This window comes from Nicotiana tomentosiformis, chromosome 7, assembly GCF_000390325.3.
Source record: "Nicotiana tomentosiformis chromosome 7, ASM39032v3, whole genome shotgun sequence".
Classification (NCBI taxonomy): domain Eukaryota; kingdom Viridiplantae; phylum Streptophyta; class Magnoliopsida; order Solanales; family Solanaceae; genus Nicotiana; species Nicotiana tomentosiformis.
The window spans coordinates 34972081-35044169 of NC_090818.1; the positions used below are offsets into that span (position 1 = coordinate 34972081).

At 37.9% G+C, this 72089-nt stretch overlaps 5 protein-coding genes across 5 annotated transcripts; 3 read left to right on the forward strand and 2 right to left on the reverse strand.

Moving 5' to 3' along the window:
* Positions 1-2009: 2009 nt before the first annotated feature.
* Positions 2010-7033, forward strand: LOC104104368 (glutathione S-transferase 3-like). Its single transcript, XM_009612433.4, has 2 exons — positions 2010-2395; positions 6889-7033. Exons 1-2 carry the CDS (start codon positions 2081-2083, stop codon positions 6889-6891), a joined length of 318 nt encoding a protein of 105 aa, XP_009610728.1. The 5' UTR covers positions 2010-2080; the 3' UTR covers positions 6892-7033.
* A 33-nt stretch (positions 7034-7066) lies between these two features.
* LOC104108672 (uncharacterized) lies at positions 7067-17349 on the forward strand. The gene is made up of 6 exons (XM_070181440.1): positions 7067-7158; positions 10710-11302; positions 11394-11514; positions 11592-11870; positions 11956-12066; positions 12149-17349. Exons 2-4 carry the CDS (start codon positions 11109-11111, stop codon positions 11772-11774), a joined length of 498 nt encoding a protein of 165 aa, XP_070037541.1. The 5' UTR covers positions 7067-7158; positions 10710-11108; the 3' UTR covers positions 11775-11870; positions 11956-12066; positions 12149-17349.
* Positions 17350-18621: 1272 nt separating this feature from the next.
* On the forward strand, positions 18622-20153 carry LOC104108671 (probable glutathione S-transferase). The gene is made up of 2 exons (XM_009617764.4): positions 18622-19021; positions 19589-20153. The coding sequence occupies exons 1-2, from the start codon at positions 18707-18709 to the stop codon at positions 19931-19933; spliced, it is 660 nt and encodes a 219-aa protein (XP_009616059.1). The 5' UTR covers positions 18622-18706; the 3' UTR covers positions 19934-20153.
* Positions 20154-20332: 179 nt separating this feature from the next.
* Positions 20333-22453, reverse strand: LOC104108670 (probable glutathione S-transferase). Its single transcript, XM_009617763.3, has 2 exons — positions 21993-22453; positions 20333-20940 (listed from the first exon to the last, which is right to left on the reverse strand). Exons 1-2 carry the CDS (start codon positions 22311-22313, stop codon positions 20596-20598), a joined length of 666 nt encoding a protein of 221 aa, XP_009616058.1. The 5' UTR covers positions 22314-22453; the 3' UTR covers positions 20333-20595.
* A 44951-nt stretch (positions 22454-67404) lies between these two features.
* Positions 67405-69244, reverse strand: LOC138895467 (uncharacterized). Its single transcript, XM_070180156.1, has 4 exons — positions 68827-69244; positions 68129-68584; positions 67890-68075; positions 67405-67694 (listed from the first exon to the last, which is right to left on the reverse strand). The coding sequence occupies exons 1-4, from the start codon at positions 69242-69244 to the stop codon at positions 67405-67407; spliced, it is 1350 nt and encodes a 449-aa protein (XP_070036257.1).
* Positions 69245-72089: the final 2845 nt, after the last annotated feature.

Sequence of the window (72089 nt, forward strand, 5' to 3'; positions counted from 1 at the left end):
AACTGCTCAATCATCTTTAACCACAGATCCATCACCGATCGAATAGTTTATTTTTCCATCAGGGTGCTAAAAAAAACCTGCCACATTTAAGTGGGTGATGTCAAATTCATTGTCATAGACAAAATTAGCTTCAGGGCCTTTAGTCTTTAGAGATACTTGATAAAGCTCAACCAAATATTTTGGTATGCGACAAAATATTTGTCCAATGCGATTTTCCATCGCAATGATAACATTCAGTTTCTGAACCATTTGCCTTTGGCCCTTTCCACTTTTGGTGGTTATTTTTCTTTGGGGGGGTGATTAATACCAGGAAAATTTCTTCCTTGGCCGCGGCCACGGCCACGATCACGACCTCGAACAGGGCCACGACCTTTTCCACGCTTAGAAAAATGGGAATACACCTCATTCCCCAGGCAATGGTGTAGACCTAGTGGGTCGATTTTCGTGATTTCTCATGAGCAAGTCATTGTTTCGTTCAGCCACAAGGAGAAGAGAAATCAACTTAGAATACTTCCTGAAATCTTTCTCTCGGTACTGCTGTTACAAGACCATATTAGAGGCATGAAACATTGTGAACGTTTTTTCAAGCATATCATGGTCAGTGATAGTATCTCCACAGAGTTTCAATTTAAAAGTAATTCTGAACATCGCAAAATTATATTCAGAAACAGACTTAAAGTCTTGGAACCTCAAATGAGCCCATTCATATCGTGCGTGTGGAAGAGTGACCAACTTTAAGTTGTCATATCTTTCCTGTAAGCCATTCTACAAAACAAGTGAATCTTTGACTGTGAGATATTCTATTTTCAACCCTTCACAAAGATGATGGCGCAAGAAAATCAAGGCCTTAGCACAGTCTTAGGTAGATACTTTATTTTTGTCTTTAATGGCGTCTCCAAGACCCATTGCATCTAAATGAATTTCAGCATCCCATACCCATGTCATATAGTTCTTGCCCGAAATTTCAAGGGCAACGAACTTTCTTTTCATAATATCAGTCATAATTATAAGAGGAGAAAAATTATACCTTAGTCTTCTCAAAGAGCTTCTTGAGATGGTAGAGTCTCGTGCTGATAACGTGTTATAAAATATAGCTCAAAGTAACAATATGGAACAAGGAAAAACAAGCTAAGAGATATATAGAGAAAGAGAGAAGAGATTCTTATTTCTTCTTCAACTGTGTGTATTTTTTTTATCTATTATAAGGCTTTTATATAGGCATGAAAAGTAAAGAAAATATGTTATTGAATATGTCATTAAATATAGAAAATATGTCATTGAATATGTCATTAAGTATTTGAGATGAAGATCATGGAGGAAGAGTAGACATCCACCATAATTTGATATTTCTTATAACATTTTGAATGAAAATTATGGACGTACTTTTCTAGTTCAAGCAGGATCAATGTTGTAGGGTCGAGCATATGTGTAATTTAAATCGAAAAAGAATTCCATTATTAGGTAATTTACCATTAAATCCTTAAATTATACAAATATTTAAGGGCATAAAAGTCGATCAATATTTTAAAGATATTTTAGTCGTTCAATATTTAGCATGAATTATTTATGCTTTTATAATAATATAAATAGATATAGATAGATAGATAGATAGATAGATAGATAGATAGATATAGATAAATAGATAAATAGATAGATAGATATAGATAGATAGATTATTCTTTTTAATGTCTCTGATAAACATTCGTCGAGTTCAATTCAAAATTCACATAATTTTCCCATTTAGCTAGTGGAGCATCTCTATGGAAAGGAATGAAAATAATTATTCATCTAGATGTTGATGCAGTATTTTCATATTTTTCCTTGATTTTGACTGATTATTTCTTTTATGATAAGTTTTAATGAATTTCTTAGTGATAAAAATAAAAAAGTAATACTCCGTATGTATATATGTGGACACTTCTAGCATGGTCCACACTCGACATCAACTTTGTACCAACCTCTTGTTCCCTTCTAATATGAGTAATATAATATATAGCACTATTATGACTTACCTTCAATACAAAGCACATAATATTATCTTGAAATTCTGTTAAACAATCCTTAAATTTTCAGCAAAAAAATGGCAGATGAAGTTGTCCTTTTGGATACCTATGTGAGCATGTTTGGTATGAGGGTCAGGATTGCCTTGGCTGAAAAAGGCATCCAATATGAATACAAGGAGCAGGACTTGTTTAACAAAACCCCTCTTCTCCTACAAATGAACCCAATTCACAAGAAAATTCCAGTCTTGATTCACAATGGAAAACCAATATGTGAATCCCTTATCATTGTTCAGTACATAGATGAAGTTTGGATGGACAAATCCCCTTTGATGCCTTCTGATCCTTATAAGAGAGCTCAAGCTAGGTTTTGGGCTGATTATGTTGACAAAAAGGTATGCAAAACATCACAAAAATATGTTTTAGTCACCTTAGTATGTATTACTATAGATTTTATGCCTTTTAAGAGTCTTTTAGTCGAAATTATAGAGAACCTCTCTTATTCTTTGTTTTCATTTTTATTCTACGTAATGTTGGCTGAGATGGATTTAAATAGAAAATAATTGTCAGTGAGAATTAATTCATATAGCCAAACTCAACTTATTTGGAACTGAGATATAGATCTTTTTTTTTTTTGGGTCAAAGTTAAAGATTTATATTATAAAAAATGTCAAGGAAGAGATTAGGATTACTAAATGGACGAGTTGGACTAAATTAGGTAAATTAAGTCGGGTTGAATCAATTAACATACAAGGTAGTAAGATAGTTGTCCATCTGAATTAGTTTTGATCGGTCAAGATGAACAAATCAATTTGAGCTTAATAATAGATATATACACGACCATATCCCATCTCGTCCAACTCAAAATCATTTTTCATTTGTGTATTTGCTCTTTTATTATTTGTTCAATTATCAAATTAAACTACTGGAGTTTTTTTTATTTATTTATCATGAAAGTAACTCTCTATGTTCAATTAAATGTTTGCTCTGCCTCTTGTCTGCGCGAACATGAAAGTAACTCTCTATGTTCTACCTTTAATGAGGGAAGTTCCAGGGAACAAAATGCTTAGAATATGCCATTTAATAGCAGAAGAGTAAGTGCTCATACCTTTCTTTACATGATCATTTTTCAGTCTTCTGCAATTCAAGCAGAATTATATTGAGTGTGTGGTTTGCTAGTTGCTGTCTAGAAGAATAAAACCCTTAAAACTGACTTTACATGGAGTCAGAACAAATTTTTGTTAATAAATATGTTGAGATAATTCAAGAATATTTTACAGGGGGTTCGCAAATGCGACCCGTAAATACGATCAAAATATCGCAAATGCAAACTGGAGACTTTCCTGCTAAGGTCGCATTTGTGACCAAAAGCTTCGCAAATGCGAAAAAGGGGGCATCGCAAATGCGAGATATTCTTCGCAAAAGCGAACTCCAACCCAGCAGTCCAGGTTCGCAAATGTGAGGCTGTTTCGCAAATGCGATAGCTGCATTTGCGACCAAAACATCGTAAATGCGATTAAACCAGAACCAACACTCAAAACTTTAACAAAAACAATTCGAAACTAATCTGAAACTCCCCCGAGGCCCCAAACCAAACACCCACACAAGTCTAAAAATATCACACGAACTCGCTCAAGCAATCAAAACATCAAAATAACCTCTAGAATCACGAATCGGACGCCAAAACGTATGAAGATCAAAGGATACTTCAAGAACTTCTAGAATCGCAACCAAGCGTTCGAACCATATCAAATCAACTCCAAATGGCACCAAATTTTGCAGACAAGTTCCATATGACGAAACGAACCTACTCGGAACTTCAACTCATGCATAACAACCTCGAAACAACGAATCGCGCCTTAAGTCAAAATCAATAAATTTTGAAATTTCAACTTCTACAACCGATGCCGAAACCTATCAAAACACATCCGATTGACCTCAAATTTTGCATACACGTCACATTTAACATTACGGACCTATTCCAACTTCCGAAATCGAAATCCGACCCCGATATCAAAAAGTTCACTCCCAGTCAAACTTTTCAAAAATTCAACTTCCGCCATTTCAAGTCTAATTCGACTACGGATCTCCAACTAATAATCTGGACGCGCTCCTAAGTTCAATATCATCCAACGTAGCTAACGGAACTCACGAAATTCCATTCCGAGATCCAATACTAAAAGGCCAAACTTGGTCAACTCTTCCAACTCAAGGCTAAATCTTGAATTTCATTCTTCCAAATCAATTCCGGATAACTTAAAAACCAACACCGACGATTTACGCAAATCATAATACATCATGCGGAGATACTCGAGCCTTCAAACTACCGAAAAAAATGCAATTGCTCAAAACGACCAGTCGAGTCGTTACAGAAGATGAAAAAGATGGATATAATTATAAATTCAAGTTTTTTTAAAATCAATTACACGTGTCACGTTATTATTGGTGCGTGAATACACTCGATGAGAAAAAAGTGTCCAAGTACTGAAGAGGTGTGTTTTCGACATACTTTTAAAAAGTTGGGTATGTAAAAGATTACCGGTAAAGAAAATGTGTGTAACAGAGATTTCGGTGCAAATTTGACGGGTAAACTATGTATTTTGCCTTTTACTTTTTGTATCCCAACTTAAGTTTTACATTGCATATGAAAATATTATATACATATATAATGCTACATATTATTTTTGACAACACGTTATTCATTCTACACATACATGTAAAAAGAATTTTTGAAGCAGTGTCAAATAACACCTATAAATAGAGTGTCAATGCCAATAAGAGAAGGATTATCATGCTTATCTCTTTTCTATCTTTCCTCTTAGCAGTTGGGATACATACATCAAAGAGTTTCAACTATATATCTTATTTTTTCTTGATAACAAATACTTAACAACTACATAAGCGATTGGTATAAATATTCAGGGTCTCAATTTTGCCACTTAACTACCAATTCTTGTTAATAAAAATAAGTACGGTTTAGTTACAGTGTAAGCATCATAAGTCAAAGACACATTTAAATAGTACACTCCGTAAGACTTCAGATTTGAGATTAAGGGTGTGTTTGGTATAACGGAAAATGTTTTCCGTGAAAAATATTTTCCAACAAAAAATATTTTTTTGAAAAACAAGTAGTAATTTTATTCATTTTTCGGTGTTTGGTACGCAAATTAAAAAAAATAACTTCTCAAGAGTATTCATAAATAATTTAGATACAATAAACATTAAGCCATAAACTTTCGAACCAACAACCTTCCGAACCCACAAATTTCATAAACTTCCGAACTGCTAAACTTTCGAAACCGCGATATTTTGAACCCGTAAACTTTATAATTTCTAAACCCGTAAACTTCTAAACATATAAACCTCCGAACTCATAACTTTGAAACTTGTAAAATTTCGAACCCGTAAACCGAAAGATGAAAAAACTAAAATTGAAAATATATAAAAAATATTTTTTTTCATATATAAAAAAATATTTTTTTTCCGGGGTGCAGAAAATTGAAAAACAGAAATTTAAAATTACAAAAAAAAAAAAGTAAAAAAAAACATTTTTTGTGCGGTGTGGGGGAGGGGGTGGGTGGTGCAGAAAAATAAAAAAATAGAAATTTGAAATTACAAAAAAAAAAAAAAAAAGTAAATTTGCTTGAAAGAAGGGTGGGTGGTCATTTTGGAGAGAGGGGTGGGGTGGGTAGGCATGGGGTGGGGTTAAGTGGGTGGGTGGGTGGGTGTGGGGGTGTGGGGTGGGTTAGTGAGGATGGAGAAGGTTGAGAAAGAGTTTTGGAAATATTTTCCCTTCTCTTGATAAGGAAAATATTTTCCTCCAATTAAAGGAAAATGAGTTGATAAGAAAAATATTTTCTAAAATATTTAAATCAACCAAATATGAAAAAATTGGAAAATAGTTTTGAAAAAATATTTTCCATCATACCAAACACACCCTAAGTTTAGTAGGTAAATGACTAAATGAAGTTAGCTCAAGTTATTCTTAATTTATGTAGCAACCTTTGAATTTTCAATCACAACAAATCATATACACTTTAAAACATATCCAAATTTATTTTTACTACCTTATCAAAAGCAGAAGTAGAAAGGTAAAATAGCAAACAACGAAATTTGTGGTAGGTACGCCGAACAGGCGGAATCAGGATTTAAAATTTTATGGTTCAGTATTTTAGTTATTTTAAGTTAATGAGTTTTAAATTAATAATTTACACATATTTAATAAATTTTTTAAAATAAATATAATTGAACAAAAGTTACTGAGTTCGGCCGAACCTGCCTCCGGCTCCGACCCTGTCTGCATAGGAGTAGAATCGTTATTTTTTTCTTCTTTTTAAGTTTTAAGTTGTAAAAGAAGAGATTAGAATCCTCACAGGTGCAATTTTACCACCATAGAAGTGAAAAAGTGTTATACTTTTCCACTTTTAAGTTTTAAGCTTGTAAGCTCTTAGGAGCGTGGCATTGCGAAATCACTTACGTGCTTTTATTATTATTCTTTTTAATTTCTCTGATAAACATTGGTCGAGTTCAATTCAAAATTCACATAATTTTCCTATTTAGCTAGTGGAGCATCTCTATGGAAAGGAATGAAAATAATTATTCATCTAGATGTTGATACAGTATTTTTCATATTTTTCCTTGATTTTGACTGATTATTTCTTTTATGATAAGTTTTAATGAATTTCTTAGTGATAATAATAAAAAAGTAATACTCCGTACGTATATATGTGGACGCTTTTCTAGCATGGTCCACACTCGACATCAACTTTGTACCAACCTCTTGTTCCCTTCTAATATAATATAATATATAGCACTATGACTTACCTTCAGTACAGAGCACATAATATTATATTGAAATTCTGTTAAACAATCCTTCCTTAATTTTCAGTAAAAAAATGGCAGATGAAGTTGTCCTTTTGGGATGAGGGTTAGGATTGCCCTGGCTGAGAAAGGCATAGAGTATGAATACAAGGAGCAGGACTTGTTTAACAAAACCCCTCTTCTCCTACAAATGAACCCAATTCACAAGAAAATTCCAGTTTTGATTCATAATGGAAAACCAATCTGTGAAGTTTGGAAGGACAAATCCCCTTTGATGCCTTCTGATCCTTATAAGAGAGCTCAAGCTAGGTTTTGGGCTGATTATGTTGGCAAAAAGGTATGCAAAATATCACAAAATATGTTTTAAGTCAAATTAGAGATTTTTATGCTAGTCGAAAATATAACGAACTTTTATTATTCTTTATTCTTTATTTTTATTTTTATTCTACATAATGTTGGGCTTAGATGGATTTAAATGGAGAATTGTAGTCAGTGAGGATTCATACAACATATATATGTATATACACATATATACACATATATATGTATATATATATATATATATATATATATATATATGTATATACATATATATGGATCACAAATTAAATAAACGAAAGAAGTTATTAGTATTAAATAATATATATGTATATATATATATATATGTATATATATATATATATATATATATATATATATATATATATATATATATATATATATATGGATCACAAATTAAATAAACGAAAGAAGTTATTAGTATTAAGTAAACGAGTTAAATTAATAGGTCAAACATGGTCAAACTTTAACAAGCTATATATATAGTTAAAGTATTACAGTGAAGTATGTTTATTTTTTTGTGTGTGTATATATATAGGTATAGCCGTATATATATATATATATATATATATATATATATATATATATATATATATATATATATATATATATAGAACACGAAGCGCTAGGACCACATGGTCGAGTTCTTTTAGGGATAGACTTGTGAAGATCCTAATTAGTATATATACTTTATCATCAAATATATCTATTTGTAAATTGATTCATCGACTTATAACTTACGTAGATGCATCGATGAATATTAATCGATGATTCATCAAAACGTCTCGACCTATATATCGATTAATCTATGTCATGCATTATTAGTGATGAACGAATGAAAAAAGAAGTTATTAGCATCAATTACAATATAGTGTATATGTGTGTGTGAGAAATTATTCACATACTTAATTATAACTTAGAAAATTTACTTAGATAGATGCTATTATAATTTATTAAAAGTAAATAGTTAATATAATTATTTATAAAGATTATGTTTATAGTTTATAATTATTTATAATAATTGTATAGTTAAATAAAATAAATGCTTATAGTTTAATAAAAAACACAAAAAAAAAGAATTTTTTTTTTAAAAAAAAGGTCAACACTTAATGTACTGACCAACTTTGGTTGGTAATTCTGAAATCAGAATTGAAATAATGGGAGAACCCCCATTTCTCTTACCTTCCCTTCTCCTTCTCTATTTTCCTCACTCAATACCTTCCCCTCTCCTTCTCTATTTTTCTCACACAAATCCCATTCCCCACCCCCGCGTCGCCACCGCCCAGCCCCCGCCGTCGCTGCTGCCACTGCCACTGCCGCCCCTCTCCTTCTCCACCTCCTAAAAATTTTAGGTTTGAATTACAACCCATTTATTTATTATTTCTAGGTTTTGTTAATTAGTTATGAATTAGTTTCAATTGATTAGTGTTTCAATTATTTGAACATTGTATTTTATTAAGGATTAGGGTTTAGGTCTTGTTTTAATTAGTTTTATTAATTAGTTTTATTAACTAATTAGTTTTGTTAATTAGTCGATTAGTTATGAATTAGTTTTAATTGATGAGTGTTTTAATTTTGAGTTTGTATTGTCTTGAATAGTTTAGTTAGAATTGAATTATTAACTTTGTATTGTCTTGAATAGTTTAGTTAGAATCTAGGGTTTAGGATTTGTTCTTGTGAAACAAACTTTTAGGGTATGAGTTGAATTTCTTTAGTTTAGTTAGTTTATATTTAAACTCGTAGGATATGAATTGAAATTTTAGTTTTTAGGATTTGTTCTTGTGAATTGAACTTTTAGGATATAAATTGAACTTTTAGGATATGAATTTGACCTTTTGGATATGAATTGAAATTTTAGGATATAAATTGATGTAATTAGAAAAAAATAATTATCTTGAATTAACTAAAAAAGATATAATTAATTTATAATTATAGAATAAATTAATTTGTTCTTGTGAATCTAACTTTTAGGGTATGGGTTGAATTTCTTTAGTTTAGTTAGTTTATGTTTAAACTCGTAGGATATGAATTAAAATTTTAGTTTTTAGGATTTGTTCTTGTGAATTGAACTTTTAGGATATGAATTGAACTTTTAGGATATGAATTGGACCTTCTAGATATGAATTGAATTTTTAGGATATAAATTGGTGTACCTAGAAAAATATAATTATCTTGAATTAACTAAAAAAGATATAATTAATTTATAATTATAGAATAAATTAATTTATTCTTGTTTTATTTGTATAGATGGAACATCGTACTTGGATGTACAATAGGAATTATCCTAATCGGCAGGGATTGCGGGAGAATTTTGTAGAAGGGGTTGATGACTTTATTAGACATGCAATGTCACTTCCACCATACCAAAGTGAAGGAGTAATTAGGTGCCCTTGTGTCAGGTGCGATTGTATGAAGTTTAAAAAATCGGAGGAAGTTAAGCTTCATCTTTATAAGAAGGGGTTTATAGAGAATTACTTTGTGTGGACTAATCATGGAGAGATCGATAGTAGCCGTGGGATATTTCATAACATGGTTGTTGGTGAAAGTAGTAGGTCGGTGAAGAATACAAATCTTGATTCTAGAATTTAGGATATGGTTGCGGATGCGTTTGGGATGCACTTCGGGGGAGAGCCCAATGAAAATATTGAACAAACTCCTAATGATGACGCAAAACGTTTTTATGAATAGTTAGAGGAAGCTAGTCGTCCACTATGTGAAGGAAGTCCACTACAAAAGATAACCCGAAGGCTAGAATGGACTTACAAGAATATTGCAGGCGACCTGAATTATACTTGCAGACAGCAAACAATGGTAAGGTGTTCAAGCCCAAAGCAAGTTACACATTCACTTCGGAGGGAAGACGACAAATTTGTGATTGGGTTACAAAATTGAATATGCCTGAGGGTTATGCGTCGAATCTTGGAAAAAAAGTAGATATGGAGGTAGGAAAGTTGAGCCATTTGAAAAGTCATGACTACCATGTTTTTATGGAGACCTTAGTGCCTATTGCATTTTGTGATTTGCCTGAAAGAATCTGGAAATCCAAATCCAACAAGAGGTACAAGAGTACACCACCAATACAACATAATTGAGGTTAATCATACGAGGGAGTATGATCGCTATGATCCTTTCATAATTGCACATAACATTAAGCAAGTGTATTATGCTCCTTATCCATTGCGGCGGAATAAGTCCGATTGGTGGGTAGTAATAAAAACTAAGCATGTAGGTAGGGTGGAAATCGAGAATGTGTTAGATGTTGCACATAAAATCGATATCTCCAGTGTTCACCAAATAATGGACGGTCAGTTAGAAAATAATTTGGAACATCCTGAATGCATATTGGAAGAATTTGATATAAATAAAGTAACAATTATAGAAAATGAGGACGAAGAATCAAATGATGAAGCTCAAACAAGTGAGGACGAAGAATTCTCGGACGAGGAACAATACGTCGATGAGGATTAAAAAGTTGGTTTTTTAAAAGCACTCTCGTTTTATAGCTAGTTTCTTATAAGATTCAATCTAAATGTGTATTATATTATGCAGATGGCAGGCAAGGGTTAAGGTAACAATGACCCTACTAGTTCTCAGGGTCGAGAAAAGGGTAGGAAGGGAAAGAGGAGGGTAGAAAATAATAGTCCCTCTTGTCCACCCTTTTCAGATATGCCTATGTCTTATCATCCACCACACGGCAATACTGAGCTGCCACAGCATCACGAGCCGTACACCTTCATTCAAACACCAGGTCTTCTATCACAGGGCCATAGGACTATACGTCCGACATACAGTCCAACTGCCTCACAACCATCTGCATCGCAGCCATCTGCATCACATCCACATGGATCACATCCCTACATATCACATCCATATGGATCGCATCCATCCATGTCACAGCCACTCGGGTAACAGCCATCAGTATCACATCCACTTGGGTCGCATCCAGCTATGTCGCAGTCACAGAGATCGCAACCATCTTCATCATCGACTCCATCTATTGCAGGCCTTCACCTACGAGGCAGTAGCTCTGACCCGCCTACACCGTCTTCACATTCCTCTGATACACATGCTTCGGATAGTGATGACGAGGTAGTGCATTATGATCGATATGGAAGGATCATCATAATCCATAAGGGTGATGGGTAAGTGTTATTCATTATTTTTGCGTCTATTGATTTGTAACATTTTTACGAAGATATTAATGTTTTTTTTATTGTTAAATTGCATGTTTAGGCCGGGTAATAAGATTACGAAGATAATCACCAATGCCATCAGAAAGCTTTATGATGGCCCTTATGCAACTTGGACCGATGGCCCATTCTCGATGAAGGAGCAAATATTCAATCAATTTAAGGTATACATGTTCTTTTAAAAAGTTTAATAATTTATATTTATAATATTTCCATCTAATATTTAACTTTTGAAATACAGAGCAAGTGTGTATGGGAAGCCCGCTATAGCGCGGAAGTGGCTGCAAATTTTTATCATAAAGCTCACAAGAGATTGGCGGATGCTTTCTCGGATGCTAGAAATAAGAACAAGAGGCCTGGCTGGTTACTTGAGAATTTGTGGAATGATTTGCAAAGGCAATGGCTTACTGCGGAGTTTTTATAGAGGCGCAAAAAAGGAAAGAAAGCTCGCGCATCCGAGAAGGGAGGCTCCTTGCACACTGGAGATGCGATCAGCCTAGGGACAATAAAAAGAAGATTAGTATGTAATTACTTAAATTATTTTACTTTTCTAAGTATATCTATTCTGTTTATTAACTAAATTAATTTGTTTTTATGAAAAGAAGTATGGGAGCCCAATGAGTCATGATGAGCTATTCAAGGAGACGCATATTGTGAAGAAGAAGAAAGAGGGGGATCAAGATAGGTGGGTCGAGGACCGGACCTCGATTGCATATGTAAGCTTTCAATTTTCTTTAAGTATTATAATTTACTTTTATAAAAAAAATTAAAATACTGATTTAATTTAAAATAATATAGGTTCGCTACCAAAGTAACGTGGAGGAATTAATCCGTAGTCATCCAGCTGGTGAATTGGGTGAGCCAACCCAACCTTTGGACGAGGATGCTGAAAGAATATGGTTGGAGTTTGTTGGCGGTCCAAAATAGGGGAAGGTATACGGACTTCCTACTAAACACTTCCATCGCTATAAGTGTGGAATAGGAGGAATAGGGACTTCCTGGCAAGGCGAGCAACTTAATAGGGAGAGCCTCTTCGCTATGCGGGAGATAGTGACAAAGCTCACATCCGAGCTAGAAGCGGCCAAGGAAAGAGAAAGGCTTAGAGATGCTCAATTCCTTGGCATGCAAGCTCAGATCAGAACTCTCTTATCTAGTGGAGCTTTTCCGTTGCCCCAATCTCGTGAGTCATCTCCAGAGGGTCGACCTCCACGTGATCGTTCCTCCCGTCCTGCTCGTGATCGTTCCTCCCATCCTCCCTGTGATCTTTCTTCCCGTCCTCCACAAGACCATTCTCTATACCGTCTTGTAAATGAAAGTTCATTAGACGGTGATAATGATGTTGTAGAAAATACCCCTTGACTTTTATATACTTTGAAAATAGAACCAGTTTTGAACTAGTTGTAATTAGTTTTAACTTGGTTTTGGATTTTTATGTTCAATTGTACTTTAATTTGTTAGTTTTAAAGTATTTATTGAAAAGTTTGGTTGTTGTGTTATTGTTGTTGTAGTTATTAGGTGTATTGGTATGCTGGTAGGTGGTGTAGTTGCCAAAACAGATATTTTATGCCAAAATTAAACCTAGAAAAACCGACCAAAGTTGGTCGGTTTTTAATTTAAAAAAACAAAATATTTTCCAAACTACCGACCAAAGTTGGTCGGTTAATGAACATTGAATTCCAAAAATTCAACATTACCAACCAATTTTGGTTGCTATTTTGTCTGCACTGTTGAGGTTACCGACCATAGTTGGTCGGTAATGTTTAATTTTAATTATTTTAAAAATATATATATTTTCAATTACAGACCAAAGTTGGTCTTTTTTTTAAATTTTAATAATTAATAAAAAATATAATTTAGTTAAACCGACCAACTTTGGTCGGTAAAATTAAATTAATAAAATATGTTTCCGACTAAAGTTGGTCGGTACGTACTTAAACTTGTCAAATGGTCGTTTTAAGCTACCGACCAACGTTGGTCGGTAATTTTCGACCAACTTTGGTCGGTAAGCCATTCCGACCATCAAAATACCGTCCACACCTATTTTTAGCGGATTTCTAGTAGTGATACTATATTCTCGTTCTTGGGACTTCTTTACCTGATCAGTACAAAGTATATGACTTCATATTAGAGTTGAAGAAGAAACTTGTTCTTGATTAAGATCTCAAGCAAAAATTACAGCTATTTCGGATTTCACTATTTTTAATTTTATCTATGTTGTAAAGATTGAAGGAGAGACATGGAGCAACGGTAAAGTTATCTCCGTGTGACCTATAGGTCGCGCGTTTGAGCCGTGAAAGCAACCACTTATAATAGTTATATTAGGGGAGACTGTCTACATCAAACCCTTTGGGGTGCGGCTCTTTCCCGAACCTTACGTAAATGTAGGATGCTTTGTTGCCCCATTTACTTTTGTTGTAAAGATCTTTTTTCCAACTTTTGATCACTTATCCTTTTTATGTTGTTTGCTTTTGTTGGGTTTTATATAATAAGAGGCGTGAACGGAAAATGGAGGGAAAATATTTGGAGGGAAACAAAAAGTTTGAAGTTGTTTCCTTTACTAATGCACTTTGTCCCTCATTGGAAAAAGAAAATAAAATCTTTGTACTTATATAGAGAAGCAAATCTTCTAGCTCTTAAAGAAAATCTTCGCGTTGTCGTCGTCCTCATGTGAACAGGTACTTTCGCACCTATTCAACCCAGACTGTTTGGCTATAAATTCAAAGGACAACTACTTCCTTTGGACCGGACTTTCTGATATTTTTGTTGGAAAATGAGCCTCAGACGTTTAAAGAAGCAATGTCTTCTTCGGAAATACAATATTAGAAAGATGCAGTCAATAGTGAGATAGAATATATATTAAGTAATCATACTTGGGAATTGGTTGATCTTCCTCCAGGAAATAAACCTTTGGGTTCTAAGTGGATTTTCAAAAGGAAAATGAAAGTTGATAGTACTATTAACAAATATAAGGCAAGATTAGTTGTCAAAGGGTTTAGACAATGAAAAGGTCTTGATTATTTTGATTCATACTCACTAGTAACGAGGATTACATCTATTCGGGTATTAATAGCGTTAGCCGTGTATGGTCTTGAAATCCATCAGATGGATATGAGCTTCTTAAATGGAGATTTAGAGGAACAAATTTATATGGAACAACCTGAAGGGTTCATGGTTCCCGAAAAAGAAAAAAAGGTGTGCCGACTTGTTAAGTCACTTTACGGTTTGAAACAAGCACCCAAGTAATAGCATGCGATATTTGACCAAACAATGTTGGCAAATGAATTTAAGATTAATGAGTGTGATAAATGTGTTTATATTAAAAGTACTCCAAATCATATAGTCATTGTATGTTTATATGTTGATGATATGTTAATAATGAGCAAAGACATTGCGGATATAAATGCTACTAAGCGTATGCTTGCTAGCAAGTTTGATATGAAAGAGTTAGGAGTTGCTGATTTAATTTTAGGAATTAAAATTCATAGGACTCCTCAAGGATTAGCATTGTCTCAATCTCATTACGTTAAAATGGTACCGAAAAAAATTCAAGTATTTGGATTTCAAAGTTGCAAAGACCCCGATTGATGTAAATGTGGCTCTTATAAAGAATCTAGGTCAAAGCAAATTTCAATTGATTATGCTTGAGTGTTGGAAAGTTTAATATATATCATGAATTGTACACGACCTGATATAGCTTGTGCAGTAAGTAAACTAAGTCGTTACACAAATAATTCCGACCAAACTCATTAGATGAAAATGAAACGAGTTTTGGGGTATCTAAAACATACCCAAGATTATACTTTGTATTACAGTATCTTGCGGTAATTGAAGGATATAGTGATGCAAATTGGATCACGGGGTCATCAGAAACAAAGTCCACAAGTGGATATATTTTTATAATTGGTGGAAGGGCAGTTTCTTGGAAATTATCCAAACAAACATGCATCGCTCGCTCTGCAATGGAGTCTGAGTTTATAGCTTTAGATAAGGCTGGAGAAGAAGCTGAATGGCTTCGGAATTTCTTGGAAGATATTCCGTTTTGGCCCAAACCAATGGCTCATATATGCATACATTGCGATAGTCAAGCGGCAATAGGAAGGGCTGGAAGTATTATGTATAACGGAAAATCTCGTCACATACGACGAAGACATAATACCGTAAGACAACTACTCTCTAGTGAAATTATCACAATTGACTACGTAAAGTCAAAAGATAATGTGTCGGATCCACTTACAAAAGGCCTAAATAGAGAGGCGGTTGATAAATCATCGAAGGGAATAGGACTATGGCCGAGGACAAGTCACTGTGGCGGTAACTCTACTTAGAAGACTGGAGATCCCAAGATCTAGGTTCAAGGAGATCAAACAAAGTCATCAGTGACGGTTCAACATTGTCAAATAAAATTTTGATCTATTCTCGTGATGAGACAATGTTCAGTACCAAGGATAAAGCATTAAGGGTTTTAATGGTTTCTAAGTTTGATACGGAGTATATCAAATAGTGTATCTATGGGATAACACGTTTAGGAATCACCTATATAAGTGTGAAGTGTAAGTCGCTTCAAGAAAAATTCTGTAAGGCAGTTCTCAACGCACTTATGAACCAGGCAGTGTTCATGGCCGAAACGAACACAACAATGAGAACCAAAGGCGGTTAAAGGGTTGATTGTATGACTTATGGCTGTCTAGGTATACACCAAAGTTCAACGGTTCAAAGATATCAAATCTACCGATTGACCGAGTATATCCGACATAAGTTTACTATGGAAAGTTCAAAGGAAAACCTACTTATCCAGATGCAATTAATCTTTGCTTGTAAATCACACAGTTTTTCATGCATGCATATTTTTAGATATCCATTCCCCATTCATATGGGGGATTGTTGGGTTTTATATAATAAGAGGTGTGAATAAAAAATGAAAGGAAAAGATTTGGAGGGAAACAGAAAGTTTGAAGTTGTTTTCTTTACTAATGCACTTTGTCCCTCATTGGAAAAAAGAAAAAAAAATCTGTGTGCTTATATAGAGAAGCACATCTTCTAGCTCTTAAAGAGTTGGGAAGAAGTCGTGCCTCGCATCATCGTCGTCGCTCGTTCGGCTCGACTTCGGATTCGGTCAAATGATTGATTAATAATGTTTTGGACCAAATTTATTTTCCATTTTCCGTTATCTATTTTTCTTTTTCCTGATATTTTCGCGGATAATTTCCTAATGCCTAACTGTCGTTTTTGAAATTAAAATTCGAGACCAAACAGAAAAGTTTTCTGTCGAAACAGTACCTCATGTGAACAGGTACTTTCGCACCTATTCAACCCAAATTGTTTGGCTATAAATTCAGAGGTTTGGTCTCACTTTCAAACCACCAAAATTTGTATATTCTCCCCTCTCTTCTGCATTTCTACACTGTTTTTCAAAAGCAAAAACGTAAGCATCAGTGTGGTTACTGCCGATTGTTGAGTTCGACGAAATTCCGTAATTTCCATTGCCGGTATTACAGAATAGTTATTTCGTTCTATCCTGGGAGGAATTAATCCAACAACCTTTGACAACAATGAGGGGATTAAATTCCTTAAGGAAACACAGTGTTCTGTTGGGCTCAGAACGTTATTTATCTGATTCTATTTCTGTCTTTTGTTTCTGCTTTCGTTTTATTTTACAGAAAGTATATTTTCGAATACAGAGACTTAACAGTTTTTACATATGAGAAAGATAAGGTTTGATTGTTTCAGTTTGGTTCCCGCGTGGCTTTAACTTTTTTCTTGTTCTGTCAAATACTGGTAATTTCTCACGAGTGTAACTTTGGAACCATCGTGTATTGGAAAAAGATATTTAGGCATAGTCCTATTTAATTGACCTTTAGCCAGCCACTTTTAGGATGTGTTATAGTTTTCCACTTTTAGTAAAGGATCGAATTGGCATATTGTAACATATGTAAAGCTTGTAAACTTCTAACATGGCGTCGTTCATGCAAGACTATTTATGTTCTTTCAATTTTTAATTATCAGCGAGAATCTCTTTGAAATATATATATCTGAAACAAAGTACAAATTCATCGAGTTCAATTGAAGGTGCACTTAATTAATTTGTTTTCTTACAAATATCTATTTCTTAAGCCGCCCTATATGACTAGTGATGCATCTGTGTGGATAGAAATAAAAGTCGGATTCCTCACTATTTTCATAATTCTTCTTGATTTTGATTGATAGATTTTACGACAAATAAAAGTACCGTTTTGACTGCTTCTCAAAATTCTTTTTTGGTCGCCTTCACAGCACATTTTGAAAGTTCTCTTGCGTATAAAATCCGTAACAGTTGGGAACATGCATCAAAGAGTTTGTGAGTTGCCAATTTTAATTGAAGAACTATTCTATAATCATATTGGCAGCACCGTTTTCAACTACACATCTTACTTTTCTTGACAAGAGAGAACAACTACATAAGTGACCGCTTTAAATGTTCAGGGTCTCAATCTTGCCACTCAACTACTACTTATATTGATACAAATAACCACTCTTGAATTCAGTTACTGTATATGTATCATAAGTCAAAGATACAATTAAGTTGTCACACTTCAGATTAGAGATTGAGTTTCATTGGTAAATGAAGTTAGCTCAAGTTATTCTTAATTTATCTAGCAAGCTTTTAATTTTAAAGCACATCAAATCGTTAACATTTGAGAAACCAATCAAATGGCATTACCTTGTAAGTTGTACCATGAGTTAAATTTGTTTTTTATGGATATATATTAGATATTTTATTCCCTTGGCACAAGCCTAAAGCTTAATTTTGTGGTCAAGGGGTTCAAACTCTTTTAACAAATTGAGTGTCGTCTTATTTAATTATTAAAATAGTTGTTTTTGCAATCATCCTTTGTTCATTTTTTGTTTATTATTTATTATATATGATATTTTTTTGCTTTTTCTTTCTTAGAATGCCCTTTTTTACCAGCATACTACTTTTTTCTTTTGAAAAAAAGATTACTTCAAAACAAACCACCGTATTAGTTTTAATTCAACATAATATTGCTAACATGATTTTCGACAAATAGTTTAATTTTCGTTTAGATTCAAATTTTTTTTGATGAAGCCGTTTGACATTACATGTAGATACAAAAAAAAATAGATGAACCCATTCAACGAAACATTTTACTATTTACTTTTTTACAATATTGAACCCCTTTGCTCAGAAAATCCGCAGAAAATCCATAATGGTCCACACTCCACATCAACTTTGGAGCGACTTCTTTCCCACTTCTATATATAGTGGTATCATAACTATGGCTAATACACACAACACATATTGTAGTTCACATTATCTTGCAATTCTGTTAAACAATCCTGAGTTTTCAGCAAAAAGAAATGGCTGACGAAGTTGTCCTTTTGGATACCTATGTGAGCATGTTTGGGGTGAGGGTTAGGATTGCCCTGGCTGAAAAAGGCATACAGTATGAATACAAAGAGCAGGATTTGTTGAATAAAACCCCTCTTCTCCTACAAATGAACCCAATTCACAAGAAAATTCCAGTCTTGATTCATAATGGAAAACCAATCTGTGAATCCCTCATTATTGTTGAGTATATAGATGAAGTTTGGAAGGACAAATCCCCTTTCATGCCTTCTGATCCTTACAAGAGAGCTCAAGCTAGATTTTGGGCTGATTATGTTGACAAAAAGGTATGCAAAATATCACACACTTGGGAATTATATGTTTTCTTTAAGTCCTATGTTTTTTAAGAGTTTTTTTAGCTGTATCAAAAATTCTGATGTTAGTAGAATATACAACAAAAAAAATCTATTATTCTTTATTCTGCATAATATTGACCTGGGATAAATTTAAATAGAAAATCATTATCAACAAAATCCAAATTGATTGGTCAAGGTGGACAGATCAATTTGAGCTAAAAATGAGCCATAACTCAACTAGTCTAATTCAATATCATTTTTCATTTGTTTATTTTTTTTTTCTTTTTTATTTGTTCAATTATCAAATTAAACTAGTATAAAGAACTCCTTTTTACATGGCTATATCTAACTAACCATAACCAAATAAATTATTTTTTGTGTGTTTTGATAAGTTCTTTTCATAAGTCAATTAGGTTGGTTCAAGACCCGCTAATGAATACATATGTCCAAACGAAATCATCCAAACATGTGCACATTGGAACTTTGGAGGGTTATATTTTTATGAGCTAAATTTGATTGAAAATATTTAATCTTTTTTCTTTGTTTGGGAGGATTCAGATTTATGAGAGTGGAAAGAAAATGTGGACATCAAAAGTGGAGGACCAAGAAGCAGCCAACAAAGAATTTATAGAGTGCCTGAAATTGTTGGAAGGGGAGTTAGGAGACAAGCCATACTTCGGAGGAGAAAGATTTGGTTTTGTGGATATGGCCCTTATGCCTTACTATAGCTGGTTCCCTTCTTATGAGAAATTTGGCAACTTTAGCATAGAAGCAGAGTGTCCTAAGATTGTGGAATGGGCAAAAAAGTGTGTGCAAAAGGAGAGTGTCTCAAAGTCTCTTGCTGACCCTGACAAAGTCTATGATTATATTGTGATGGCGAGACAAAAGTGGGGCATTGCCTAAAACAAAAAAGACGGATCTAGAGTGGGTTCTGCAATCAAGTGAACTTGTTTCTTGTTCGAACTATGTATTCATATACAAAGATTTTAAAAAGTATACATATAGTAATAAGTTTCCTTTTTACTTTCCTTTGAAATGGAGACGAAACCTGAAAGGTTGTGTTTGTGATGATTTGGTGTGCTTTTATGTAGCAAGTAATAAAATCCAAAGCTCTAGCCTCCAACAGTTTGTATTACAGTTTCACTTATGTTTAGACTATGAATTGCTGGAGGAAATGACTATTCTTCTTGAAACCTTACTAAGACATTGGCTGTAGAATTGAAACAAGTAAAGGGTGAGATTAACCCCTGCTGTTCGAAACAATTAAAAACAGAACTAACAAGAATCAACAAAATGTATGCATAGAGTAGAATCATCTTTTTGTATTATAGATAATGCCAAATGATAAAATGATTACTCCTCGCTACAAAGTTGACAACCTCCAGAATTTACATACAGACTACAAAAGGCCAACACTTAACATGACACAACTAAGAGTCTTTTATTACTCATAAAAGTAAACTGACTGACATTACCACCAAACAAACTTCATATCTGAAACATCAATCAAGAAGGCACAACGAAATGCCTTCTTTTAATACATTATGGTGCATAATTGCATATGTTTACTCAAGTCCAAACTTTTGCCTAAGCACTTTTACAAACTCAAGGACTTTAGGTTGGTCAGGTAAAGACTTAGCAACACTCTCCCTCTGCATGCACCTCTTGGCCCAAGCCACAAATTTTGGGCACTCAGCCTCTGTGCTGAAGTTGCCAAAAGTCTCATAGGCATAAAACCAGCTGTAGTATCCAATCAGAGCAATATCCACAAACCCAAAACTTTCCCCTCCAAAGTAAGGCTTGTCTCCTAGTGCTCCCTCCAACACCTTGAGGCATTCTATGAAATCTTTCTTAGCTGCCTCCTGCTCTTCTCCTTTTGTTGTCCATAACTTCCTCCCAAAATCATACAACTGCAAATTTCAACAAACTCAAATTAGAAAAAGAAAAGGTTACCACTTGTTGCCACAAAAAACGAAGATAAAAGTCCTTGTCAGTTCACAAGGCAAAAGCTAGCTAATGTGGTGCAGATCGACTAAGATTATATAATGAGACAACATTCCATACCACAGCCAATGCGAAACTCTAACACCCCTAGGAGCGGATGCACGTTTGATGAAGCGGTGTCATGCAACACCGCTTCGTCAGAAAATTTTACTATATATATGTCTTAATATAGTGAGGAAATAGATAAGTAGGAAAAAATGACACTACTTGACATAAATTGTCTCTTGACGCGTTGGTTATGTACTTGATTTTGCTCTAAGAGGTCAAAATTCAAACCTCAACTAGCACATTCTTTTTGCAAATATTTGAGAGAGCCTATGTGGTTAAAAATTGTGATTAAGTAGAATTGAACTCGGACCTTTTCAAGACTCAACAAAACCAATAGACTAAGGCTATTTCTTGTCCAAAAGTATGGTAATTACAGTTATTATTCTTGTTCGACATCGCTTACAAAAATTCATGCCTGAACACCCCACACGCCTAGGACTGGACATAAGAAACTTGGACAAAATAACATGAGAGCCCAACATTGAAATTAAAAAAATAGGAATGAGGCTGCACTACGATAACACCTAACCAAATGGACCTTAGGTATAATTTAACTCCGACAACTAACGCATGAGATAAGGATTGACTACGAAACATATAAAAAGAATAGGCTAACATCTAACTCTAACAATACAACACAAGACAACAATGCCTCAATTTCAAGAAATTGTTACGTTTTATGTAGTGACGGTGTAAAAAAGATTTATACAATCATGTCATTTTCAAGGTAATTACAAGTAATCTTTATAATAGACATTACGATACATGATAACTAACCTACGATTACATGTTAAACCCACTACAGTGTAAAAAAATCTTTACAAACCCATTTCAAAATTAGTTGGAATCAGCTAAAGAATCATAGTCAGTACATATGGAAAAGAAAAAAACGGAAAGGCAAAGATTTTACCTTCTTGTCAATGTAATCAGCCCAGAACCTAGCTTGAGCTCTGTCATAAGGATCAGAAGGGAGCAAATTAGGGGCTTTGTCTTTCCAAACTTCTTCAATGTACTCAACTGCAATAATAGACTCACAAATGGGTTTTCCATTGTGAATCAACACTGGGATTTTCTTGTGGATTGGATTCATTTGTAAAAGCAAAGGGCTTTTGTTCCTCAAGTCCTCTTCTTTGTACTCATACTTTATCTCCTTTTCAGCTAATGCAATCCTGAGCCTCATGCCAAACATGCTAGGCCAGAAATCCAACAGAATCACCTCTTCGTTCGCCATTGTTATGAAAAGCAAGCGAGAAGAAGAATAAGAAATTTCAGAATTGATAATACTTAAAGCTAGTAATACACGTCTTATTTATAGAGAACTTGGATGCCTTTATTTTCGACTTTTTTTGTGTACGTGTAGTGCTGTGGTCCATTGTGGTGTTTACACAGTTTATTTTGTTTTAAGTTTTTTAATCACTTAAAATCGGTAATCTTCGAGATTTTTCTGAATGGCCTACCTAGAGGTCATCGCATTCGTCACGTGGTCTATAGTAGAGTTTCAAACAATAAAGGCCCCACTTTCTTGTGTTCCAATTTCTCTTCGAAATTTTCGCCAATTTAAAAAATCTTCTGCGCTCACCACGCCCCAAATTTTGGTAAATTATAAACATTGATAAGGTTATACAATAATTATTATATATAAAATGAGAAGTTAGAATTAAAATATATTTAAATATATTATTTATATATTATAGTAAATAATCTGTTCGAAATAGTAATTTTATTTATCGCAGTCAAAACTCAATCTATTTACAAAATTGAGAATAAAAGAGAGTAATGTATAGGGTAAAATATGTTATGCTACATTACCGCCCAAAAGAGGGACACGTGGAACCTAAGATGGGGGTAAGAGTGTCAATGGTTCGGTTCGGCCGGTTATTTTATAAAATTTGTAACATACCAATTTTTTGGTTATTCTATTATGTATAGCCAAAATTAAACTTTTCGAAACCGTCCTAATCATGTCAGTTTCTTTTCGGTATCGGTACGGTTCGGTTAATTTTCGGTATTTTTTAAATATCATATAAAATTCACCAGTAGAAGTAGAATGCAATAACATACGTTCTTTTATAAGACTTAGCAAAACTCTCTAGACATTTTTACTGTTTAAAGGGTGATGAATTAAAAAAAATAAAAAATGGTTAGAGCATAAATCCATCAACTATTCTACAACAGCGTAAAAAAAACCAAGCAAAGGCAGAGAAAATATAAATTACACGAGTGGAAAGATATTAACCAAACTGGGACTCAAGAATAAAGTATATAGAAGATTAAATATTCAAAAAGATAAATCTAAATTATATGAAAGGAAACATATTCAATACATTGTAGTTTGCTATTCATTATCGCTAGAATACTTTGTGTCTTGCTAATAAAGATACTTGAAATAACTTAGTTCAAGTAGATGTAGCATAATATGTTTTAGGAATTAGTATTTTGAGTTTAATTACTTGTTGGCTTGTAATAGTTTTCATAATTCCAATGCCCAAAGAAAAATTTGTGCATTATTATTTTTAAACTTACTAGATAAATATATTTTTAACATGTAAAATTTATTCGGTACAGTTCGGTATTTTTTCGATTTATTTTTATAAAATAAAACTATCCTAATTATCGGTACGGTTATAGATTTATACAAAAACTTATAGTTTCTTAACAAGAAACCTAAAAATCGGCTCGGTTCGGTACGATACGGTTCGGTCAGTTTAGTCGATTTTTAAATATCCATTGACACCCCTAGACGGGAGATAGCCAAAACCGAAGGCAACGATCCCGTCTGTCACCAGAAAGAATAATGCTCAGAAGGATGCAATAAATACTCTTCGTCTGGTAGCATTTAATGGAGAATATTCTACAGCATTAAGTACGTTGCTCATTACAAGGAATTTGACATTTATGCTCACCGTTACATCTTCATCTATAGCCCTCATAATTGACATTAAAAAAGGACATGATCCTAGGACCTCCTTTCCTAGACATAGCTATAAATAATGAGTTCTGTTATCATTGTAAGGACAAGAATTTTCTAGCAAACTAATACTACAATCTACTCAAAGCTCAAATCAATTTTACCTTCTTATTTTTTGTTCAAGGCTAAGTGTTATATATTTTTTCAATTTTCTTGTTATTTCAGGATCGAATTAATTCACTAATCTAGAAACCACGTATAAATTTAAATGTACTATTTTACGGTAAACAAGTAAATATTTTTGTAAATTATACCGTGCATGTAATAAAAAAAATAATGGATGGAAAGTAGAGGTAGATTTTATAACAAATTTATAATGGTTATCTATTTATATTTTAAATGAATTTTATTTAGAAAAATTTTATTAATAAAAATCAAAACTCAAAAATCGATATACACAAAGGAGAATAATAGAAGAAATGGAACTTAAAATCATACACACGCACACCAACATACATTATATGCATCTTAAATTCGTAAACATGTAATATTAAAATAACAATAATAAAAAAGTAGTGATAGATTTTGTAATAAATTCATAACATGATTAATCTATATATAATGTTAATGAATTTAAATTAAATTATATAATAATATATAATATTATTTAAATTATGGATAAAATATTTACATAAATCTAATGTCGAGCTCAGGTCTCACTTTATTAAATTTCTTAAATTTAATGTTGATTGTTTTGCATGGTCGCATGCGGATATGAATGGTATCCCGGCGGAGGTAGCCGTACACAAGTTAAGTTTGGATCCCAAAACATACCTCCGGTAAGACAAAAGAAGCACCCAATTGCCGAAGCCAGGAATAAATTTGTCATGGATGAGGTAACTCGCTTACTTAATATCGGTTCGATCCGAGAAGTAAAGTATCCAGACTGGCTAGCTAATGTAGTAGTAGTTCCTAAGAAAAATAATAAATTTTGCATGTGTGTAGATTATAAAGATTTGAATAAGGCGTGCCCAAAAGACTCGTTCCCACTGCCAAACATCGATCAAATGATTGATGCTACAGTCGGGCACGAGTTAATGAGTTTCCTCGATGCTTATTCCAGGTACAATCAAATTAAGATGAACACGGAGGATGAGAAAAAGACTTTGTTTATAACGAATTTCAGTACATATTGCTATAATATGATGCCCCTCGGGTTGAAAAATACCAGAGCCACTTATCAACGGCTCGTGAACAAGATGTTTGAAAAACAAATAGGAAAAACTATGGAAGTTTATATAGACGATATGCTCGTTAAGTCTTTAAATGCAAGTGATCACCTTAAACATCCGCAAGAAACTTTTTGACATCCTAAGAAAGCATAATATGAAATTAACCCCGAGAAATGCGCGTTCAAGGTCAGCTCTGGTAAGTTTCTGGGATTTCTGGTATCGCAAAGGGGAATTGAGGTAAACCCCGATAAGATCAAGGCCATCGAAGACATCTCGGACCAATTGTCAAGCATGAAGGAAGTCGAAAGGCTCACGGGGAGATTGACAACTTTGAGCAGGTTCATTTCTCGGTCATCAGAAAAATGTCACCGTTTCTTCGCACTACTCAAAAAGAAAAATATAATTTCGAATTGACTCCGGAGTGCCAGCAGGCTTTGAGAGATTTGAAAAGGTACTTGTCAAGCCCTCTGTTGCTTTCAAACCCAAAAGAAGGTGAAACATCATTAGTCTACCTCCCGATCTCGGAAGTCGTAGTAAGTAAAATTTTAGTCCATGAGGACGAAGGTAATCAATTTGTCATTTATTATGTTAGTAAAATTTTAACAGGAGCAGAAACTCGCTACCCACATTTGGAGAAACTAGCCTTAATTCTCGTAGTCGCTGCTCAGAAGTTGAGGCCCTACTTCCAATGTCACCCGATAGCCGTAGTGAACACTTTCCCTTTGCAGAACATCCTTCACAAACCCGAGCTCTCGGGTAGAGTGGCCAAATAGGTCATAAAAATGAGTGAGTTCGACATAGAATATAAACCAAGGACTACAATTAAGTCACAAGTCTTGGATGACTTTGTGGCCGATTTCAGTCCGGGTTTACTGCCTCTGGCAACGAAAGAGGCAGTAATGGTGTCATAATCGACATCTGGGGTTTGGACCTTATTTACGGATGGAGTTTCCAACATAAAAGGGTCCGGGCTTGGTATAGTATTAATCCCGCATTCAGGGGAACCCTAAGGCAAGCCATCAGAATGGTCCATTTGACTAACAATAAAGCAGAGTATGAGGCTTTGATTGCAGGGCTCGAACTGGCTCGGGGACTTGATTCTGAGGTTATCGAAATCAAATGCGACTCACAACTTGTGGTAAATTAGGTCTACAGGATCTTCGCAACCAAAAAGGAGCGCATGCAACAATACGTGGTAATAGTCCAGGCTCTATTGGCGCAATTTCGGGAGTGGTCTATTACTCATATCCCGAGGGAAGATAATGCAAAAGCAGACTCATTGGCTAACCTTGAATCATCGACAGAAATAAAGGGATCGGAGTCTAGGATGGTAGTTTAAATGATGAACTTGGTCCTGAATACAGATAGCTACTATGAGGAAACTGCGACTAATTTGGTCTGGGATGGGAGGAATGAAATCGTCGATTATCTCGAGCACACAAAGTTTCTCGAAGACTCCAAAGTGACTCGGGCGCAGCGCGATATAGCTTCAAGAGAGGCCAACTGTATAGAATATCTTTCCAAGTCCTGTTGGCCCGATGTTTGGGGGCATCCGAAGCTAATTATGTTATGCGAGAAGTCCACAAAAGGATATGCAGCAATCAATCGTCGTAGATTTCTTAGTGCGCAAATTGGTAAGGGTGGGATATTATTGGCCCCGCATGGAATAAGATGCCAAAGACTTCGTACGAAAGTGTGATAAATGCCAACGCTAAGCACCACTAGTACATCAACCGGCAGAACCATTGCATTCGGTTCTGTCCCAGTGGTCGTTCATGAAATGGGGGATGAGAATCATCGGGCCATTATAGTCGACCCTCTGTAAGGTAAAATTTCTTTTGATTTTTACTAAATATTTTTCTAAGTGGGTGGAAACTGGTCGTTATTAGAAGATCGGCGAGCGCGAAGTGGTGTATTTCGTTTGGAAAAATATAATTTTCAAGTTCGGAATACCAAAAGAGATAACATTCAATAATGGGCCACAATTTATCGGTGCAAAAGTCACAAAGTTCCTCAATGATTTAAAAATAAAGAGGATCACATCTTCACCCTACCATCTGAGCGCAAATGGTCAAGCAGAGTCAACGAACAAAGTGATTATACAAAACCTCAAGAAAAGGGTGGAAGAGGCTAAAGGTAATTGGCTCGAGGAATTACCCAGAGTTTTATGGGCGTACCGAACAACGGCCAAATCGAGGACAGGAGAAATTCCATTTTCCCTTGTGTATGGGAAGGCCCCTACCGGGTTTCAGCTGCCACCAGAAAAGGTTCATATGAATTGGAGAACCAAGATGGAGAAAATTTACCTAGCAACTGGAACGTGGCACACCACAAAAGATATTATTGCTGACGAATATCACCTGAACTGAAAGTATGTGCTGCACTCTTTTCCCTTCGTCCAGTTTTTGTCCCAATTGGGTTTTTCTGGCAAGATTTTTAACGAGGTAGCAACAGAAAGCATACTACGAAGAAAGCTCCAACAGTAGCAATAAAACCTTTAATAGCAAGGCACATAAGCAAAGATCCACTCTGGGACGGTTAGATAATCTTTTGCTCTATAGCAAATTTTCACCGGGAAGTTAAGTTTGCTATTATTACACTCCATGTTTTTGTACGTAAAAATACGTCATAAGTAAATTGATGAAAGATCGGAAATGAGATATTACATCCCGTATTTTCGTACGTTAAAGTTTCGTCGTAAGTTAATCGACGCAAGTTCGAGAATAGGATTATTTTGAGATTATAAGCATTTTGCTATTTCAAACAAGTGATGAGTAAATTCGTGAAGGAGAGAGGGTAAGCAAATCGAAGAAAATAAATTTCGTCAAAGTTTGATATTTTGGGATAAAATACAGCCCGAGCTAAAATACCCGATATTTATGGACTAATACCATACAAGGTACCACATGGCCATGATAGTGAGGTGTATAAAGTGTGTTAAAAATGAGTAGTATTTTAAGTAAATTAAGATAATTCTTAAGTATGTGGGTAATTGGTTAATTATTGATCAATAGGATATTAACTAGTTAATTAATAATTGGTAGGTGATTAATTAAGGCTTTTGGATAAAGCCAAAAAAGTGGCAGCATGTGTGAAGCTTTAATTAAGCCTAAGGTGACTAACCATGTTGTAAGGCTAGGTGGCACCTTTAGAGGGAATCTTGGCTAAAGCCATAAAAGACTCAATTTACAAAGAATTGGAAAAAGGGCAACGTTCTGTTTCAACCAAGTCATGAAAGACTTCTCTAATTCAACAAAGTCATATGAGATTTTGATAGTTTCACAAAAGAGATATATATTCATAGCAACATAACAAGCTTCAACAAAGCTAATGTTGCAATAGCAATGAAATTGATTCAAAGATTTCATACGAAGTCTACCTAATGTTATCGCAACGTGAGATTTTGATTCTAAGGGAGTACGGTACAATCTTTCTCAAGAATATCATACGGATTTCTCCCTACTTCGATCCGTCGTTACGTGATTTGTCGCAATTGATGTGTGTTAGAGGGATTGTCAAAAGAATCGACACAGATATGTTAAGGCTATCCCTTCTTTCCTTTTGGCATGATCCATACGATACAAACGAAACGAGCAAATACACAACTTTCATAAATGACTCTATTCATAGAAATGCTAGAGATGCTTATATTCTTGATTTCCCATAACTCTTATTATTCTATCGTCTGTTCATGGGTCTCAGAAAATACGCAAGTTGATAAAATCTATTTCATGATATTAATCAGAAGCATAATGGTCTTATGACATTCCGAAAGATTTAATGACGTACTTTTCATGCATTGTATTTATTTATATATGTACATTGACCCATGACCAGATGGCATTATATACACGTATATATATATGTATGTATGTGTGTGTGTGTGTATGTGTGTGTGGGTGGGTGGAATATGGAAAAAGGTTACTGCGTTATATACGCACCACCACCTGATCAACTGGTATATGTTGATGATTTTTCTACAGTGGTCGAGATGATATGATGGGATGCCCTCAGAGGCTTGATAATGTTATGAACGCATGTATCCATGCATGATATGACATTTATACGCATATGCATGACATTATAAGTATTAATGATTCACAGAGTTGTTCAAACTTACATGTTGAGTCTTTTACTCTATGTTTCTCTCATGTCTATTATTTATTTATTTTTATTCCTTACATACTCGGTACATTATATGTACTCACATCCTTTTTGCCTGGGAACGCCGTGTTTCATGCCCGCAGGTCCCGCTAGACAGGTCGAGAGTCCTCCAAGTAAGCTATCAGCTCAGCGGAAGGTGTTGGTGCGCTCCGTTTGCTCTGAAGTTGCTTGTTTGGTCAGTATGATTTAGACATGTATTTTTTGGTATGGCGGGGATTTATCCCGACCTTTATGATAATTATGTATTCTAAGAGGCTTGTAGACAGATGTCATGTACGTAAAAGATTGTATGGCCTTGTCGGCCTATGTTCAGTCTATGAGTGGTTATTTTGGTCTTATAGGCCTGTATGTCTTATGTATAAGTTGGTATTTCATGTTGTATTCTACTTATCTCATGGCAGCCTCTCCGGCTCAGTTATTCATGATAGTATGATACGTTATGTTGGTACTCGATTGAGTAAGGTACAGGGGGCCCATCGCGGCGCATCTGTTTGGGTCGTGACAAAAGTGGTATCAGTGCAGCTCTGTCCTAGGGAGTCTACAAGATGTGTCTAGTAGAGTCTTGTTTATGGGTGTGTTGTGCACTACACTTATAAGTAGGAGGATACAAGGCATTTAGGGTTGTCACTCTTTCTTCTTACTCTAGATCGTGTGGTAGAGCTCAGTTGTAAGAACTCTATTTCCTAAACTCTATCTTATTTAGAATACGACGATGCCTACATCTAGAAAGATAGTTGGTAAGAGATTGAATGTGGCTATGGAAGAGTTGAGTCAGAGGAACTCAATTTTTGCATCATGCTTATGATGGATAAATATGAGATATTCAGCAGATCATGTATGTACTAAGATGTGTAAACTTCTTGATAAGGATCCCTAAGGCAAGAATGTCTATCCACTCTTATGGTAAAAAGGAATAAGAGAATCGAAAGTTAGATACAAGTTTCAGCAAGTAAAAGAAGCAAGATGAAAAAGGGTACGAGCTACCCAGCTAATGAAGATTATCGCAGAGGAATATAAGCCTTTTGAGTTGTATAAGAGAAGACATGATATCAGGATCTAGCTGGGGTTAGGGTAACCCAAAATGGTGGATGGATTGTTAGCATTAGCTGACATTTTCGAAGGATATTTCAAATATGGTAATAGATCTCCTTATGAGACACCCAGATTGTGCACTCTAAAATAGTACAGCTAGATATGAGTACTACAAAGATAGGCACTGGAAGCCTTGAAAGGAATAAATATTACCTTAGTGTGGCTCCCGTCCCTAGTAAAGAAAGAATGTTAGGCAATCCGAAGAGCCAGTAGATGGAGCAAAGGTGAACTAAAAGCAAAAGAATGTCCTGTTGAAATTTTCAAAATAAAGTGATAGACAGAAATGTTAGCGGGAAATAAGAAAAAAGTTAATGAATCATTATGAGTAAGATATGATACATGGATGACAACGGTAGATCAAAAGATGACAGCACTACAGAGTCTATAGTTAAGTGAAGGAAAAGACGAGAAGTGACAGGCCTTGAGACACCAAAAGAGTATAGGCCATAAAGTCGTATCCTCATTTCGAGAAATAAGTTCGTGACTCTAACGCGACTACCAGAAGGAAAAGTTAGACCCCAGAATAATAGAAATCAGTATAGGCTAGTGAACAAGATAAACTAAACATGAATTAGGGACTGAGTGAATTGATAATGGTCAGCATCATGAGGATTTTAGATTGTGTTCCGGCGATAATAGAATGGACAATAGAAGAAGATTCATGAGAAATTTAGAGAATGGTCATTCAGGAAGACGCTTCCCCAAAGCAAACAATGTGAGCAAAGTTAAGATTAAGGGACTATGTGTGCCAGTTATACTAGGTGTCACCCTCGTGAGTAAGAAATTTTGTTATCCTTGGTACAGAAGGATTACCGCAAGGTGGGTAAGGGTCATTGATGATGTGAAAGGATGCCAAAAATAAAGAGGTAAAACATCTATAGGCGTCGCAGCTCTAAATATTAGTACTCCCATAAAAGGGGGGAATATGGAGTGATGTGGCATTAAGTGGTTTTAGTAACTACGGAATGGTAAAGGGAGAATGCGATAAAAATAAGAAAGGGATGAGATTGCACTCATTCAAATCCTACAGACATGCAACGATTCCAGGACATTATGCAAACACGACGTCAAGGAGAGTAAGTAAGGATTCTTGCCCGAGATGTTATTAATAGATAAGGAGCCAGTGAGAGACGTGAGTTAAGACAAAGGAAATAACCCAAGAAAGATTACGCGGAATATTAATATGGGAATGGACCAACGAGCAGTTAGTAGATTTAGGAAGAGTCTATTTATGGCTAGACAAGAGGTTACAGACAATCAACAGATCGTGCAAGATAAACAAAGTGAACCCCAACACGGGAATTCAGTCTCGCAGATACGACATCGTGACCCTTGGGAAATATTCAGATAAGAGTTGGGGTAGTTAAAGGTACCGTATGAATGTTATGAAAATAAAAGATAGTCCTACTGGGAAGACAGTCAAAACTTCAGTTCAGGAGCAACCCTACAAGCACAAGAGCGTGAAAATAAGTAACTACTGATAATTATAGGCGAGGAAGAACATCAAAAATTCCGTCAAGTATACGATGTAATAAGCTCGCGGCTTTACAAGAGTCAGAAGGTCTTCCCTAAATACTACAACGAAAGACTAGCTGAGAAAATAAGGAAGAAGGCGTCTAGCTAAGCATAGTGACCTAAAGAGGAAATAGTCAGGTAAAAACAAATCTCACTATAACATTGTATGCACTCCATGAGAAAGTGGAACTTACCGTGGCTAAGGAATGGGAAGAAAAATCAAAAGTAATATTCGAGATCATATGAGTTGCACGAAAATTTCGGCATGCATGGGAACTAAGATAAGCTAAGTATGCATGCAACAAGTGGAAAAACGACCAGGAAAAGTAATTACTTACATTTAAAGAAAGTTTAGAAGGAACGAAAGGAATTATTCGATCAGTGATCCAGAGTGAGTTACGTTATGAATGCACTTTAGATTTCGGAGTATTATCCATGCAACATATATGTTGACAATCATACAGCTGTAGAAGTCTCTGGTATAAGTTAAAAGAAAGAATTGAGTCCAGATCATAGACAAGGGATTGAATTATTAAATGATGCTATCACGGATATCCCATAGCGTCTATGAAAGGCTAAAGTAATAACTCATACCATGAGCTGCATATCGGAAGATAGCTTATGCCTACATAAATGATAATCAGAAGGAAGAGGAAACTAAAAAGTTACATCAACAAAGTAAATCAAGAGTCTGATTATTGGACCCAGTAAATTATAGAAATCGTGATTGAGGACATTGCAGAATCACTCTTAATATCAGAGGTACAAGAGAGATAGTACAATAGCCATATTCTGTAACGGCTCTACAATAAAGCCAGTCAGAAGAGTACCGGCCTCATAAAAAGTCAGAATGAAGCTCTCACCGGACTGTGTATGCACCATAGGTGCAAGTATTATAATAGAGCTTCAAGTTGTGGATGTGAATTATACATGCGTTAAAGCGAGGTCATGAAAGAGATAGAAGACATGATGCGAGAATTTAAGGTAAGTTAGGTAAAGGTGAACAACGTACAAGATACTCAAATGCAGAAGGTTACGAATAATCCATACTACAGATAGAAGGTTAGAAGCGCTGGGATTCAGTATCCAGAAATGGTAGCGGTGTCGTCAGTGGCATATCTTCCGACCTATGGTTTCTAAGTATCAAGAGGTCTAATTAAGAAAGTAAAGAAGAGTTAGAGACGATATGATGTCTCGCTTGATGTTCTAGGATGACATAAGAAAACCTATAATGCAAGCAAGTTGAAGGAAGGTTGCGAGTAGTATAAATAGATATGTGTAGGTCGCAAGCTAAAGTAAGGTAAAGCGACAAGGTTTTAGGAAGACATGAGTAAGGATAAGAAAGGGCGAGTGAGAAGGTGACGAGAATGGATAAGTCCTCGGGATTAAGCCCATGAAAATAAGAAGAGTTGATGGTTTCTCTAAGTTATACAAAGCTCAATATAGCCTGAATGAACTCAAATGAGTCTAAGACTAATGGCATTTAGAAGAGATGAAATGTTGCCCCGATAGTACAATGAGGGTGTAATTGTGATAGATAAAGGATGACGATTGGGCCTTCGATTGAGTAATGATTTGAAGAGGATTTCATGAATTATACAGGATTAAAATACTCCCGTAAGTGAATCACATTGGGATGATATAAAATACGGTTATTGAAGTACAATATCACCGCTAAGTGGATCCGAAAAATCACTTCAAATGTTCCACGATGCAACGTAAGCCCTAATGGCAATATATTTCATAAGAAGTTTCAAGTTATCAATAGAAGATTGTAGATCAACATCGAGGTAAATCAATAATGGATGGGTAAAAGCTGTAAAGTACGAGATGAGATTAGGCCATCAGTCTTAAGATGGACAATAATGAAGAAGCATTAAAAGACTTAGCTTTATGCATATAGGATAAGCAACGAGAGTAACTTGGAGTTTGGTAGCAGATCTCAGTAGCGATAAATCGAAGTAAGAATTATGGTATAGTATGGCCTACTTAGATGAAGTAAAGCTAATGACGCCCAGAGGGACAGCTTGACATAATTTTATATATGCACACAAAGTGAAGCCTAGAGATTGGCTAAAAGTTGGAGAAAAAAGAAGAGAAGAGTCGCATAGGCGCACATACAAAGTTAGAGTCGTACAAGCTGCATGATAGAAGGTAGCAACAGTTACGAGATTAGAAGAATTCCGACTACAACTCGTAGTGTGAGAAAGAGGCTTTAAGGAAGAAATGCCCTGGCAAGGAGAATATTAAAGTATTCGGAAGATATAAGTTATGAAAATGATAAGTGCATTAGTCAACATTCGAGGACGAATGTTCCAAAGGGGAGGGATGATGTTACACCCCATATTTTCGTACGTAAAAATACGCCATAAGTAAATTGATGAAAGCTCGGAAATGAGATATTACATCCCGCATTTTCGTACGTTAAAGTTTCATCATAAGTTAATCGACGTAAGTTCGAGAATAGGATTATTTTGAGATTATAAACATTTTGCTATTTCAAATAAGTGATGAGTAAATTCGGGAAGGAGAGAGAGTAAGCAAATCGAAGAAAATAAATTTCGTCAAAGTTTGATATTTTGGGATAAAATACGACCCGAGCTAAAATACCCGGTATTTATGAACTAATACCATACAAGGTAACACATGGGCATGATAGTGAGGTGTATAAAGTGTGTTAAAAGTGAGTAGTATTTTAAGTAAATTGAGATAATTCTTAATTATGTGGACAATTAATTAATTATTAGTTAGTAAGATATTAACTAGTTAATTAAGAATTTGTGGGTGATTAATTAAGATTTTTGGATAAAGCCAAAAACGTGGCAGCATGTGTGAAGTTTTAATTAAGCCTAAGGTGACTAACCATGTTGTGAGGATAGGTGGCACCTTTAGAGGAAATATTGGATAAAGCCATAAAAGACTCAATTTACAAAGAATTGGAAAAAGGGCAACGTTCTGTTTCAACCAAGTCATGAAAGACTTCTCTAATTCAACAAAGTCATATGAGATTTTGATAAATTCACAAAAGAGAGATATATTCATAGCAACGTAACAAGCTTGAGCAAAGCTAATGTTGCAATAGCAATGAAATTTATTCAAAGATTTCATACGAAGTCTACCTAATGTTATCGCAACGTGAGATTTTGATTCTAAGGGAGTTCAGTACAATCTTTCTCAAGAATATCATACTGATTTCTCCCTACTTCAATCCGCCGTTACGTGATTTATCGCAATTGATATGTGTTAGAGGGATTGTCAAAAGAATCGACACAGGTATGTTAAGGCTATCCCTTCTTTCCTTTTGGCATGATCCATACGATACAAACAAAATGAGCAAATGCACAACTTCCATGAATGACTCTATTCGTAGAAATTCTAGAGATGCTTATATTCTTGATTTCCCATAAGTCTTATGATTCTATCGTCTGTTCATGGGTCTCAGAAAATACGTAAGTTGATAAAGTCTATTTTATGATATTAATCAGAAGCATAATGGTCTTATGACATTCCAAAAGATTTTAATGACGTACTTTTCATGCATTGCATTCATTTATACATGTACATTGACCCATAACTAGATGGCGTTATATACGTATATATATATATATGGGATATGGTAAAAGATTTCGGCATTATATACGCACCACCACCTGATCAGCTGGTATACGTTGATGATTTTTCCACAGTGGCCGAGATGATATGATGGGAGGCCCTCAGAGGCTTGATGATGTTATGAACGCATGTACCCATGCATGGTGTAACGATCTGGCTAGTTATTTTGAATATTATAATCCCATTCCCCCATTTACTGCTCAATTTATGTCTTGCAATTTATTTATGACTTATCGGGTTAGTTGGTTCGGGTCCGGAAGGAACTCGGAGTGAAATGAGACACTTAGTCTCATAATTGAAAATTTAAGTTAGAAAAGTAGACAGGATATGGATCTATGTGTAAACGATCTCAGATTTGAATTCTGATGGTTCTGTTAGCTCCATATGGTGATTTTGGGCTTAGGAACGTGTCTGGAATATTATTTGGAAGTCCGTAGAGGAATTAGGCTTGAAATGCCGAAAGTTTAATTTTTTGAGAAGTTTGACCGGGGGGTTGACTTTTTGATATCGGGGTCGGAATCCGATTTTGAAAATTTGAATACCTCTGTTATGTCATTTATGACTTGTGTGAAAAATTTGAGGTCAATCGGACGTGATTTGATAGGTTCCGGAGTCGTTTGTAAAAATTAAAAATTTAAAAGTTCATTAGGCTTGAATTGGGGTGTAATTCATGGTTTTAGCGTTGTTTGAAATGATTTGAGGATTCGACTAAGTCTGTATGATATTTTAGGACTTTTTGGTATATTTGGTTGAGGTCCTGAGGGGCTCGGGTGAGTTTTGGATGGTTAACGGATCATTTTTGGCCTTGGTGAGATTGCTGTTATCTGTTGCTGTATTTTTCGGATTTTCTCTTTCGTGTTTGCGAGTGGGCCCTCGTGTTCGCGAAGAGGAATTTGTGGCTAGCAGGATTTACTCTTCGCGTTCGCGAAGGGGTCTCGCGTTTGCGAAGGGAAGCTGGGTTGTGCATCGCATTCGCGTATGGGGTATAGCGTTCGCGAAGGGAAACATAGTGGGCATGTATTTTTGCCTTCGCGTTCGCGAAGGGGAGCTCGCGTACGCGAAGAAGGGCTCCATAAAGCATCGCGTTCGCGAGCAGTGTCTCGCGTTAGCGAAGAGCAAATGTTGGGAAGCACATTTTGTGCTTCGCGAACGCGAGGGACCTGTCGCGTTCGCGAAGAAGAAAAGCCTGGGCAGTGAGTTTAAGTTCTGAAATGGGACTTCGTCCCATTTTCAGTTTTTGACGATTTGGAGCTCGGATTTGAGGCGATTTTGGGTGACTTTCAGAGGAAACATCGGGATAAGTGATTCTAACTCGGTTTTGGTTAAATTACATGAATCTATTATTGTTTTTATCAACAAATTAGTGTTTTGGGTTGAAAATAGTAGAAAATTTCATAGACTTTAATTGAGGATTTGAAGGGCGAGTTATGGTCAGATTTGAGTAATTTTGGTATGGTTGGACTCATGGTTGGATGGGGGTTCGAATTTTTTAAGTTTTATCGGATTCCGAGACGTGGGCCCCACGGGTGATTTTTGGGGCGTAATTTCGGATTTTTGGAAAATATTAGTATTTTGATATGGAATTAATTCCTATAAATTTTGTGAGCTAAATCAAATTATTTATGACCAGATTCGAGGCGTTTGTAGACCAATTCACGAGGAAAGAAAATTTCGAAGTAAGAATTTCACGGCTTGAGATAAGTAACAGTTTTAACTCTGGCTTTGAGGGTATAAACCCGAAGATTTGACATCATGTGATTGTTTGGAAGTAATACCCACGCTAGGTGATGAGCGTATGGGTGTGCACCGCGAGGGATTGAGACTTGGTCCGTCCCGTGAGGCCTAATGGCCATTATCTGTGGTTATGTGTCTATTGTTGTTGAACTTGTTTGCCTTCATGTTAGAGATCATGCTTAGGCTTTATTCATGCTCACATTATTTGTACTTAGTCATAGAAATTATTGTACATATTTACCTCAGTCTCTATTAATTGCTAATATGCGGTGATACTTGATGTGGGCTGTGTTCCCTTATTTGTTGGTGATGATGAGGCTAGTGAGGTACATGATTGAGTGTGACCGAGGGCCTGGTTGTGAGGATATTAATACCATAGCGCGTGAGTTGTCCGCGTAGCACGTAAGTTCACCGTGCGGGTCCAGGTATTGATACCATAGCGCATGAGTTATTCGCGTAGCACGTGAGTTGACCGTGCGGATCCAGGTATTGATATGATGGCACGTGAGTTGTCCGTGCTTAGCGCTTGGGCTTTGGGAGCCCCTCCAAAGTCTGTTCATACCCCCAGTGAGGGCAGAGTGTTGAGTGTTTTGAGTATTGAGTGTTGAGTACGAGTGATGAGTGATGGAGTGAAACTACTGAGAGGTTGTATTTATTTGTGTTGTTGCTGCATTTAGCTGTTAAACTTCTTTGTGGCATTTACTGAGTTATGGAATTTACCTGTTTATTCTTGTTTATTTTTAAATTGTGAAAAATAAATAATTGGACTGTTTTACTTAGTTCGTCACTACTGCTCAGTTCCTTAGTTATTTCTGTTGCTTGCTGAGGTTGTTGTACCCATGCTATACCCTGCACTTTATGTGCAGATTCAGGTTAGTTAGAGCGCGGCGATCATTGAGTTCAGGCCGGCTATCTGTGGAGATTGCAAGGTAGCTTCTAGCGTCCACAGGACCTTGTTACTCCTTTTATCATTTCTTCTTTTGGATTGTATTGACAGTTAGACAGTTTTATTTCTTAGTTCATAGATTTAGATACTCATGACTTAGTGATACCCTGATGTTTGGGGCTCGTTTATGTATTTCTAAAATTATATTTAAAGTTGATTTAGTTTATGAGAAATTCTAACATTGAAATGTTTTATTAAATTTTTATAATCGGTTTAGTAGAAATATTTTGGGAAGTAGGCTTGCCTTATAACACGATAGGCGCCATCACGACCATGGTCAGATTTTGGGTCGTGACACATAGTATGACATTTATATGCATATGCATGACATTATAAGTATTAATGATTCACAGAGTTGTTCAGACTTACATGTTGAGTCTTTTACTCCATGTTTCTCTCATGTCTATTATTTACTGATTTGTATTCATTACATACTCGGTACATTATTTGTACTGACGTCCCTTTTGCCTGGGGACACCGCGTTTCATGCCCGCAGGTCCCGATAGACAAGTCAAGAGTCTCCAAGTAGGCTATCAGCTCAATGGAAGGTGTTGGTGCGCTCCGTTTGCTCCGGGGTTGCTTGTTTGGTCAGTATGATTTAGACGTGTATTGTTTGGTATAACGGGGATATGTCCCGGCCTTTATGATAATTATGTATTCTTAGAAGTTTGTAGACATATGTCATGTACATAAGAGATTGTATGGCCTTGTCGGCCCATGTTCAGTCTATGAGTGGTTATTTTGGTCTTATAAGCCCGTATGTCTTATGTATAAGTTGGTATTTCATGTTGTATTCTACTTATCTCAAGACAGCCTCTCCGGCTCAGTTATTCGTGATAGTATGATACGTTATGTTGGTACTCGATTGAGTAAGGTACCGGGGGCCCGTTGCGGCCTATCAGTTTGGGTCATGACAGCTATCGAGCAAAGGTTACCCGACCGTTCACAAGTACGAACCACTGAAGGGTTATTAGATAGTCATTCGCTCGATAGCATGAATTCCTTAGGGGAAGTAAAGTGTGTTACCGAGTTAAGGATTATCTAGCAATTCATTAGTGGGATCCTCGAAGGTACAAAGGCTTCTAGTGTTCCAGTTCACATTCTTCGCATTTGAACACTAGGGGGGAATGATACGAGGATACGACAACAATGACTGCCACGTCAACCGAGAAGAGAAAACCGGAAACATAGTTGTATCATCTGGACCGGGGACTGTGCGACCAGCTCCATAGAAATAAGTTGTACAATTTAGCCAAAAGTAATGGCAATTTCTTTTTTCAACATAACAACTGCTCATGTACTTTTTAAAAATAGAAGGAATAAAATGAAGTCCTTTTGTTTTTATCTTATTACTTGTCTGAACGATGAATTAACTTTGTCATTTGAAAGTTAAACAAGTATTTCAAATGCTAATGCAGTAATGAACAAGAGACGTCCTGTTCAAGATCACCATAAACATAAGAGGGCCATCTCTTATAAAAACTCTAACGTTAAATGGTTGGTTTCGGGAGAATTTATGCCCGGAATCAAAATGCCTTCGGGAACAAATACTCCCAAAGCCGTATACGAAAGGATGCAAAAAGCGAACTTGCGCAAATGCTTATAGAAGCCCTCATATAAAAGGGTTGATTTCGGAAGAACTCATGCCCGGAATCAAAATGCTTTCGGAAAAAATACACCCAAGGCTTCACATAATAATAAGAAAACAGTAAAACTTGCGCAAACCTCTTAAGAAAAAAGAAGAGAATGCAAAGATTAAAACTTACATAAATGTTCAAACAAAGGAAAGACTCAAACAATACTTGAACTAAAAGATGTTTTTATTTAGAATAACATTCCAAAATGGCACAGATACAAGAATTGGAAAAAGAAAAAAACGCTAAGTTGCGGCATCTCCGAAACCAGGAGGAAGAGAAGTGTCCGCGCCCCTAGGGGAAGTGGATAGATCCGCCGATGCCTCAACATTTTGGCCTTCGCCAGTTTGGCCTTCAACATTTTTGTCTTCCACTTCCTCTTTAGTTCCCGAAGTTTCGAAACCAGAACCGGAAGAACCGGAAGCGGCAGGCTCTATTGGGAGACCATTTTTAGCAGCCAACTCAAGCTCATGTGCCTTAGCAATTTCAGCATCAAAGTCAATGATACCAGCTTTGGCCTCTTCCAAAGTTTTTCTCCTCATGATGTACATACCGTAAGTTTTCTCAATGACGAGGGAAGCTGCTCAGTGCTTAAGTTCTTCTTTGAGTTAGGTTACCTCGGCAAAAAGGCTTTCCTGGGCGGATCTAACGAATTTGAGGCTAACATCAAAGTCGTGGACAGTTGAACTAAAGAGCCTATTATGCTCGATAGTTTTCCTATACTTCTCCTCCAATTGGGTATATTTCTCCCCATAAAAAACAAGCTCTTTAGTTTTGGAGTTCAACGCTGCTTCTAAGTTAGTCAATCTTTCAGCGGAGGCAACCTCATGATCGGATGTAACAAGAACGACATTATGAATTTCAATCCATTTGGTCTTAGCCTCTTCAAATTGAACCCTCAGTGGAGCAATCTCTCGGCTAAGGGTCTCACTTCTTGCTTGCTTTGCTGCAACCGAGCATCTAATACAATAACTTCAGTGGCTTTGGATTCTAGTTCTGAGAGGTGAGCGAAACTTTGCTCCCGCTCTGCCAAAAGTTGATCCCATACGAAGGTAATTTCTTCCATCTCATGAATCAATCTCTAAAGGCCCTCGGAAGCAAAAAAGTTGGCCTCAAAGCAAGAAAGGCAAAACTTACGATATGTTCAGGTAAAAATAGAAGAAATAACAAATAAAGAAAGGAATGTACCGCTGCGGCGTTGTGCATGGCGTTGTTCAACAAACACTCTCCCGAGAGTGCCTGAATCTTTTCCCAGTCTTTCTCTGAAGATCTACCGGCCAAGATAGCAATTTGCATCCGGTAGAGACCGAAAGAGTAACATTTCTCCTCAGTTTTGGATCTTCAGAAGGGGCAGCATAATTTTTCCCTAAATTCCTATGAACTGGGGACTGGGGAAGAGGAGCACCTTCTTCGTGGTCAGGTGTGACCGGTGGAGATGATGTAGCAGTTGTTAGTAGAAGAGTAGATAAAGGTGGAAATGATATAGCAATTGCTGGTGTTGGTTAAGATGGAGATGAAGCTGATGGAATAGAAGAGTGAGAAGCAGCTGCAGCAAATGCAGTGTTGGTTGCTCGTCAGCCGAGGACGAAAGGGACCCGGTACTCAGCCCCAAAATACCAGGCGTGACGACTGGGACACGGAAGCGGGAGTTGGCATTTTCCACCATATCATATTCCCCCCAGAGCGCCGAGACATCATCCTCAGATGGTGTAATTAACTCGACAGGTTGAGCATTCCGTTGAGTTGATGAGAATCGTCACCTTCTATGTAAGGAAACTCCCCCATCACTAGCTTCTCCATCATCGTCGATCATCACAGTGTCTATGACCGGCTCGGGATGAGGGTTAGTCACCACAACTACTAGATACGAATCGGGGGCAACCGTCTTTGCCCTCTTATTCTTCTCCCCGACCGCAGAAAAGCGTCTTTTTTTTGGTTGTTTGTACTTCGGCCAGGGACTCTGTAAAGAAATATTTGTGCCCGAAGAAGGATCAGAGACACCTGTTTGAGTAAGAGCCTCTTGAAGCAGCCTCGCCGCGTCATCAGGATCAGCCAAAACGTCCTACTCGGGGACAATAACAGATCTCATGGGTAGACCTGATTTTAGAGAAAAGATAGAAAAGGTCAATCAATTTCTTCATATGGAAAACTGAAACAAGGTGAGTCTGAGTTACTATGATATTTTGCATTCCACCCGTATTTAAGGGCAAGTTCTTTCCGCGTCCGAGTTTCAAGCGTAGTGACGTCCAAGATATTCTGGACTGACTGGTCCAATCCTTCAACCATCGGTGGGACCCATCGAGTTGTTGAATTAGGCAAAAGATGGAGGATCAATACAGGTATAGAAGAATACCTGATAAATGAAATATTAAACAAGGCGCTTACGAGTGCGATTTTATACTTTCGAAAAGGATGAAGCCATTGCCGGAATAATGTCATTGGTGGAAACTGCAACGAACTTTTTCATCCACCCCCGATCGTGTCATCATCCATGCTAGATAACAGAGCATGGTGGCCATGTTTGCTGAAATTTATCATTCCCCCGCAAAAGATTTTGGGGGAATAAAGATTCATCACATGAGTTAAAGATAGCTCTTCTCCCGTCTCTTGGCACAAGTGCTGAAGACAAGCAATTGTCCTTTACACAGAAGGAATTACTTATTTCAAACATACCTGATAGCGGAGGCAGAGTTCTGCAATAATGGAGTCAAGCTCTCCACTCAAAGAGAACACACCCAAAGTAAAGGGATACGTGTAAAAATATGTAAAACCCTCCTTGGGTAGGGTCACTCATTCCGATATATTAGAAGCAACAATATCCAAATCATGAAAGTGACAGTCTTCCTTCACAATAGGAATACTGGAAGAACGGATGGAAGAAGCATATTTGCCAACACCCCATGTGGGAGGGAGAGCCGAAGGGAATTTCTCTATGAAGTCTTTTGTTATAACAAGACTTCTAGGAATGATGGAATCCACCGTTGGAGGAGCAGCATCCTCGATTTTATTCTTGCCATTTGAAGAGCTAACGTTCATTGAAGAAGAAGCCATTTAGATGAAAGAAAAGTGTTTTTATTTGAAGGGAGTTAAAGAAAGGTTTATTAACAGCAAGAAAGATTTTAGAAAGCTTGGAAAATTATGAAGTATAAGGGAAGAAGGTTGATGTGTTTAAGTAAAAGTTTTGGCGGCTAAATTCATGTCCATGATTACCTCGATAATAAAATAAAGTTGTGCTGAATCGTGGGATGACGCATGTCCGGGGCATTAAATGCGGAGAGATGTGCGTCTAATCAACCGTCAGAAGTCTTCAGAGGGGATCATAGTAATTTCCGCCAAAAGAGTGTTTCTACTAACTTTCCGGTGACACACAATTATGTCACCGGAAAGCAGGGAGACTATTTGTATAGGGTACAATATGCTATGCTAAGTGGCCGCCCAAAAAAGGGACATGTGGAACCTAAGACAGGGGATAGCCAAAACCGAAGGCAACGATCCCGTCTGTCACCGGAAAGAATAATGCTCATAAGGATATAATAAATACTCTTCGTCCAGTAGCATTTAGTGGAGAATATTCCATAGCATTAAGTACGTTGCCCGTTACAAGGAATTTGGCATTTATGCTCACTGTTACATCTTCATCAATGGTCCTCATAATTGACATTAAAGAAGAGCACGATCCTAGGACCTCCTTTCCTAGACGTGGCTATAAATAGTGAGCTTTGTTATCATTGTAAGGACACAAATTTTCTGGCTAGCTAATACTATAATCTATTCAAAACTCTAATCAATTTTACCTTCTTATTTTCTGTTCTTGTTCTTATTACTGTTACGCCCGGAGGCTTCACTACCAGAGTTTTTATTTCTGTTATTTCTTCTTCCTATGAAGGCTAAGTGTTATATATTTCTTCAATTATCTTGTTATTTCAGGATCAAATTAATTCACTTGTCTAGAAACTACATATAAATTCAACTGTACCGTTTTACGGGTAAACAAGTAATTTTTTTGTAAATTATACAGTGCATGTAATAAAAAAATAATGGATGAAAAGTAGAGGTAGATTTTATATATAAATTTATAATGGTTATCTATTTATATTTTAAATGAATTTTATTTAGAAAAGTTTCATTAATAAAAATCAAAACTCAAAAATCGATATTCACAAAGGAGAATAATAGATGGAACTTAAAATCACACACACGCACACCGACAAACATTATATGCATCTTAAATTCTTAAACATGTAATATTAAAATAACAATAATAAAAAAGTAGTGACAGATTTTGTAATAAATTCATAACATGATTAATCTATATATAATGTTAATGAGCTTAAATTAAATTATATAATAAGGTATAATATTATTTAAATTATGGATAAAGTATTTGGCATAGCGGAAGCTTAGTGCGCCGGGCTGCCTTTTTTTTATGGATAAAATATTTACATAAAAATATCTAGATAATATAAAAATGTATTTATATATGAGGAATTAAAATGTCAAAGGTAAAATATATCATTGCGTTGGATAAAAGGATGAGAATGATAATTATTCAAATTGCCAACTCTTTTTTGAAGCATTCCACATTGTATTGTTCTCCTCAACCACTATTAAAATATGAGTGGATTAAAGATTTTAAGTTTATAAATTCTGAACTACAATTCTTTTCGTTTACTGAATTCGAGATAAAATTATTTGTATATATTAAATAAATTTTATAATATAAATCCAAAATTTAAATCAAAGCTACTGAGTCGTGACTCTAGTAGCTCCGCCCCTTATCAAATGACACCATCGCTTAGTATGGACCAATTACCATAACTATGTATTGCCGGATTTCTGGACGAGGGACGAATAATTGCACTTGTTCATCATTAAGAAAACAACATCTTTGGGATGTAAAAAAAAGGCCCTGTAGTACGTGGTGGACGTTCTCTAGACTCTAGATATGGTGGAATCTGTCTTTTTACGTTTTCTTTTAATACAAATTGCCATAAAATTTACTTGACAATATCAAAGTCCCTTTCCCGAGCTTTTAAAAGCAGAAAAATGGTTGGCGTGTGAAATCTACTCCAACCATAGACTGTCAAGTTTTAGTCAAAATAAGTATAAGAAAAACATGAGAGAGGAGATTCGAAACGAGTAAAGATTGCAAATAAAGCCAATGGACTCATCGACTTCTTACCTTACGGCTTAGCTACTACTCCTTTCGTCTCAAATTATTTGTCAATTGTCGTGTTTCTTTTTATACGTCACTTAAAGAAAATATTAAATAGGAAATATTTTTAATTATTTTACTCTTATTTATGTCTTAAGATATAATATCTCTTCATTTAATATTTACTCATAATTAAGGTATTTGTAGTCTTAAAAAATAATTAATATTAAGGGTAGAATTGGAAAAAAATAATTAATTTACTCTTGAACTTCTAAAATGACAAATAATTTGAGACAACTATTTTTAAAAATCACGACAGATAATTTGAGACGAAGAGAGTACTTGGGACGTTTTGGGCTTTTTCCAATTATATTCTTACAATAAAACTAGAACAAATTATGCAAAATACCCATTGAACTTAAAATAATTACCATTCTCTGCCCATTTGCAAACTAGTTGCAATATATACCTACCCAATTAAAACTAATTTCGCAACCTACCCACCTATCCCAAATTTTGTTTTACCCATTTGGCTTAACCTTAGCTTGATTTGGCTTGGTTTATAGCCCGTTTGGATTGGCTGAAAAAAAGTAGCTTTTAAGTGTTGGAGCTTGTTTTATAAATAAGTAGTTACCTGTTTGGATAAAAGTGCTAAAATTTAAAAAAAATATTGAAGTGTTTGGTAAACAAGTGCTGGTAAGTACTTTTTTCTGTTAAAAAAATAGAAAATCCTTAAAGTTGTTAACGTTATAAAGGAGCTGATTACTACAATATTTTTAATTCTCAATTAATGTAAATAAAAAATAATTTATAATTTAATTTAATTTCAATTTAATTGATTACTTAAGATAATTTTTATAAATATAATTTTTATAAATATAATTTTTTTCTTCACCACTTTCAATCAAGTAAACTTCTATAAAAATAAAACGAGCTCATTATTTTATATGTATAAGAAAAAGAAATAATACTTCTTGCTATGAAACATCTATCATGGAATGATAGGCAGTAGCGTGGGATGGAAATGCAACTGACTATTCAACTCAATATTATCAAAACTCTCCATATAATTTTTATTTTTTCATAAGAATACAAAAATAATTCTAATGTTTGGACACTAGGAAAAGAAAAAAAGAATATTCCACTAGAATATGTTTAGCTTGTACAGAAGAGGAAAGAAAAATAATTTGTTCCTCTAACTAATAAAGTTTCAGAGTAAAAAATCAATGCATCAAATTTCCAGAACACTGATTTCTCAAATTTTATAGAAAGTTAGGTCATTATATGCATATTTCAAGAGAACGAAACAAAATAATATTTCTTAATTGGAATGTGAAACAATAAATATTAGTGTTTTAAAATATTCATATAATTACAAGCATCAAGCTTCACAAATTTCATTAGTAATCAAATCACGGAGACCCATCCAAACGAGATCACTTTGCTCTTCCATATTTTTCGCATTTATATTGTTATTAGCTCTCAAAAATATACCAACATCAGGATCAATAAATGAAACATATCTCTCATTCTCAGCTACTCGGAATGCATCATCCATATTGCATTTCTTTCTAATATAGTTATGAATGGCCATAGTAGCAAGTACGATGTCTCTTTGAGTGTCAATGTGATAGAAAAGCATGTCTCGCAAAATAGACCATCTTCCTTTCCAAACCCCAAATGTGCGCTCTACGATATTTCTACAAGAAGAATGCAAATAGTTAAATTTTTCAATTCGTCCTCTTGGTTCTCGTAATTGTCTTGTTGCACTGCAGCGGCATTGTGCTAGGTGGCATCTCACATTATCTCCTTTGAATGGAGCTATATATCCGTTCATGTGTGGTTATCCTACATCAACTAGATAATACTTATTTCCAATTGGACATGAAAAGTTGAGTTCTGATCTACGAAGGGCCTCACCAAATATACGACTATTGTGAGCCGCTCCTTTCCACCCAGTCCATGCTAATGTAAAACACGTATTAAAATTTACGACAACAAGAATATTTTGAGTCGGATAACCTTTACGTCCAATATAAAGTTACACATACAACCACAATATTCGAACACGGAATAATAGAAATACTCAACCACAACGATACATTATATCCATTTTTCTTGAGGTATAACTCATAGTTAAACTCCAACCAAGACTTGCGAGCTTCATCAGTAGGTATTCCTAAAAATATTTGTCGGTTATTTTTCTTGCGGAACATATTCATAGTGAAACTGTAAATTTCACTCCCAGCAAGAATATCCGAAATTTGTTCCATCATGCCAATACACTTCTCGATGGATGTCTCATCAACTGCAGGAGATGTAGCAGTGCTTTTGCTAGGCATAAACTCTATGAGAGAGTGTATATCCTCTTTTATTAATGTTGCAGCTGTTTTTTCCTTACTCTTTCTTACTTGACTGCTAGTGCTAATACCATCACTTGATTTTTTTTCTTTTTAGTGATGGCTCTGGAAACATAACAGAATTTATATTCTGTAGATCATCACTTTCATCGCTCATTTCATCATTAATATGAGTAAAGTGTTCTTTATCACAATCATCAATAACATTTATTCCTTCTTCATCAAGATTTAGTTAAATGTCGGATGATTATTCTTGATTTGCTGCACGTGCTCTTTCTCCTGTGGCAACAACTTCAGCAAATAGTGCATCGTAGCGAAATCATATGAGCGAAAGATCTTTGTTCCTAAATTTCTTCTATTTCGCATTCTCCTGTAAAAAGAGAAAATCAAAACTACTTTAATCAAACTGATAAAATTAACAATGACAAAAATAGAACTACATATATAATAATGTGAGAGATGTACCTTAATTTTTCTATCACACCAATCATTATCTGCCATAATCATTTTTTTTCGTGGAATCTCATCCTAAACATGTCTCCCTTTTCATCAACTGCTTAAAAAGAGTCCATTCGCCTTTCATGTATTCCCAATAATTTTTTATTTTTTTTTATTATAGTTTTTTCCCTTCTTCTTACAGAACTCGTCAATAATACTTTTCCACCCATCTTTATTTAAGTAAGTGTTTGGTCTATTTTCTTTTCTAATCTCTTGCTCACACAACTCAAGAAATATAATATGTGTATCATCATCCCACTTAGCATTATTTTGTTCGGAACTATTTTCCGGCATGATTGAATACAAATAATCTGAAGAAAGCAGAAGAACCAAGAAGCTAAGACTAAAGTTACATAATGCCTTTATACATTCCATCTTTTTTGTAAACAATACTTAATATTCTCAAAATATTAATACAAATATCAATTACAGGAAACAACTGGCAATAGCAGAAACTTCAAAACTCCAAGATAAGTTACATACTAGTTTTTAATTACAGATCAAAATTAATTCTCCACAAAAATCCAACAGCCAGTCCAAGATTGCACCTTTCTCTTTCAAAACATATTCTTACCTTCGGTTCTATTTTTAAAGCTCCCACTAATGGGACCTCCACTACATATACGTTGTGCTAAAATTAAATCTTTTTTAATAGCATAGACTTTAAATAGAAATATCAAGAACTCATATAACAACTTCAATTAAACTAAGGTTTAGTTGATTCAAAGAAGTAGTTGGCATGGGGTTTGCCTATTTAGTTATATCTAAAAATTCAATATAATAATTGATCCACGTCCAATCCGCACTCAATAATGAGTGGAAACGATCGTTGGAAGAATAGAACCCAACAAGAGTCGAGGTCAATTTTCACAGGGAGTTACCAGGGGTATTAGGAGTATACACTTGACAAAAGCGAAAGAAAAAACTAAATTGTACTTCCACAAAAGGTTTTGAATTCTAATTCTAATTTTACTCTAGCAATTATACGCTAAGAAAAGAAACTAGAAGCGAATGATTGTTTTTGATATTTTTTTCCAAATAGTTAAGAAGCCTAGGGATGTGACCATAACTTAGGTATTTGCCTAATGGGTTAAATACGTTAATACTTATTTTGTTGATTGGGATGTATTATAGCTCTCAACTCTACGTTACCCACTCAATACCTCTCGGTCAAAGAGTGATTTTGCCCAATTTGGCTTTCTCAAGTCCAAATGGATATCAAACAAAATAGTTGATATGAGTTCAAGTCGGGTTCTCACTATCTCTAGTTTGAACCCTTTAATTATGCTAATCAAACCCCCAATTAACCCAATTCCTTGTTAGCCAAGTTATCCTAGATTAGGTCTCTCTTTCTCAAGTAGAGACTAAGTCAAAAAGGCATGAATCAATGTTTGCAACCATTAATTCTAAAACTGAAGTATAAACTAAGCTAAATAATCAACACCCAATCATAAAAAAGCATTAAATTAAATACCCATAAGATTTACACACTAGGGTTGGGTCACAACCCTAGTAAGAATCTAGCTACTCATAGTAAGAATTGAAGAAAATAATGAAGAAATGCTAATTAAACTCATAATCTAACATTAAAATGATAAAAAATAATGAAAACTTCCTAAAATGGCAAAATTTAATAGCTACAACAGCTCAAACTTCGAAACTTGATTTGCGGCCGCACATTGGCCAAATTCCTGCTGGGCTCTTTCACTTGATCTGCGGCCACAGATGGAATTCTGCGGACCGTACTTCTTTAGTTATGCACCCTTTCTTGCCTTGTGATTCGGAACACTCCTTTTGAGTCAAATTTCATCACGGGAGACCAAACTTCTAACATTCCTGCAATTTGCACACTTTCATTAGCTTCGGGAACATAAATCAATTCTTTCAGACTAAAGCAAAAGCAAAAAGGTGCTAATAAGTAGTCAAAATCTCTACTTATAAACTCCCCCAAACTTAAGTCTTTGGTTGTCCTCAAGCAAATAAATTAGTTCCCACCTCCTAACGTTAAAGGTCATTTAAGCGAGTCAAATGTAAGCGAGTCACACATCATTTGGGACCAACAATTACCCACACTACTCAAGCATTATCAACTAGGTGACAAGTCAAATATTCATGTGCATATAGTTCTATTGTGACATTTGAGTTTCAAGAATTGACTTTACTCATCAAGGACTCTTATTCTATCATGTAGGTTATCATGGACTTCAAACTCTTCCTCCTATACTTTTCATTTTCCAAACTCACTTAAGAAATTAGCACTCAATCTTAGGATTCATGAAAGGTTCACTCGTCTCTCACAAGAGAATATCACAAGTACGGCTTCAAGTACCATAGGCTTGCCCCTCATGTAGATCGTCACTAATGTAAGCTCACTCGGTTTGAAATCAAGTAGGACTTACTTTCGGGTTGTAATGAAGCATTTTGGATTATGGTAGGATACCATATGGGTAAATGGTTACATCGTTCCTTATGCACTCCACACTTTCATTTTTCGGTTCAGAATTGTCAATTCTTAGAGGCATTTTCTCTTCATTAGGGACTAGAGAGACTTAACATCACTCTTTCTTGTTCATTTCATTCTTTTTCTCCCTTTTTGATTTCTCATTGTAGGTATCATTACCTCTTTTTGAATCCATCAACCCTTCCACTTATTCACGTTTTGCATTTTTCTTTTTGTTCTTTTCTTTTCGTGCCTTCTCTTTTCATATAGATCATTTCTTTTATCTTTTTGTGCCTTGATACCTTTTTCAAATTCCTCATCTCTCCCTCAAACTTATGTTTTAAGCCACTTATTTCACAAGAGTGTTAAGGAAAGTTCGGGTGCCAAGAGAGGGTCACGACAAAATGGATAAAGGCTTATAACATGGTTATCAAATGAGAAAGGCTAGAGGCTCAAAGGGGTTGACTAGGGATAACAACATTGGTTGGCAATAGAAAGCTTAAACGGGCCAAGGAAAGCCTACAATCACTTCTCAAACCAAGAAAAACTTAGGATTTCGCCTTGAAACACATTCGGGGCAAGTTCTAGACCGTTTGCACGTATACTTGGACTGGCAACAATTCATCTCACCCCTCACGCAACTAGATTGTAAAAGAGGATAGAGTCCAGAGCCTACAACGATCACATTCAAGTTTAAAGATCACTATGGTCAAATTAAACCACTCGATGATTACCGAAGTCTACTCAAGAGTCACAAAGTCACTAACTAGAGCTATTTCTTTCAAAAACCTTGTCGCTAATCATAAGCACGTAGTTAAGTGTGTTGGTACCAATTGAAGCATGGTTGACTCTTCGAGCATGACTTGAATAGGTCTTTTTATTCATTACTACTACTATTGTTACCTAAACACAAAAATGGACTCATTCCCTTAAGAAGGTTGTCACGCCATCCATCATTGGGATGAGTCACCCGGTTCAAACAATAACTACCTGAGGAAAGAACCGTGGCATTAAGAAAACCAAAGGCTTATTATCTACTAAAGCATAAAAATAAGCTACTTAACAAAACAAGGGCTAATATAGAAAAAATAAAGAAGCTAATAAGCAAAAACTACTAAAGAGAGATAAATATACATAAGAGAAGAGAGAAAAGCTAGATAAATACAAATAAGAAGAGAAAGAGTATCATCAAATTATTACAGACCAAATGTATCAAAGTGTACCAATGTGTCAAATAAACTCCACCCCCAAATAAAAGTAAGTATTTCCCCCAATGCTTAGCAAAATAAGAGTAAAAGACGATAGGGTGAAGAAAACTCCCTATGGATCCTTGGACATCTCAGTGTCCCAAGCAATGTCATCTCCCTCAGGATCATCCAACTGAATCTCATAATCATCAAATCTAGGTGGGGCTAGGTTGGCGAACATCTCACGTACTGCCTCAGTAGTGTCGGCAGCAAGGTCCGGCTAGTCAGACTGGCCAGCTAGTGCAGATGGTGCTGAAGGATCTGGGGCGGACTGGTGCGGGTCAAGCAGCATGTTAAAGGGAAGGTCGGCAACTGTAGCAAGTCTAGTCAGCTCCTTCCGGAGCTTGTCCACTGATTTCTTGCTGACCTGGGACTTCCTCATCTTCTTTACTTTCTTTCCCAGCTCCTCAATCACTGACCTGTGTTGTACCAAGGTATCCATGATCGTCTTCTGGTTCTCTAAAATCTTCTTCAGTGTCTCATCAATGTCAGAAGTAGCCTGTGGTGCTTGAGAAGTGGACTGCGCTGCAACAGTACTAGATAGGTCAGACAACTTAGAAGTAGTTGTCTGCATCCAGTTGTGTCACGACCCAAAAACCTAACCCGTTGTGATAGCGCCTATCGTGGTACTAGGCAAGCCGACCTTTCCAAAACACTTTCAAAATTTAACATAAGTGAAATAAGACATTTAAAATAATCGGAGTTTCTCATAAATACGGGGTAAGACCCAAATAAAACATAAGTGCAAAAAATAGCCCGACATCGGGGTGTTACTAAGTCATGAGCGTCTAGATAACCAAACTAATACAACAAGTGTCTGAGTATCAATACAAGATAGAAAGAAATAGAGAAGGAGAGACAAGGTCCTGCGGACGCTGGCAGCTACCTCGTAGTCTCCGGTACTCGATCATGCCCGAACTCAACGACCTCCGTGATCAAACACACCTGAATCTGCACATGAAGTGCAGGGTGTAGCATGAGTACAACCAACTCAGCAAGTAACAAAAATAAATAAGGAATCGAGAAGTAGTGATGAGCTATACAACATAATTTAGTTGATAATTTTTACAGTTAAGAGTAAACATGAGTAAAAGATCAGTTGCATAATTACCAATTCCAGCTAGACAATTTTCAGCTAAATGCAGCAACAAAGTGAAATAGATGAAACCTCACAGACACTGTCACTCAAACCCTCAATAACTCGACATTCAACTTTCAACCCTCAATGCACACGCTCAATAGGTACCTGCGCTCACTAGGGGTGTTCAGACTCATGAGGGGCTCCTACAACCCAAGCACTATAATCTGCACGGATAACTCACATGCTGCACGGACAACTCATGTGCTATAATATCATATCTGGATTCGCACGGACAACTCACGTGCCATAGTATAAACATAAGGATCCGCACGAACAACTCACATTCCATAGAACAATACCTCACAACCAGGCCCTCGGCCTTACTAAGTCATGAACCTCTTTAGTCTCATAGCTCTCAATAAAGAAAGGAAAAATAGCCCAAATCAAAGTGTTACAGTATATCATTAGGGAAAATAGAAGAGACTGAGGAAAACATGTACAAGAATCACTATGACTGAATATAACTACCAGGAGAAGGAATATAGCCTAAGCATGGTTTCTAACATGAAAGGCAGTCAAGTTCTAGTAGACATGAATGCATATAAATACAAATAAAGGCTATTAGACTTCACAGTCTCCCGGGACGGACCAAGTCTCAATCCCTCACGGCGTACACCCAAATGCCCGCCACCTAGCATGGGTGCCATCTCCAAATAGTCACATTATACCAAACTCTGGGTTTCATACACTCAAGACCAGATTTAATGTTGTTACTTACCTCAACAGTGTAGAACTCCTACTCTGGAATACTCTTTCCTCTCGAACCGGCCTCCAAATGACCTGAATCTAGTCACAAGCAATAAAATACGATAAATATTAGCTAAAGAATGAATCCTACAAGGAAAATACCAAATTATAAGCCATATCCCGAACTTCACTCAAACCCGGCCCCCGGGCCCACGTCTCGAATCCGACAAAAGTCACAAAACTTGAAAGCCCATTCACTCACGAGTCCATACATACAAAATTTATCAAAATCCGATATCATTTGGTCCCTCAAATCCTTAAATTAAACTCTCTAAATTCCCAAGCCCTAACCCCCTATTTTCACCCCTAAATTCCACTAATTAGATGATAATACAATGGGAAAACACCATAGATAGGAGTATTAGAGCCAAGAAACTTACCTCACTAAGAACCCTTGAATATCCCTTCAAAATCACTCCAAAAGCTCCAAAAACCGACTTGAAAATGGTGGAAATGAACCAAAATTCGCAAAGTGTTCTATATATAGTTTCTGCCGAGGTCTTTCGCACTTGCGGCTAAATATGCGCACCTGCGGTGCCGCATCTGCGCAAGAACCTCCGCACCAACGGAAAATCATTAAAACCCCCAACTTCGCACCTACCCTCCATATCCGCATCTGCGACCACGCAGGTGCGAAAAAAACCTTGCACTTGCGGCCACTGCATGACCTCTTCTCTTCCGCTTCTGTGGCACCTATCCGCATCTGCGGACTTGCAGATGTGACCTCTCCTACGCACCTACGGACCCAGTTTACCTCAACACTATCTGCACCTACGAACTCCAATGCGCGCCTGCGACCTCGCACCTGCGGCTCCCCCTCCGCATGTGCGGAAATACTAGTAGCAGCAGCTTCAGCTGCATTTTCCAACTTCAAACAATCCGTTAACCACCCGGAATCACCCCGAGCCCCTTAGGACCTCAACCAACAGTACCAACAAGTCATATAATTACATACAAACTTAGTCGAGCCTTTGAATCACTCAAAACAACATCAAAACACCAAATTACCCTCGGATTCAAGCCTAATAACTTGTAAACTTCCAAATTCAACAACCGATGCCGAAACCAACCAAACCACGTCAGAATGACCTCAAATTTTACACACACGTCACAAATGACACCACAAACCTACTCCAACTTCCCGAAATCCATCTCAACCCCGATATCAAATTTTCCACTGCCGACCGAAATTGCCAAATTTCTAACTTTTGCCAATTCAAGCCTACTTCCACTGCGGACCTCCAAATCATATTCCGGACGCGCTCCTAAGTCCAAAATTACCTAACCGAGCTAATGGAATCATTAAAATTTGAATTCGAGACCGTTTACACATAAGTCAATGTCCGACTTTTTCAACTTAAGCTTCTAAATAAGAGACTGAGTGTCTCAATCCACTCCGAAACCACTCCGGACCTGAACCAATTAACTCGATATATCATAATATAGATGAAAAGCACAAAAGGAAGCAGAAATGGGGAAAATGGGGCTATAACTCTCGAAACGACCGGCCGGGTCGTTACATCCTCCCCCTCTTAAACAACCGTTCGTCCTCGAACGGGTCTAGAAACATACCTGGAGTCTCAAATAGGTGTGGATATCTGCTCCGCATCTCCCACTCGGTCTCCCAGGTGGCCTCCTCCACAGGCTGACCTCTCCACTGCACCTTCATCTAAGCTATGTCTTTTGACCTCAACTTTCAAACCTGCCGATCTAAAATGGCCACCGGCTCCACATCATAAGTCACATCACCCTCCAACTGAACCGTGCTGAAGTCTTAAACATGGAATGGATCGCCAACATACTTCCAGAGCAAGGAAACATGAAACACTGGATGCACACTCGACAAGCTGGGTGGCAAGGCAAGCTTATAAGCCACCTCCCCTATCCTCTGAAGCACCTCAAAAGGCCCAATGAACCGGAGGCTCAACTTGCCCCTCTTCCCAAACATCATAACACCCTTCATGGGTGATACCTTCAGTAAAACCTTCTCGCCAGCCATAAATGAAACATCACGGACCTTCCTGTCCGCGTAGCTCTTCTGCCTAAACTGCGCTATACGAAGCCACTCCTGAATTCAATTTCGCCTTATCTAATGCATCTTGGACCAAGTCTGTACCCAAAAGCCTAGCCTCACCCGGCTCAAACCACCTCACCGTAGATCTACACCTCCTCCCACATAAAGCCTCGTACGGAGCCATTTGAATACTTGACTAGTAACTGTTGTTATATGCAAACTCCGCGAGCAGCAGAAACTGATCCCATGAACCCCCAAAGTCAATGACACAAGCGGGCAACATATCCTCCAACATCTGAATAGTGCGCTCGGACTGCCCGTCCGTCTGAGGGTGAAAAGCTGTGCTCAATTCAACCTGAGTGCCCAACTTTCGCTGCACGGCCCTCCAAAACTGCGATGTAAACTGAGTACCTCTATCTGAAATGATAGAAACTGGAACACCATGCAGGTGAACAACCTCTCGTATATAAATCTCAGCCAACCGCTCTGAAGTGTAAGTAGTACCAACTGGAATGAAGTGCGCAGACTTGGTCACCCGATCCACATTCACCCAAATAGCATCGAACTTCCTCGAAGTCCGTGGGAGCCTAACTACGAAATCCATGGTGATCTGCTCCCACTTCCACTCTGGGATCTCTAACCTCTGAAGCAAGCCACCCGGTCTCTGATGTTCATACTTAACCTGCTGACAGTTGAGACACAAACCCAACTATATCCTTCTTCATCTGCCTCCACCAATAGTGCTGTCTCAAATCCTGGTACATCTTCGTGGCAACCGGGTGGATGGAATACCGCGAGCTGTGGGTCTCCTCAAGAATCAACTCACTGAGCCCATCTATATTAGGCATACATATCCGGCCCTGCATCCTCAACACGCCTTTATCACCAATGGTCACATCCCTAGCATCACCTCGTTGAACCTTGTCCTGAAGAATGAGCAGGTGAGGGTTATCATACTGTCGCTCCCTGATACAGTCATAAAGAGAAGACTTGGAGACCACACAAGCCAATACCTAACTCGGCTTCGAAATATCCAATCTGACAAGCTGGCCTGCTAAGGCCTGAACATCTAATGCTAAGGGTGTCTCTGCTGCTGGGAGATATACTAAACTCCCCAAACTCTCCGCCCGGTGACTCAAAGCATCGGCCACCACATTGGCCTTCCCCTGATGGTACAAAATAGTGATATCGTAGTCCTTAAGAAGCTGTAACTATCTCCGCTGACGCAAGTTAAGATCCTTCTGCTTCAACAGATACTGCAAACTCCGGTGATCAGTATAGATCTCACAATGAACCCCATACAAATAATGACGCCAAATCTTCAAGGCGTGAACAATGGCTACCAACTCAAGATCAAGCACAGGATAGTTCTTTTCATGGGTCTTCAACTGGCACGAGGCATAGGCAATCACCCTACCCTCCTACATCAGAACACATCCAATACCTACCCTCGAGGCATCACAATACACGGTGTAAGAACTTGAAGCTGATGGCAGAACTAATACTAGAGCTGTGGTCAAAGCAGTCTTGAGCTTCTGAAAGCTCTCCTCACACCCATCCGACCACCTGAATGGAGCACCCTTTTAGGTCAATTTGGTCAAGGGCGATGCAATAGACGAGAAACCCTGAACGAACCGACGGTAATAACCAGCCAACCCAAGAAAGCTCTGAATCTCTGTATCTGAGAACGGTCTGGGCCAACTCTGAACTTCCTCTATCTTCTTCGAATCCACCTGAATACCTTCACTGGACACCACGTGCCCTAAGAATGCTACGAAACCAAGCCAGAACTCACACTTGGAGAACTTTGCATAAAGCTCCTCCTCCCTCAATCTCTGTAATACAATCCTCAAGTGCTGGGCATGCTCCTCCTGGCTACGAGAGTACACCAGGATGTCATCAATGAATACAATAATGAATGATTCCAAATAGGGCTCGAATACAATGTTCATCAAATGCATGAACGCTGCTGGGGTATTGGTTAGCCCAAAAGACATCACCAAGAACTCATAATGGCCATATCGGGTCCTGAAAGCTGTCTTAAGAATGTCCGAATATCGAATCTTCAGCTGGTGATAACCGGACCTCAAATCATTCTTGGAGAACACCCTCGCTCCCTGAAGCTGGTCAAATAAATCATCAATACGAGGCAAAGGATACTTGTTCTTGACTGTGACCTTGTTCAACTGCCTGTAATCAATAAACATACTCATGGAACCATCCTTCTTCTTTACAAATAGCACCGGTGCACCCCAAGGTGATATAGTAGGCCGAATAAACCCCTTATCAAGGAGTTCCTGAAGCTGTTCCTTCAACTCCTTCAACTCCGCCGGTGCCATACAATACGGTGGAATAGAAATGGGCTAAGTGCCCAGCACCAAATCAATACCAAAGTCAATATCCCTGTCAGGCGGCATGCCTGGCAGGTCTGCAGGAAACACATCCGGGAAATCACGCACCACCGGAACAGAATCCATGGCAGGAGTCTCTGCACTAACATCCCTCACAAAAGCCAAATAAGATAGACAACCCTTCTCAACCATACGCTGAGCCTTCAAGTATAAAATTACTCTATTAGGTACATAGTGTATAGAACTGCTCCACTCAACCCTCGGAGATCCCGGCAACGCTAGCGTCACGGTCTTGGCATGACAATCTAGAACAGCATGACATAGAGATAACCAATCCATACCTAATATCACATCAAAGTCAACCATACTGAGCAACGAAAGGTCCACTTGGGTCTCTAGACCCCTAATAGTCACCACACATGACCTATATACGCGGTCCACAACAATAGTATCACCCACAGGAGAAGATACATGAACAGATAAAACTAAAGGCTCACGGGGCATATCCAAAAAATGTGCAAAATATGAGGAAACATATGAATATATGGAACCAGGGTCAAATAATACAGAGGCATATCTGTGACAAACTGAGACAATACCTGTAATCACAATATCTGAAGCAATAGCATCTGGTCTGGAATGGAGGGCATACAAACGGGCCTGGCCACCCCCTGATATGCCTCCCCTTCTCGGGCGACCCCTAGCTGACTGAGCTCTACCCCTAGCTGGCTGGGTGGGTGGTGGAGGAACCGGTGCTAGTGCCATCGGCCGAGTACTCCACTGTGGAGTCCTGCCCAATGGCCTAGGGAAATCTCGCATAATGTGACTAAAATCTCCGCACTCGAAACAACCCCTCCTCTGACGAAAGTGCTGCTCCTGATGCCCAAAAGAACTACCCGGGGATATCTGAGCGGACGGGGCATGATGAGAACTCTGCGCTGGTTGTGCACTAAATGATGACTGGCCCTGCTGATGACTGTGAGAACCATGGCCAGATAATGCACCACGGTGAAATGGCCGAGCTGACTGAGCCTGTCTGAAATGACGACCTCTACCGTGCTAGAACTGACCCCCAGAAGGAGCACCGCTAAATCCACCCTGACCATGAGGCCTCTTGGCCTCCCTCTCAACCCTCTCCTGACCGCGAACCATCTCAATCTGTCGAGCAATGTCGACAACCTCATCAAAGGTAGCACCAGACACCCCATCTCTGGTCATAAGCAACCGTAGCTGAAAAGTGAGACTATCTATAAACCTCATGATCCTCTCCCTGTCTGTGGGAACCAACTAGATAGCATGACGGGCCAACTCCGAGAATCGCATCTCATACTGCATCACAGACATATCACCCTGGAGAAGCTGCTCAAACTATCTGCGCAGCTCTTCTCTGCGGGACTGAGGCACGAACTTCTCCAAAAAGATCACGGAGAACTGCTGCCAAGTAAGGGGTGCTGCGCCAACAGGCTCCTATGCCTCTCGTAAGTCTCCCACCATCTTAGTGCAGCCGCAGAAAACTGAAAAGTAGTGAATGAGACACCACAAGTCTCCAGAATACCAGTTGTACGGAGTATCCTCTGACACCTGTCCAAGAAGTCCTGGGCATCCTCTCTCTCTGTGCCACTAAAAGGTGGAGGCTGGAGTCTCCCAAACCTCTCCAACCTACAATGATCATCCTCAGGCATTGCAGGAACCACATAGTCCTGAGCAGCCACAACCGGCTGGGCTGGTGGTGCCCTCGGTGTCTGGAGTCCTTGAACAACCTGCTCGGGTGTGCGAGCGGTGGGAGTCTGAGTGCCTCCCCCGTCCTGAGAAGTGTCTGCGGCCGTCGAGATAGAGACTGTCTGAGCAAAGCCGATGCACGCTGTCAAAATCTGAGTTAGGGCCTCCTGGAGGCCTGGAATCACAATAGGCACAGGTGGTGCCTGAGCTGGTGCATCAACAACTAGAATCGGATCCTGATTTGGGACAACAGGTGGGTCTGCAGGTACTGCCCCAGCTATTGTGCGGGCTGTACCTCTACCCCTACCACGGCCTCTACCGCAGCCTCGGCCTCTCGCGGACCTGGCTCGTGGTACTGGTGGCTGGCCCTCCTGACCGGTAGCACGAGTCCTCATAATCTGTGAGAGAATAAAATAACAGGTGTTTAGTTACCAAAATAGACAGATTCGCACGACAAGAATCCAAGAATGTGAAATTTTCCTAAGGGTTCTATAGCCTCTCGAAGATAAGTACATGTGTCAACGTACCTATCCGAAAGAGTCTACTAAACCCGCTCATGACTCGTGAGACCTATGTAACCTAGGCTCTGATACCAACTTGTCATGACCCAAAAACCTAACCCGTCGTGATTGCGTCTATCGTGGTACTAGGCAAGACGACCTTTCCAAAACACTTTTAAAATTTAACAGAAGTGAAATAAGACATTTAAAATAACTGAAGTTTCTCATAAATACGGGGTAAGACCCAAATAAAACATAAGTGCGAAAAATAGCCCGACATCGGGGTGTCACTAAGTCATGAGCGTCTAGATAACCAAACTAATACAACTAGTGTCTGAGTATCAATATAAGACAAAAAGAAATATAGAAGGAGAGACAAGGTCCTGCGGACGCTGGCAACTACCTCTTTGTCTCCGGTACTCGATCACGCCAGAACTCAACGACCTTCATGATCAAGCACACTTGGATCTGCACATGAAGTGCAGGGTATAGCATGAGTACAACCAACTCAGCAAGTAACAGAAATAAATAAGGAATCGAGAAGTAGTGATGAGCTATACAACATAATTTAGTTGATAATTTTCACAATTAAGAGTAAACATGAGTAAAAGATCAGTTGCATAATTACCAATTCCAGCCAGACAATTTTTAGCTAAATGCAGCAACAAAGTGAAATAGATGAAACCTCACAGACACTGTCACTCAAACCCTCAATAACTCGACACTTAACTCTCAGCCCTCAATGCACACGCTAAATAGGTACCTACACTCACTAGGGGTGTTCAGGCTCATGAGGGGCTCCTACGGCCCAAGCGCTATAATCCGCACGGACAACTAACGTGCTATAATATCATCTCTGGATCTGCACAGATAACTCATGTGTTGCACAGATAATTCATGTGCCATAGTATAAACATAAGGATCCGTACGGATAACTCACATGCCACAGAACAATACCTCATAACCAGGCCCTCGGCGTTACTCAGTCATGAACCTCTGTAGTCTCATAGCTCTCAATAAAGAAAGGAAAAACAACCCAAATCAAAGTGTTAAAGTATATCATCAGGGAAAATAGCAGACTAAGGTCAACATGTACAAGAATCACTATGACTGAATATAACTACCAGGAGCAGGAATATAGCCTAAGCATGGTTTCTAACATGAAAGGCAGTCAAGTTCTAGTAGACAAGAATACATATAAACACAAATTAAGGCTATTAGACTTCACAGTCTCCCGGGACGGACCAAGTCTCAATCCCTCACGGCGTACACCCACATGCCTGCCACCTAGCATGGGTGCCACCTCCAAATAGTCACATTATACCAAAATTCGGGTTTCATACCCTCAAGACCATTTTTATAAAGTTGTTACTTACCTCAACAGTGTAGAACTCCTACTCCGGAATGCTCTTTCCTCTCGAACCGGCCTCCAAATGACCAGAATCTAGACACAAGCAATAAAATATGATTAATATGAGCTAAAGAATGAATCCCACAAAGAAAATACCAAGTTATAGGCCAAATCCCGAAATTCACTCAAACCTGCCCCTCGGGACCACGTCTCGAAATTCGACAAAAGTCACAAAACGTGAAAGCCCATTCACTCATGAGTCCATACTTACAAAATTTATCAAAATCCGACATCATTTGGTCCCTCAAATCCTTAAATTAAAATCTCTAAAATCCCAAGCCCTAACCCCATATTTTCACCCCTATATTCCACTAATTAGATGATAATATAATGGGAAAACACCATAAATAGGAGAATTAGAGCCCAAGCAACTTACCTCACTGAGAACCCTTGAATATCCCTTCAAAAGCACTCCAAAAGCTCCAAAAGCCAATTTAAAAATGGTGGAAATGAACCAAAATTCGCGAAGTGTTCTATTTATAGTTTTTGCCCATGTCTTTCGCACCTGTATCTAAATATGCGCACCTTCAGTGCCGCATCTGCGGTGCCGCATCTGTGCAAGAACCTCTGCACCTTCCAATAATCATTAAAAACCCCAACTTCGCACCTGCACCTGCGACCACTGCCTCACCTCCTCACTTCCGCTTCTGCGGCACCTATCTGCATCTTCGGACTCACAGATGCGACCTCTCCTACGCACCTGCAGACCCAGCCTACCTTAACACTGTCTGCACGTGCGAACTCTCACGCACGCTTGCGACTTCTCACCTGCGGCTCCCCCTCCGCAGGTGCGAAAATACCAGTAGCAGCAGCTTCAGCTGCATTTTCCAACTTCAAACAATCCGTTAACCACCCGGAATCACCCGGAGCCCCTTGGGACCTCAACCAACCATACCAACAAGTCATATAACAACATACAAACTTAGTCGAGCTTTCGAATCACTCAAAATAACATCAAAACACCAAATTATCCTTGGATTCAAGCCTAAGAACTTCTAAACTTCTAAATTCGACAACTGATGCCGAAACCAACCAAACCACGTCCGAATGACCTCAAATTTTACTCACACGTCACAAATGACACCACGAACCTACTCCAACTTCTAGAAATCCATCCCGACCCCGATATCAAATTTTCCACTACCGACCAAAATCTCCAAATTTCCAACTTTCGCCAATTCAAGCCTACTTCCACTACGGACCTCCAAATCACATTCCGAACGTGATCCTAAGTCAAAAATCACCTAACGGAGCTAACGAAATCATCAAAATCCGAATCCAAAACCGTTTACACATAAGTCAATGCCCGATTGACTTTTTCAACTTAAGCTTCTAAATAAGAGACTAAGTGTCTCAATCCACTCCGAAACCACTCCGGACCCGAACCAACTAACTCGATATATTATAATATAGCTAAAATGCACAAAAGGAAGCAGAAATGGGGAAAATGGGGCGATAACTCTCGAAACGACCAGTCAGATCGTTACAAGTTGTTGAGACTCGCCAATGTCTGAGAGACTCGTAGAGTAGATAGGGGAACTATAGGCATGTGCACTAGCTTTAGAGCAACTCTAGGGGCTGTGATAGGAGCTGAAGATGATGGTGGAGGCATAGCAATAGCACTGGTAGAGGGCTCGACAGAGGTGGATGGAAGATCAGCTGCCTCAGAAGCTACCACTAATGGCTCATCAGACTGGCCTGTGATAGTAGAAGGCTGGGCTTTCTTCTTTGGGTTGCTCGCATCCATCAGAGAATACCACTCGAATGGATTCTTCGGCGTCACCTTAGTGTCAAAATCTCTCGGCTCTACCTTTGCATCAGTAAGATACTCTGTGATAGTGTTGGGATAAGGGTAGGGCGAGTTGTCCTGTCATGCAATCACTGAAATGATGGCCGACATCACGGCACCCACATTGATTAGGTAACTAGCCAAGATGGAAGCCACAAGCACTGCCCGAGGGATAGGAAGGTGAGTCTCATTCTGGCATGGATATAACCTACTACATACAAAGGTCGGACTTCCTCCTCAAAGCTCAAAGTACTCCACTTAATGGGAACCCCAGCGATAATCCATGGTGGTGGTGGCCCGGGTGCTGCTAGAATCTCAGCCAATTAAGGTCGGACTTCCTCCTTCAGTGCGCAATTCTCCAAATATTCCTTCGGCTCAACATCCTCGAAGCCCAAATACGCATTTAGCGTATGCTGATCAAACCTCACCTTGAGGTTGCGCACTTTGGTCACCTTCGTCCCTTTTTTTATATGAGTAACATTGGTATAAAATTCTCGGACGAGGTATTCTTTTGCATCCTCCACTCTCTAGGTGAACCACATCCACCTCTTTCATGCCCTGAACTATCTCAATATAGCTGGGTTGTAATTTTCCAAATCCTTTAATGGAAACTGTCGCTCAATAGTTAGCGACCTCACTATCCACCACATACGAAAACTGGTGAAGGCGGCCAAGTTGACAAAACGATCCTCCCAAACCTCTTTCTTCTTTGATCACTCAAGGAATGTAGCCGTAGCATCTCCCCTTTTGCCATCATCGGGGATGTCCTGTATAACTAGTGCCTCAGGGACTGGTGTAGTTGATGGCTCAGAAGCCTGACTAGCACTCTCTGATCCCTCGAAGGTGCTGTGAGATGAAGACGGTTCGTCCTTGAGTTGGTATCTCCTCTGCGGCCTCGACTGTATGGCCGACTGTTCCTCTAGAATAGAGGCTGAGTTGCCCTCTGACACCTGCCTAAATGGGACATATGAGCTAGACTTGGAGAGGTCTGCACCTCTGCCTTTGCCGGCTGTTGTTTTCTTTCTTATTGTCTTGGGCTGGCCAAGGGGCAAGGCACATTTGCCTCGACCCCGGGAAGATTCACCTCTCCCCTTTGAAGTGTCGCCTCGGACTCTTGATCGAACCATTGTCTATACCAAGCAAAGGAGATTGTTAGTTGTAATTCATTGTTCAAACACATCCATGAGACATGTAGGTAAGGAGAAACCATATGACACAGTGGGGTTGTACAATTATATCATGCCTGTAGGATAAGGGATCTGCGGTCCGCACAATTTTACATGCGACTGCAGATGGGAAGAGCGGTCCGCACATTTAAGATTGCGGCCGCACTTCTGAGTCCCCAAAAATGTGAACTCTCTGATGATAGAGAAATGGTCAATCTGCGATCCGCACAATTTGACTTCCAGCCTCACCTTGGAGTCTCAAAAGTGAAGACTCTCTGATGATAGAGAAAAGCCTAATCTGCGGCTGTAAGAGGAAATTTGCGGTCCGTACAATTTGACCTGCGACCGCAGATTCCTGCCTCATATAAGTATCAAAAAATGCATTTCTGTGGACCACACAATTCAAGCGCGGCCACAGAATTCAAACAATTACGAACATACAACTTTTTTAGTCTAATATTTTCCAATTTCATGCATAAATGGGCATGGCAACTTTATAAACGCATGAAGTTTCACTAACCTAGTCCCCTTAGAGCATGTATCAAGTTAACCCAGTTCAGATCTACCCCATATGGGCACACAATGGAACTCTAATAACAGATGGCTTAAAAAGAACTAATAAAAGAATCTACAAATTAAACTAACTTAAATATTAATATGAAATTGAAGCATACCAGATAGAGTGAATGCACTGAGTGAGTAATCTAGGTGACTGTATGTGTGGACAGTTGAAATCTCCAAGAAAACTTTGTAGGGCAACATTGTTTGTTCAAAGTGGGAAAAGAATAAAATTCACCCTACTGTTCTATTTATATCATTCAAAATGAGAAGGGATCAGAGACGAGTGCGGCCGCACATTTTCATGTGCGGTACACACTCTTTAACATGTGCGATCATTCGTAGAAACCAATTTGCGGTCCGCACATTTTTGGGTGCAGCCGCAGATTTTACGTGCGGTCGCAGATCAACCTCCGCACTGACAAACTTAAACTTCAGAGAGTTGGTATTTTTGACATTTCAATTCTGCGGTCCGCAAGATAAATGTGCGGCTGTAATGCTCATCTGCTATGTCACCTAAAAATGTGTGGTCCGCACAAATAAAGTGTGGTCCGCACTCTCTTGAACACTTATCCATATTTTTGTCCACAATTCTTATAAGTCACACTCACCCATGTAGCACACTTTAAATATGGGTTGCCTCCCAAGAAGTGCCTGATTTAATGTCGCGGCACGACGCAGAATACCCTCAAGTGAAATGAATGACCGTCACAATGTGGCTATCTCCAACCTTTCCCAAGTAGTGCTTCACCCGGTGTCCATTGACTCGGAATACTTCATTGTTTTTGTTCTTCTAGTCAAAAGGACCACTCAATTTGGATTTGAGCTTCCCGAGAAACATCCTCAACCTTGAGTTAAACAACAATACAAGATCGCCCACCTCGAACTCTTTGTTCCAAATGTATTTGTCATGAAGATATTTCATCTTTTCTTTGTACAAAAGACGAACTAGTATAAACATGGTACCAAAACTCATCCAATTCATTCAAATGTGCAACCCTCAAGTTAGCGGCTACATCCCAATCAAGATTCAACTTCTTTAGAGCCCACATGGCCTTGTGCTCTAGTTCTACCGGAAGATGACAAGCTTTCCCGAACACCAACCGGTATGGCGACATTCCAATAGGTGTTTTATAATCCGTCCGATAGGCCCATAATGCATCATCAAGCTTCTTGGACTAATCCGTCCGATTAGCATTCACCATTTTGGACAAGATACTCTTTATCTCATGGTTGGATATTTCCACTTGCCCACTAGCTTGTGGGTGATAGGGAGTCGTGACTTTATGAGTAACACCATAATTGCTAAGTAAAGTGTCGAAAGCCTTGTTGCAAAAATATGAACCCCTATCGCTTATAATTGCACGTGGAGTACCAAACCTAGTGAAAATATTCTTCTTCAAGAAGGCCACCACACTTCTTGTCTCATTGTTGGTTAAAACAATGACCTCAACCCATTTGGACACATAATCCACTGCGACTAAAATGTAGGTGATTCCACAAGAACTCATAAAAGGGCCCATAAAGTCAATACCCCACACATCGAAAATATTAATCTCCAAAATGGTTGTGAGAGATATTTTTCTTTTTTGAGATTCCACTGGCTCATTGACATTCATCACATCTTTTCACTAACTCACTAGAATCTTTGTAAAGAGTAGGCCAATAAAAATTGCAACTAAGCACTTTGGCTGCTGTTATTGCTCCACCATCATGACCACCATATGGCGATGAATGACAAGCCCCAAGAATTTCACCTTGCTCTTCTTCCGGTACACATATTCTTATCACCCATCCGTACAAATTTGGAAAAGATATGGTTCATCCCAATAATAATATTGACAATCTCATTTGAGCTTCTTCCTTTGGCTTGAAGAGAACTCATCCGGAATGATTCAACAAACAAGAAAATTTCCTAAATCCGCGAACCATGGCACCTCTCTCACTTAAATTGCCAAGAGTTGCTCATCGGGAAGGAATCATTGATTTCAAGGCCATCATGCAGCCTCCCCTCCTCCTCCAAACGAGAAAAGTGGTCCGCCACTTGGTTTTCACTACCTTTTCTTTCTTGGATGTCAATATCAAATTCTTGCAACAAGAGCACCCATCTCATCAACCGAGATTTGGAGTCTTTTTTGCTTATAAGATAATGAAGCATCGCATGATCCGTGTGGACAATGACTTTTGCACCCATCAAGTACGGGCAGAACTTCTCAATTGCAAACATAATAGCAAGGAGCTTTTTCTCTGTAATGGTATAGTTGACTTGAGCACTATTCATGGTCTTACTAGCATAGTAGACCAGATGAAAGTTTTTGTTTATTCGTTGCCCCAAAATAGCCCCAACTGCTACATCACTTGTATCAAACATGAGTTCAAAAGGCACACTCTAATTCGGAGCGGTGATGATGGGAGTAGTTGTCATCTTGAGCTTCAACAATTCAAAAGCTCTCATGCAATCATCATTGAAATAAAACTTAGCATCCTTCTCAAGAAGCTTGCACAATGGGTTCACCACCTTAGAGAAGTCTTTGATGAAGTGCTGGTAAAAACCCGCGTGGCCTAAGAAACTCCGCACACCCTTCACCGAAGTTGGGGGTGGAAGCTTAGAAATTACCTCAATATTTTCTTTGTCAGCTTCAATTCCATTCCTTGAGATTTTGTGGCCAAGGACAATACCTTCCTCGACCATGAAAGGTCATTTCTCCCAATTGAGCACCAAATTTATTTCTTCACATCTAGCCAATACTTTGTCCAAATTTGCAAGACAATCATCAAAAGAATCTCCAACCACTGAAAAGTCATCCATGAAAACTTCAAGGTAGTCCTCCACCATGTCCCTGAAAATAGCCATCATACACCTTTGAAAGTTACCGGTGTCCTTCTTGACAACTTCTTGTATAGCCTCATTGAGTCCTCTTTGATGTTCAATAGATGGTTTGGCGCCATCCTCTAACTTGATATTGTGCATGCAGAAGGCGGGGCTTATCCCCTGAATATCCTCCAAAATCCACCCACAGCCTTCTTCCTCTTTTGTAGCAACGCCAATATGGAATCTACCTGCACGTTAGTCAAACAAGAGGAAAGAAAAACCAGTAAAGTAGAACAAGGACCAAAAAATTCATACCGAAGATGTGGAGGTAGTGGCTTCAAATCCAAGGTAGGAGGCTCTTCAATAGAAGGCTTTATAGGAGGATTTGTCCTATTTTTAATATCCAAGGACAATTTCTGGGGTGCATAGTTATACGACCCTATTCCTTGCAATGAATTCACACATTCCATGGATCCATCCACCTCGTCATCATCAAAGTTGAGCAAGACGGCCTCTAACATATCACCAACATTGATTGTAGCACTTTTTTCATCAACATTAACATCGGTCACCAAGTCCACAAAATAACACACCTCATTGCTATTTGGTTGCCGCATGGACTTGCACGCATGGAATACCACATTTTCATCACCAATCCGGAAAGTGAGTTCTCCGGCTTCAACATCACAAAGAGCCTTACCCGTAGCAAAGAAAGGTCTCCCAAGAATAATCGACACTTTATAATCAACCTCATAATCTAGAATGACAAAATCCACCGGAAGAATGAATTTATCAACACAAACCAAAACATCTTCAATCACTTCCAAGGGCCTCTTCATGGTACGATCGGCCATTTGAAATCTCATAGAGGTGGGTCTTATTTGCCCAATTCCCAAATTCTAAAAACCGAATAGGGCATCAAATTGATACTTGCCCCAAGATCACAAAGAGCTTTAGCAAACTCAGCACTTCCAATTGTACAAGGAATCGTGAAAGCACCGGGATCCTCCAACTTAGGAGCCATTGAATGCACAATTGCACTCACTTGATGAGTGACTTTGATGGTCTCAAAATTTATTGACCACTTTTTTGTCACAAGATCCTTCATAAACTTTGCATAACGTGGCATTTGTTCCAAAGCTTCAACTAATGGAATATTGATTGAGAGATTTTTCATCATTTGAATGAACTTCTTGAATTGATTCTCACCATTTTGCTTGGAAAGTATTTGAGTGTATGGAGGTGGAGGCTTAGGTAATGGTGCCTCAGCCTTTTGCACTACCGGCTCCGGTATGTCAATAATGTGTTCCTTAGACGGGTTCACCTCCTCTTGAGTCTCTTCCATTATATCATCAATTTCAATCTGAACTTCATCATTAGGTGGCACCACATTGTTTGGGATTTCTTCTTCTTGCATCACTTGATTATCATTAACAAGTTACCTTTGACTTGAGGTGGGTGCATTCCCGCCTCTTCCACTTCTTGTGATAACCACCATGCCATGCCCCGTGTTGTTTCCACCCTTTGGCTTTTCGACCGTGTCACTTGGATATCCCCCTTAGGATGATAATTTAAAGGTTGAGAGATTTGCCCCATTTGAACTTCTAGGTTGCGGATTGATGTGTTATTTGAGGCAAGTTGGGCATCCGAATCGGCATTCTTTTTTATCGTTTGTTTGAACATATTTTTAGTACACCCCATCTCATTGTTTGAAGAACTTGAACCATGGGAAGGATAAGGAGGTGGGTTGCTTGGTTGTTGGTACATTGGGAGACTTTGAAAACCCGACCCTCGGTTGGCTTGATTGTTTTTCCATCCGCCTTGATTGTTACCTCCCCAATTTCCTTGATTGTTTCCACTCTAATTTCCTTGATTGTTTTTGTTATGCCAATTCCCTTGATTGTTGCCTCCACTCCAATTTCCTTGATTTCTAGAATTCCAATTGCCTTGATTGTTTTGTGGTCGTCATTGTTGTTGGCTTGGGCTTTGGAAGTTGTTTCTTTGCCCTTGAAAATTATTTACATATTGCACTTCCTCTTCATATTCATTGTAGGAATCATCTTACTCAAAACTACCATCTTCTTGCACATAATTCTCCACTTGATTTTGCACTTGTGGACCCTTGGTCCTCCTCTTATTCACCATCATGTTCACTCCCTCCATAGCACTGACTTTCTTAGGAGTTTGCACTTGATTTAGTTGGGCCTTTGCTAGTTAAGTCATTGTAGTTGTCAATTTGACAATGGCTTGCCTATGGTCTTGCAATTCTTTGTGGAGGTAGATTATATCCGGGTTACCTTGTGGAACATTGGCCTGGGATTTCCAAGCCGACGATGTATCCGCCATCTCATCCAAAATCTCACATGCCTCCGTATAAGGCATAGTCATAAAGTTCCCACTGGCTAGTTGATTCACTACACATTGGTTGGTTGTGTTAATCCCATGATAGAAGGTTTGTTGAATCATGTTTTCTGTCATATTATTGTTTGGACATTCCTTGACTATAATTCTATAGCGTTCTCATATCTCGTGTAGTGGTTCATTCGGCTCTTGCTTGAATGCCAAGATCTCATCTCGAAGTGTAGCCATGTGTCCGGGAGAAAAAAACTTCGCAATGAACTTTTCCGTCAATTCATCCCAAGTGTGAATTGAATGGTTCGGCAATCATTCCAACCAATCTAAAGATTTTCCCCGTAGAAAGAGGCGAAAAGCTTTAGCCTCAATGCATCCTCGAAGACATTTGTTTTCTTGCTCCCCTAACAAGTATCCACAAACCCCTTCAAATTTTTATAAGCATTTTGTGTTGGAGCATCGGTAAAGAATCACCGTTGCTCAAGCAAAGTGAGTATCACATTGGCTATTTGGAAGTTGCCCGCCCTAATACAGGGATGGACTATTGTACTAGCATAACCTTTATTGGGAAATATCCGGGGTGGAGCCGCTCGTGGTGGAGGTTGGGGTAGAACGGGCACATTATCATGAGGAACCCGGTCTCTTCGATTGGCTTAAGGTTCAAGGGGTACCTCCTCTACTTACTCATCCTCGCCGTCCACCTCCCCCAAAGGCACATTTCCGAGATCATTGTTCGGCGCCAAGGTTGTACCTAAATATTCTCACACAAGTTAGTAACACGGAAGGAAAGAAGTTATTCTAAAAACAAACCTAAATATATAGCTAACACCGTTTTAACTCCCAGACAACAGCGCCAAAAATTGATCACGTCCAATCCGCAATCAATAGTGAGTGGAAATGGTCATTTGAAGAATAGTACCCAACAAGAGTTGGGGTCGATTTCCACAGGGAGTTACTAGGGGTGTTAAGAGTATACACTTGATGAAAGCAAAAGGAATAGCTAAATTGCACTTCCACAAAAGGTTTTGATTTCTAATTCTAATTTTATTCTAGCAATTATACGCTAAGAAAAGAAACTAGAAGCGGATGATTGTTTTTGGTATTTTTTTTCCAAATAGTTAAGAAGCCTAGGGATGTGACCATAACTTAGGTGTTCGCCTAATGGGTTAAATATGTTAATACTTGTTTTGTTGATTGGGGTGTATTATAGCTCTCAACTCTACGTTACTCACTCAATACCTCTCGGTCAAAGAGTGATTTTGCCCAATTTGGCTTTCTCAAGTCCAAATGGGTATCAAACAAAATAGTTGATATGAGCTCAAGTCGGGTTCTCACTATCTCTAGTTTGAACCCTTTAATTAGGCTAATCAGACCCTCAATTAATCCAATTCCTTGTTAGCCAAGTTATCCTAGACTAGGTCCCTCTTTCTCAAGTAGAGACTAAGCCAAAAAGGCATGAATCAATGTTTGCAACCATTAATTCTAAAATTGAAGCATAAACTAAGCTAAATAATCAACACCCAATTATAAACAAGCATTAAATTAAATACCCGTAAGGTTTACACACTAAGGTTGGGTCACAATCCTAGTAAGAATCTAGCTACTCATAGTGAGAATTGAATAAAATAAAGAAGAAATATTAATTAAACTCATAATCTAAGATTAAAATGATAAAATATAATGTTTAAACACTAAAATAGTCACAAACTTCCTAAAATGGCAAAATGTAATGGCTATAACAGCGCAAACTTCGAAACTTGACCTAAAAATGTGAAACTCGTCTATTTATAGTGGCCCACAATTTGCTAACAACTCGGGAGGTTCTGCCGCCGCATAATTCCATGTGTGGTCCACAAATTTTTTCAGTTGGCAAGATCTTGGATTCTGCAGCCGCACAATTCTGGATTGTG

What these genes read in the sequence shown, in the direction of transcription:
- LOC104108670 (XM_009617763.3), bottom strand. Translation starts at nt 22,313, where the DNA reads ATGGCGAACGAAGAGGTGATTCTGTTGGATTTCTGGCCTAGCATGTTT. An exon ending in CTGATTACATTGACAAGAAG is followed by an intron (nt 20,941 to 21,992) that starts GTAAAATCTTTG and finishes TGAAATTTGCAG; the next exon opens with TTGTATGATTTTGGGAGGAA.
- LOC104108671 (XM_009617764.4), top strand. Translation starts at nt 18,707, where the DNA reads ATGGCTGACGAAGTTGTCCTTTTGGATACCTATGTGAGCATGTTTGGG. An exon ending in CTGATTATGTTGACAAAAAG is followed by an intron (nt 19,022 to 19,588) that starts GTATGCAAAATA and finishes GGGAGGATTCAG; the next exon opens with ATTTATGAGAGTGGAAAGAA.
- LOC104104368 (XM_009612433.4), top strand. Translation starts at nt 2,081, where the DNA reads ATGGCAGATGAAGTTGTCCTTTTGGATACCTATGTGAGCATGTTTGGT.
- LOC138895467 (XM_070180156.1), bottom strand. Translation starts at nt 69,244, where the DNA reads ATGCAAGAAGAAGAAATCCCAAACAATGTGGTGCCACCTAATGATGAA. An exon ending in TCCTAAGTTGGAGGATCCCG is followed by an intron (nt 68,585 to 68,826) that starts GTGCTTTCACGA and finishes TTGTCATTCTAG; the next exon opens with ATTATGAGGTTGATTATAAA. An exon ending in AGTTGTCAAGAAGGACACCG is followed by an intron (nt 67,695 to 67,889) that starts GTAACTTTCAAA and finishes TGGTCGAGGAAG; the next exon opens with GTATTGTCCTTGGCCACAAA.
- LOC104108672 (XM_070181440.1), top strand. Translation starts at nt 11,109, where the DNA reads ATGTCGCAGTCACAGAGATCGCAACCATCTTCATCATCGACTCCATCT. An exon ending in ATAATCCATAAGGGTGATGG is followed by an intron (nt 11,303 to 11,393) that starts GTAAGTGTTATT and finishes TTGCATGTTTAG; the next exon opens with GCCGGGTAATAAGATTACGA. An exon ending in AAATATTCAATCAATTTAAG is followed by an intron (nt 11,515 to 11,591) that starts GTATACATGTTC and finishes TTTGAAATACAG; the next exon opens with AGCAAGTGTGTATGGGAAGC.